This window comes from Diabrotica undecimpunctata, chromosome 2, assembly GCF_040954645.1.
Source record: "Diabrotica undecimpunctata isolate CICGRU chromosome 2, icDiaUnde3, whole genome shotgun sequence".
Classification (NCBI taxonomy): Eukaryota; Metazoa; Arthropoda; class Insecta; order Coleoptera; family Chrysomelidae; genus Diabrotica; species Diabrotica undecimpunctata.
Genome location: NC_092804.1, coordinates 119,411,817 through 119,472,764, shown reverse-complemented (window position 1 = coordinate 119,472,764; position 60,948 = coordinate 119,411,817). Strand labels below are relative to the sequence as shown.

Below are 60,948 nucleotides of genomic sequence, written 5' to 3'. Positions count from 1 at the left end.
CAATATCGTTCTCTCCATATAATTTCGTAAAATGCCCAGTCCATTGTTCCTACGTAATGTTATCTATGCGTACAAATTTATTTATTTTTGTTTTTTGTCTCCTTATCATCTTTCACACCTTTTTCTGGGCTCCATGGAGGTCGTATTCCATATCTTTGGTAAATTGCTCCCAGTGTCCTTTTTTGATGTTATCTATTTCTTGGTTTACTCTATTCCTGATTCTCACATAGTCTTCTCGTGCCTCCGGTGTCTTCACTCCTTTGTATGTTAGGAAAGCTTGTTTCTTTTCATTTGCTAGTGTTTTTACCCCTTCGTCGTATCATGGAGTTTTGTATTCCCGTTTATTTCTATTAACTTTTCTTTTACCTAAAGCTTCTTCCACTGCTTGTAGGATACATTTTTTAATACATTTTCCAGGTTTCTTCTATATTCTTTTTAGTCTCTAGGTTATGGCTGTTTAGCTTTTCTGTTAGTCTGTTTCTATACAAGTTTTGTGTGCCTTCTTTTTCTAAGCTTTCTATGACAACTTTATTTCTACTTTTGTATTTCGCTTACCTTGTGTGGTGATGCCTATATTTATTTTTTCTAGTACCAGGCCATGGTCCGATCCTGCATTGGCGGAAGATAGAGTGAGCACATCTATTATATTCTTGGGGTGTATTTGTCTGTTTGTTAGAATGTAGTTAATCATAGAGTTACGTCCTCTTGTATCTAACCAAGTGATTTTACGTTGTATTGGGTGGTCAAAGTATGTGTTGTTAATTCGATGGTTATTCATTAAACAAAGTTCTAGAAGTCGTTCTTCGTTGTCGTTGAGCGTTTCTTCGTTAAATTTTTGTGTAACTCTAGCCACAGGTATGTTGCCTACTCTGGCGGTTACGTCGCCCAGAATTATTGTTTTACTACCGGCTATTGTGGTGTTCAGTAGATCTTGGAGCTGTCCACAGAAAGCATCTTAGTCTTCCTGGTTTTTGCTGTTATCCGGTGCATATACGGGGATAATGTTAATATGAAGTATCGTCTTGTGAAGTTTAAGGCAAAACAGCATCATGTGTTCCTTGATGTATTTTAGTTCTCGAATATTGTTACTATATTTATAACTCTATTTATTGTGCATTAAGAGGCCTACTCCTGCCTAAGCTCGTTTGCTTTTATCTACTTCGCTGTACAGGAATATAAATTTGTTTCTATTGGCACTTCCTTTTCCTTTCTTTTTTGTTTCGTTCAGGGCACACATATCAATTTTATGGAGTTCCAATTCCTGCACAACTTCCTGTTCCCATTTGTTCCACGATGCGATGTTCCAAGTGCCAATTCGTAGATTATTTGGTCTCTTTCTCCTTTTTCTTCCGTGGTTCGTCATGTGTATATCCGTCTAATTCCGAGGCTTCTGTTTAGTTCTCTGAGCGTTGATTTTTTTTGACAGTAGGTAGGCTGCTAACCTTGCCCACCATTCGGAGGACCATTTCTCCCTTTCTCAGCCCTGACCATGCTTTCCATTGGGGTTGGTTACCCAATCTTCAGCGAGGTTGCTCAGGTTTCCCAGGGTTCACCCGTGTAGCCCAAGCCGCACTTCGTGGAGGTGAGGATAGGGATTGAGTAGGAGAGGCTAGAGAATGATAACTGGAAACAGCATCTTATATTACGCTTCATATATATATATATATATATATATATATATATATATATATATATATATATATATATATATTATATCCAGATCTGATTTGTATTAGTTTACAAAACGTCCACTGAAAAGTGTTATACCAGTATTCATGTCCCTTATGTAAAAGTAGAATGGATGATCGGCATCAAAGGTGAATTGTGGTGAAGGTGGAACAGACTTCTGGACAAGAGCAGCTAAAATCAAATAAAATAAATTTAATAACGCATTAACATAGAAAATAATATGTAGGAAATATACTACAAATCATTGTAAACAACAAGAGTTTTCTGCTGTTCCTTAGTATGCAGTTTCTCTTTTGATACAAATGTATTATAATCGTTTAATAGTTTAAATTTATTTTTATTCCTCTATAAATTCCTTTATATAAATAGTCTTTTACTATCGGACCAACTCGACATCGAGTTTTTTAAATGAAATTTTTATTTTGCGAGAAAAATTAAGAGATCAATACAAACAATATAAGCAAGAATATACATAACATTTATCAATAATAATGCAAGTAAAAAGTGTATTAAATATCACGAAATATTTCGTCGAAAACAATGTTTTTTGTTACATTGTCTCCATTTTCTGAAAACTTTTGCTTGGCACCGGGAGTTATGTAAACTTTTACGCCATCAAATGAGCGGGATCGAGACATTGCCATGGATATCATTTAGCAGTTAATTTTGCATGCTGATCACGAATCCGGTGTCTGTAGATTTGCTCTATCTTGACGTTTTATGCGCGTTTAGGGTCACTTCCGGTGTCGGATCGCAACCGGAAGTACATATTTAGATTCGTCTCGACGAGACCTTTCGATCCATATACATTGTGGGGTCTTTAAATTTTAACTTAACTTTAACAATCTCATACGTAATACTAATAATATTCCGAAAAAATATTTTAATTATCTAATATGGTTTTTGAGTAAAGTGGTGGACAAGAAAAGGGCTTAGCGTTTTAGTATATAAGATTCCTAAATTTTATCCAAATTTAGGACAGACAACAAGAAGACTGGGTTTTTTTAATCAAAACCTAGTAGAAGTGATAGTAGTCTTGGTTTTTCAATGTTTACACATATTATAAGGCCTGAATTTAAAAGTTACATTTAAATGAACATTTAACAGGAGTTTTTATTCTTGGTATTCCGAAATATTGGTTTAGTGGTATTGAAATATATTGTAAACTACCCATACAGTCACATTTCTATTTAGGTATTAAATCATATAATTATGTAATAAATGTTTATCAGTAGGAATATCACGTTCCTCTCTACAAAAAAATTAGTTGTAATTTATATAAAACCAAACTTTTCTAGTCTAGAATCAAATTTAAGTTCCAAAAAATCTTTGAAAATACCTGTCTGTCATGAATTAGGTATTGGCATGGCTCCTCCAGTGATTAGCCACTAATTTGTCAGTTATTGGCCAGCACGGATTATGAAACTTTTAGTGATTAGCCACCAATCAGTTATTGACAGAAAAAGATAATGTAAAAAATTCATCAAAAATGAAACAGGTTTACGTACTGTACTAATAATTAAAATATGTAGTACTTATTTACAGTAAAAAATAGTACACAAAATCAAAATAATTCCATATTCAAGAAGATTTTAATATAAAAGTAAAAAATGATACATACGTATAAGACTTAATTCATTTTATGTTTGTTTTATAGACATGGATTGCAGCTAAATCTTTGTGAATTTAATTTATACATATTAAGTCTATTTATACAAGAAATGTGGTAGGCTCTTCAGCAAAAATTACATTTAATTCCAAGATTTTGATCTTTAAAATTATAAGTACACGAGAAGCAAAGACCCTCAGTAAGCTTGGGATTTTTAAATAACAAAAAATAAAAAATAATATATTGTGTCTTGTCAGCTAAAAAATAGAATCCACTCCTCTTAGACCAACTTTTGATTTTATTTATTTCTTCTTCTAAAAGTTTGACCATCAAGTTAATATTTTTTTCTTTGATAAACATTATAATATCATCAGCATATAATCTAGCCTGTGCAGGTCTCTTAAGATTTTTATAACATCATTCATTGCTATTAAAAAAGTGTAGGGCTAATTACAGATCCTTGTGGTGTTCCATTGTCTTAAGACTTAATACTAGAAAGTTCTTCATTACTACTTACTGAAAATTTGCGTTCATTTAGAAAGTTATTCAAAAATGTCAACATGTTTCCTTGAATTTCTCAAGTCTGCAGCTTTGTTAATATTCTGTGTCGTCATGCTAAGTCAAATGCTTTGTGGATGTCAAAGTAAACAGCTATGCATTTCTGTTTGTTACAATGGCTTCATTAATTTGACTTTCTAAATGTAAAACATTGTCTATAGTAGATCTCAAAGGACGAAGTCCAGCTTGTTCCGGTATAAGTAAATTGTGATGTTCCAAATGCCACATAAGTCTATTATTTATTATTTTCTCTAGCAGTTTGCAAGTAGAACATGGTAAGTGATATTGGCCTATATGATTCTGCTGCTGTAGCTGGTTTGTTAAGTTTTGGTATAGGGATGACAATAGCTTGTCTCCATAAGTCAGGAAATTTTTGTTTACACCAGATTGGATTAAAAATATTTAATAGGAAGTCTAAAGCTTTGTTAGGCAACTGTTTTAAGAATATTGTGGGTATGTCATCTGGACCTGGTGATGTGTCTTTTAACATTCGAATTGTTTCTAATAGTTCTGTTTTAATAATTGGAGTATTTATATCATCGTTATTGGCTATAATTTCTATTGTATTTGCTTCTTCTTCTTCCCGATATCGTAAAAAAGTATTGCTGTAATTTTTATTTGTAGATTCTTGTCTGTATGTTTCAGCTAATTCTTCTACAATTTTTTTGTTTTCATTAATTAGGTTTCCACTTCGTTCTAGGTATTTTATTTTATTTTGTGGGAATTTTTGAACACAGGGAACAACTTTGTTTTTTGGTATATACTGTTTTTCCCATTGCAATTGTGCGGCTTTAGTGATTAAATTAATAAACAATTTTAAAGTTGAGTTTATGTCTTCTTCAAATATAGGGATATTCGATATTTCTTCAGTAATTTTTGTTTTAAAAATGTTCCAGGTGGCTTGCTTACTTTTCCAATTTTGCAAAGGATTGGTTTTTGTTGTGGGGTTGGAAATTTTTGTTACTATTATTGGATAACGATCACTTACATATAAATCGTCTACGGTTTGCCATATGTGATTTAGTAACGATAATGGGTTAAAAATAGACAAGTCCATAGCTGAAAAATTTCCAGTAGCTGCGTCGAAACGGGTTTTAGCTCCGTCGTTCATTTTTGTTAAATTCATGCTATTGATTACGTTTGCTAATAACTTTCTATTTTTAGTTTTTTTTTCGGAACCCCATAGAAGATTATGGCTGCTAAAGGCCCCAAGAATGAATTTTGGTGATGGAATTTGCATAATTAAGTCGAAAAGTTCATTTCCTTGGATATTTTGGCTCGGGGGAATATAAATGTTACATATGTTCCTTTTTTTTATTAGTACCTATTGTTACTGTTACTGCTTCTTAGTTTGTATTAATTGTGATTCTGTTTACTTGTAAATCGGTTTTAGCATATATCGCAACACCGCCACTAGCATGCTTTGTCTGTCTATTTTGATAGTAAACATTATATGACTTCAAGTTATACGCATTGTTGTTTTTAAAATTAGTTTCTTGAAGACATATAATAGCAGGTGAATATTTCCTAATAAAGGGTAGGAAATATATATATATATATATATAATTACCTGAAATAAGGGTAGGCGGTTGTGAAAACTGTTTAAATTTCACTGTAAAATATTATTATACATGAATTATATTTTTATTTAAATAATTAGTTTTGAGATATATCACTGTCTACGTCAGATGAACCAACTTGTTCGAGCAGTTGTTTAGTTAATTTTTTACTTAGTCTAGTACATTTAATTTTCATATTTTGATTTTCAGCCTGGGTATGTATTTCATTTATCATTTTTATAAGAGATGGAATATGTAGGGTATAGTTTTTAGCAATGCTTAATGCATCACTACTACCGTGAATGTTCTCTAACAGATCAGTGAATTGTTGACTACCGAGTGGGAATTGTGATTGTCAATAAAATTGGTTATCTTTTGGGGCAATTCTCGAAATTCTAATGAGGGTTTGTCTTTCGACTTCCACTTTTTCTTTCGAACTTTTGGAACAGGTGTTGGAAAGTAAGATTTTGGTTCTAAGGAATAAGTAATATTTTGTGTATCTTCTGGGCTAGGTGTTGCAATTTTAGATACATTTCGTTTGGAGGTCGTAGGTTTAGTTATCGGAGTTGTTTGAACTTTAAAAGAAGCGGGTATGTCGGGATTGGACTCATTAAATATAGGAGTAATTGGTATTTGTTCACATATCATTTCAGGGTTAGTAGTATTTGATATAGACTCACTTAAATTATTGCTGTCTAAGAAATGGTTTAGAGAGGAACTTTGTTGTTGTGATCTAGTATATGAAGAAGTTGAAGTTTGGAGTTAGTTGGAAGCTGGCACATTGAGATGCAAAACGACCTGGTTGCTTGCACTTATAGCATAATGAATCTGTTGTAAAAAATATGCGATATTTTAAATCATCATGATTAATTTCTAATGTATCGGGAATTTGAAAGCTATCTTCTGGAGAAGATATGTACACCTGCCTTCGAAAACTAAGTATATGACTCTACGCTGGATCGGTTGCTCCAATTCGTAGGAATGTAAGGGGTGACATTAGCTGTAATCCAATAGTTTTAAACTCGGTTTCTAATAAATTATGTGGAATTGTGGGACTTGCGTTGGATAGAACAAGTCTTTGTGACGGGGTAACTAGCTTTATTACTGGTATTAATCTTAATAGAATTATGTTCTTTTAAAAATTTGTCTACAGCTGATTTACTTAATAAGTATACACAAACACGGTTGTTTGAAATTTTGAATGAAAAATTTATGTTTTTTGGATCTACAAGTGGTCCGAGTTCTAACAAATAATCTTGTAATTTGAGGCCCTCTATTGCAGAAAAGATAATTGCCTGATCTTTGCTAGGAATAGTTATTGGTGAGTGAGTCAATGCTGTGATGTATTTTTTAGTGTTTGGTGAGTTCTCAATCTCAATAATAACATTGACGTTATTACTATTCATTTTGGTCGTTTTCGATATTTCGGTTTTATCAATTCAGCTGAGTACGAATCTGTTTTATTTAAAAGTTGACGAGCAACCAGATTTTGATAATTGCTCTTTTAATTCTAACCAAATTATTAGGTTAGTTAGGACAATAATGTATTCAGTTTAATATCATGCAATCAAACAAAATCAAAGTTTTCTTTACTCACGTATGGTTTCCTGCACTTAAACAAACACTATAATCACTTTAGTAATAATTTTAACTTGTTAATTATCGGTTTTTACTATTACTATTTCAGAGCTATTTGTGAAACCAGTTGCTGGTAGCACGATAAGGTCAGAATCCCCTGTTTTTTTATTTTTCTTTTTATGTATTGGTATTATAATATCTACATTCCATTAATGTGGAATTTTTACTGTGTTCATTATGTTGCTTATTTATCTCTGTAGAAAATCTGTTTTTTCTTCTGCCATGTATCCTACCAATTTCTGGAGTCATGTTATCCTTGCCCACTGCTATAACTAGTTTAACCATTTCTATTCCCTCATTTAACTATTCTGTTTTTATGGGTTCTATCTCTTGCTCTTCATGTCTCTTTCTTCATCTAGATATACTTGTAGGTTAGCTCTTTAAAATATTCTCGTTATCTCTCTGCTATTTCTTTATATTCTGCTATTAGTTTTTTGTCTTTATCTTTTATATTGGTCATTTTGTGTACCTTCCTTTGTCTTAGCTGTTTTAAAATATCATAGAAATGGATTTTAATTTTCCCCTGCAATTTCTTCTCATTTTCTGCTTAAATTCCTCCCATGACTTATCTTTGGCTTATTTGACTGCCACTTTAACTTCCTTTCGAGTATTCTTGTAAGTTTCTCGGGTATTTTTGTGAATAGGTACCTCTTCCATTCACCTTTTCTTTTCTTTATAAATTTGCGGAAAAGAAGCAAATTGGCTTACACAATCTTAACAGAAGAAAAGAAATATCTAGATTTGAATACAAAGGAAAAACGTTATAGTATAACTAACAAGCCAGAAGAAAAATTCTGCCCTGACTAAATAGAGAATTAGGCTACGGCTCCACGAATGACAGATTGTCGCTAGCAGTAGCAGTAAAAGATTGTCGCTAGCAGTAGCAGTAAAATGTAGCTTGATAAATGAAAACAACAGCAGTGATACTGAGTGGCTCCACGCGCTGTAGATTGTCGCTTCGTTTTGAGACCGAGACGCGTCGTCAAGGTCGTGTCGCGTCCGAACAGATCCGGACCTATTTTTTAGCAATAATTTGTAGCGCGTTTGTGGCTCCACAAGCAGTAATTTGTCGCTTGTAGCGGTAATTTCCATTTAGTCAGATATTTTTGTTCTTGTTTTTTATTTCTCTGTGTTTGTTAAGTTGTTTATTTGTTTTTATAAATTACTTTAAAGTTTTTTCATACAATTTTGTGTCTCAAATCGTAACAAAAAATTATAAGTTCTAAGAAAGAAATAAATCCAATATTTTCTTTATCGATATTCTAGATAACAAAAATCAATAAACGGTTTCTTTTTCAATATCAATTTACCGTATCAAACTGTACTCAATAATAGATGCCATTATTAAACAAGAAAAAGTTGAATAGAGAGAATAAACAGTTTTTATTGATTTCCCGAAAATCTATTTTTTAGATTTCCTTCTTCGAACTGATGATTCATTTCTATATAAGTGGTGGTCTTATCATGTCATATAAATAAAATTTTAATAATTATTGTTTATAGTAAAATTTTATTATCCTTCAGTACTAATGGTTCGTTTTCAATAGCTTGGCGTGATTCATAAATAAAAGAATGCAACAAAGCAGATTTTATGTCGCATCAGAATCTTTTAAAATTTTGTAAAATAAAAAAGCAAGTTAGATATTGGAAAAGAAAGATTCATTACATCAACCCAATATGATAAATAAATATAATCGACATATGGGAGCCGTCGTCGTCGATCTATTTGATAATTCAGTAGCTAATTACAGAATACGCAGAGGTAAGAAGTGGTGGCGGCCCCTTTTTATTCTAATAAAAGTTAAACAGTTAAATATTTTGTTTTGTTTTATTTTTAGGTAGATACAAGTATGGGATTTTAAAATATGTAATTTTAAATCTTACTTTAAGGTAGGTAATTACTAATTTTTCTTCTTGGCTTAGGCTATCACGCATTGCTGTATCCTTTTTTCGTATGAGATCTTCTATTTCACCTAATAAAAAATTAAAAGAAGACACTGACATCCTGTAATATTCAAAAAACTTGTCAGGATATTCTTTTAATTTGTTGTGTAAAAGAAAAAAATTCCCTCTGTCTGTCTAGACACTAGAACAGGGTGAATCTACCATTTCCGTTGTTTTTAACCCTACGTCGATGGCACAATGCCAATATTAAAGCAACTTTTTCTTGAAATGATAGATTATCCATACTATATTATTGTATTATCGATGTGAATTTATTTTACTTATTTATTTATTTATTTTATCTGCTATATACACGGACATTATATAAACGGACAAGATACCACTGATTGTAGCTGCGTCTTATTAACGCTCATGGAGCCACTACAAGACCAAAACGCGGCGATATGCGCGCTGTAAACTGTCGCTCGTGGAGCCATGATTTTACTGCTTTACTGCCGCCGTAATTTTACTGCTACTGCTAGCGACAATCTGTCGCTCGTGGAGCCATAGCCTTAGACAGTAAAAATTGGTAACGAATAAAGGTACTTATGTGACACCGCTACTATATTTTTTCGGGCTTGTACGATACAGTTGTTGGTACAAAATTCTAAGTTATCCCATAACAGAAGTTATACTATAGTGTAACAGTAAATTTCAAGGACGACAAAATCTGTTATGAACAATAGATATTAATTTTTTAAGCTTGAGAAATTTCAATAGCATTTGTTGATGAAATTTTGTAGTTACAGTTTATTTATTAAGCAACTACTTACGTGGAGCAGCTTTATGTAAAAATAGTAAAAACACTTATTTAAAATTAATCAAAAAATTAAAAAAAAAATTGTCTATCCAAAATAGTTTTAGAATTAATTTTTTTTTAATCACAACTATTAAAAACGTATTCTTTAATGACCTTAAGCTTTTACAACTAAATATACATAATATCCACTGACCTGCTGTAGCTGCTGCAGCTTCAACACCATCTTCATTAACGTTAATAAAGGCCTTTTGTAGAACGAAGGAAACCTTTAGATCCCCTTCTTTGGAAATTCCAGTGAGGTCAGCTCCTTCAAAAATGTTTCTAACTCCAAGCTAAAAATATAATACTTTTACGAACATCTATTTAGGATATTTTTTTAACACCCAACTAAAGAGAAACTATTTTAAAAATACAAAATAAAGAAGAAATCACATAATGAAAATAAAAAAAATATATTGCAGAGAATATTAATGTGTAAACCTAAAAAAAAACTTGAAAACTGAAACTGAGTCACGTTGTTTTATAAACTTTCTCTTTTTCAAATGTTTATTACCATCATAGTTAGTAAATATAAAAATAGGAACTGTAACTTTTGAAAAAATATTATTGTTTTATACATAGGTAGTCTCGGTCTATTTTTTTTTATTAGAAAAAGATGTTGCATCCACCAAAAGGTTATTAGTGACGGATCAAAATATAAATAACAAAGTTATAACACCAACAGATTGTACAAAATGTTTATGGATCTGAGATAATTCACTATATTGTCACAGGAACAGTTTTGACCTAGAGTCTGTGGTAGAGCGTTTGGGATCTTGTAGCGCTGTCTTTCTTGGTTATATTTACTACAAATTGTTAAAAAATGTTCGACTGTTAATCGGAGGTTACACTGATCACATAAAGGTGGATTTTTCATTGTGAAAAGGTAGGAGTACGTTAATCTGGTATGTCCTAGACGTAAACGCGCAACCGCAATTTGTTCTCGTCTATTGCGCGACGATGGAAACCACTGAGACACATTATTTTTGATTTTATTTAGATTGGAATTAGTTTGAGACCACTCATTTCGCCACAAACACAACACTTTATTTTAAAAATAAGCTTTTGAGTCACTGGAAACACACTTGTCTATCGGCTCCGACAAATCACTTAAAATTGCCTCTCGTGCAGTCCTGTCAAGTTTCTTCATTTCCTGTAATTCCGACGTGTGAGGGAACCCATAAAAATTGGACGCTTCTTCCATGTTCATGAACTTGGGAAAGCTGGTATTTTAGCAACTTTTCAAAAGGATGTTTCGGAAAAATGTGTATTAATGAGTTTAGAGAGCTAAGGGAATCTGTTTTGCGAAAACAAGTGAAATTTTTTGAATTGTACAACTAATTGGTCTTTAGGTTTGTCTCCTTTAGACAAATAATATCTGGAGAATATTCAGATAAAAGAAGCTGTAGCATAGGGAGACGATGGAAAAATCCATCAATGTTCCATTGAAGTATCGAGTTGAATGGTGTTAGCAGATTCGGAGTTAGATGATACTGAACAATTATCTGCAGAAGACTCACTATCTAAGTCAGAAATCACTTTCCCTAAATGGTTGTGTAGTTTTTTTTTGAAGTTTTGTCAACTTGCTTTTTGTAGATCTATCATTTGCATATTGATAGCTGCTTTCTAAAAGATGGAGTAAGCCAGCCATATCAGTTGTAAATTCTTTAACGACGCTAATAGTGTCGTGGGAGCCTTGGACAGGAGCTGGAGCTGAGCGCAGTTTTTTTGGGTTGGAGGGTTTGGGTTTTGCAAACAGATTTTTTGATGAAATTACTGGACCTGAAGAAGACGTGTCGATCTCACCAATACTGTGTTTTATGGAAGAACTTGCGTTTTCGCAATTGCTATTAGAGTTTTCACTTAGATGCTGTGGCTTTATTACATTTGGAAGTTCTGGAGCAAACTTATTGGTAGGGACAGAAGTCGAGCTTGAAGTTTTATTTGTAAGATTGGTTGAAATGGTTGTTTCAGAAAATTGTGGTGATGTATCAGTTTCATTAGAATTTTCTGCAGTTGTATCTAATGAAAAACGAGCTGATATATTGGAGTATATTGCTTCCGAAGTTTGTGAAAACGGTATTGCCGCTGAATGAGGTTGATTGAAAGTGTTGCTATGAATAGGAGTATTAGTAATTTCTTTGTCATGGAGATTTGTAGGTGTAGGTGATATGCTCGGATTTGATAATGGACAACGTGATGACTGCTGGGTGTTTGGTACATTGTGTAGTGTACTTGTTGAAGCTGTTTGATTTGGTACTTTATCGTTTGACTCAATATGAGTTGATTCTGTTGCTGAACTGTTATTGCATTGGGATGATATGTGTCCTGTATTTTTGCAAATAAAGCAGGTGAGTGTACCTTGTGACAAAAATATGCGGTAAGGTGTTTGGTCGAAATTTATTAGAATAGAATATGGAATTGGTGATGTTATAGGGCTTATATAAACTTGCCTCCGAAAGCTCAATATGTGACTATATTCGGGAAAAGTCGAGCTAATTTTCAGAAATCTTATTGGGAAAATAAGCTTTAAACCGATATTCTGTAATTCTTCAACTAATACTTGATGTTTGTGATATTCGAACGTTGATTTACTGGACTGGATAGATCGGAAGGTGTGTTTACATTGTGTGAAGTCATTTTAAGCTGCGACGGCGAAGGTCTTACTCCGACTCTGGTAAGTGACAAACCAACCGCATGCTACTATAAGCTACTTATAGCAGCTAACCTCACAAAATGATTGTATGGTAGTGTATATTTATTATTTGACGTTTTCTTTTCACAATAATAAAATAATAATTAGGTATAGATGACTTACGTAGTAGTATCTAGTCGATAAACACTTTAATTTAAAAAAAACTACATATTTAATAAAACCACTTGTTTTTAATAAAAATTAGGAGTACAATATCAGTACAACTTAACTATACCTTACCAGTCTCGGTCTATTGTATTTACATTTATTTGTGTTTTGTCAAAAGTCATAAAAGTGTTAATTTACTTTACAGATATGTTTTCTTTGCAGAGCAGTCTCACGCCATGTCTTGTTTTTCCATTCTCTCTTACTTTTTTTACGAACTGAACAACTCTCATGACTTTTACTTCAGTCGTCAGAGACAAAAATATCACCAAACGTCTAAAAATCATACGAACTAGCTGAATTTTTCAGAAAATGTCATATTTACGACCACAGAAAGATGCAAAAAAAAAAATAATATTTTCAAACATTTTATTATAGACAGCTATTGCTGTCTTACATTTCTCGGCATTGTGTAATTCTGTTACATAAAGTACTCCGGACAATTAATTTTTGTGAAGTTAAAAAGGATGGACTTGCTGACTGAACTAAAGTAAAATTATGAATATGATATTTAAAAAATATCTTTATTAAAGCATCATAAAATACCTAAAATTTTAGTATTGTCACCTACGGGAGAAGACTTAGGATTCTAAATAATGGTAAAATAATTTGAAACCCATTTCATTAGAGGAAAGCATTCACTTTGAAGTATTTAATTACTTTCAATAATTAAACGAGAAAGTTGCAAGGTTGAATCAAAACCAGTCAGCAGATTATTAACTTAGAAATCAGATGAGACTATTTTGGAAGCTACAGGATATTTTTTAGAATATTGTGTAGAAAGTTGAAGCAAACACCTTTTAGCGAGAAAGGATGCAAACAAAGTACCACAGGTTTTAATGGTCATTTGATATGAGTTTAGTTCCTCTTTTGGAATAAATCGACAAACAATTTGCTAAAGTCGTCACTGGTTCAGATCTGTTAGAACCTATCAATACATCTTGGCTATGTCAGTAGAAACCACGTATGTATGCTGACAAAAGCGTAAAAGATTAGAAACATTACTCTGAATAATGAGACCCACCCTTTAAATATCATTAACTGATTTACCTGGCATAGAGAAGAAAAACCATTTAAATCTACTCGAAGTATGTTAGTGCAACTGTCTTCTTTCAAAACTGGGTAATGGAGTGAAAAAAAAATAAGTAAGTTTTTCAATTATATTAAAAGGTGACTTAATATAACCCATAATATGGATGTACTCTTGCATGAATAAAAAATATCTGTCCTTAAGAAAAAAATTAGATGATAGTTTTCGTTTAAGCTTATGGAATTGCTTTGCAGCATTATGCCTAGAGTCCTCCAGACCCTTGGATGAGTGCTTGAAGAGAATATAAACAATAAATCTACCTTTAGTGTTTCGCTTATTATTCATTTGACTCTCGATCTGTAAACATCGATACAAATTAGGCGAAAGTTGATAGTGGTGATTAAATCCGGCTCCGGCCTCGTTTTTTTGTCAATATCCTGTATCAAGTGGATATACTATTTATAAACTATTTAAAAATTAAAATATACAGTTTTAAAAATTAAAATGAGTGCTCCACCAGATATATCGGTGAGTGTTCCTTTTTATACTGCTACTGTTACTGGTCAACCTATAAATATTCAATATAAGCAACAGCAAATTCAACCAGAATGCCCAAATGTCCTTTTTCCACAAAATTTACAACCAAATTCAGCACAAATTTTCAATAACCCACAAACAACAATATATTACGTTCCTAACCAAGTACTATCACAATCTTCCTAAAACTGTCAATACAATCCTATAATAAATACCACATTATCTACACCCCAAAATAAAGCTTCTGATTCTAATAACAGAGTAACAAAAAACGTAAAATAATCTTACGACACCAACAGAAAACGAAGACACGGTAGTAACCAGCAATAAATTTCATATTCTACAAAATGAAAACAAAAACGACAACAATAATAGTACAAAAATACCAACAAAACTTCAGCAACCTCTAAACCCCAACAAATTTTTATATATGGTGTTACTTAATACAATAAAATGGTTAATAACCTATCGGAAGTAACAAAAACAGAGACATACTATTGTACATCATTAAAAAACAACACAATAAAAATAAATTCCCGGGATACTAAAACATACCGGAAACTGGTAAGACATTTAAACAGCAAAAAATTGTGCATTATACGTACCAAATGAAAGAGGATAGAGCATACAGAGTTGGTAATTCGTAATCTACATGATACAGTGCCCATTAATATAATAAAAAGTGAAATAGGAAAACATGGGCATTTAGTACGCAATATTGTAAATATAAAACAAAGAGTAAGTAAGGACCCTCTAATGACGTTCTACGTCGATATAGAACCTAATCAAAATATTGAAAAAATATATGAAATTCAATTTATAAACAACGCGAAAATAGTTATTGAGCTACCGTATAAAAAGAATAATAAGTATTGTCCAGTGTACCAGATGCCAATTGTATGTACACTCTACATACTGTAATAGACCTTATCACTGTGTCAAATATGGAGGCAACCATATGTCAGCCGATTGTAAAAAACCTAGGTACACACCTGCCATATGCGCTCTGTGCAATGGAGTACACACCGCGAATTACAAAGGATGCGTGATATATAAAGAGTTAATTAGCAGTAGAAACAGAGCAAGAGGAGTATATTCGCACAATCTAGCGAACAATTAACTGCAATATAACAGAAATACAGTACAGAATAATCCGAAGTTGAACAATCAAAATCACGTGACTTACCCACAAGCAACAGGTGGAACAAATGTAAATAATGTCCATAATAATACGAACTTATACAACCAAAATCATGCAACCTACGCTCAAATACCAAGTGGAACACATGTAAATAATACAAACAGTGACATGGGAGAGATGATGAAGAGTTTGCTTAACGAATTCAAAGCTATGTTTTCACAACTAATAAATCAAAATGGAGTGATCTTAAACATGCTTTACATAGTAATAAATAAATCCAGTAATGGAACTTATCAACTTGTACTCAGAGGACATCTTTGCAAATGCTCTATATGAAGCACAAGAAGGAATAAAAGGCAATGGAAAAATCGTAAACAATATCAGGTATGCCGATGATACACTACTGATTGCTGGCAGTAAAGGAGAACTACAAATTCTGTTAACCAAAGAAGCAAGAACCTCCTTCTGCGAGAAGGAGAAATATACGGCCTTAAGGTGAATGTAAAAAATACCAAAACAATGGTAATTTCAAAAAAACACACACCAGATATAAACATACTAGTCAACAGCAATCTAGTTGAACAAGTGAAAAAATTTAAGTATATAGGCTGTTGGATACATGAAACCTTAGACCAAGAACAAGAGGTTAAATGTAGAATAGAACAGGCAAGAAACATCTTTTTAAAGATGCGACAGTTACTCACTACCCAAATCTTGATTTATCCCTACGATACTGAATGTATACAGTGTACTATTACACGGCGTGAAAGCTTGGAGGTTAATAGTTAGCTCGTTACGAAGTTTAGAGAGCTTTGAGATGTGGGTATTTCGTCGTATGCTGAAAATTCCATGGACCGACCGCGTTATAAATGAAGAAGTTTTATGACGTATGAATAGAGAACGTGAACTCACAGAAATTGTCAAGAAGCGTTAAAGGTCTTATCTTGGACACCTATTTAGACACAACAGGTATAACTTCCTTCACCTTATTATAGAAGGGAAAATTGAAGGCAGACGCGGCCCGGGTAGACGACAAATGACCTGGCTGCGCAACATCAAAGATTGGATAGGATTAAACTTTCAAATTTTTTTAATTTTTGGCATCAAGATTTTTTTCGTTTTTCCTTTGCGTGAAGCGGTAGACGTTAAAGCATCATTAACCGATTGAAATTTAAGGTGATCGGATGTTGCGACAATTTTGTGACGGTTGATTTCCAGTTATTTAGTTTTTTCAATCGCCATTTTAATTGATTCCATTGCGCTAATTGTTTAGCAGTTTTTGCATTTTTTTACAAAACTTGTAAACAGTGGTCTTATATACGCTAGCTTATCAGACAATTTTCTTTCGTCTCGAGTTTCTAACTCATCAAGTTTAAGATCTTAACAAAAATAAAAAAACGTTGCTGCAAGATGATTAACCAATAAATTTCAACCCCGCTGCCATTTCGCTTCCACAACTCTTCTACTGATTACATCAGTATTTTTAGCAGAACATGCTATGTTATATATATCTTTCATTTGATCTATATATTTGTTCATACTTTAAACAATAATGTTGAAAATATCTTTGGAAAAAAACAAACTCCAATAATTATGGACAGAAATTTTTGCTGGTATTACATCCAGTTCGCAATCATCGCCATGAACCTCTTATTCAGTATCTGAATATAAAAGATGTTCTTCTATGGTGTCTACTTCATCCTCTGATTCAATGTCATCAATATGCTGCTCTGTGTCAGTTTCTACTTCCCCAAGTAACTCAACTAGACGACTTTGGTCCTTTTCATAACTCATTGTGCTCTAAATAATAAATTTAACTAGGCAAAATATAAAATATTAAGTACATGTTTACATAATAAAATACATAATCTCAGCAAAATTACTCACCACTTATTCCACTCTTATACACTCAAAATAAATTCCAAGAAACGAAAATAAAACAAGTCACGTCAAGTCTAATGAACGCAAATAGGCTATAACAATAAAGATAAAAATCTGAAAAAATTTTTTTTTTTCGACGGTCGATGCAATAATACATATTAGTACAGCACGCTCTTGGTACCTTAATAATATTGGTACCTTGGTACCTTACTAATCTGGCAAAAGTTTTTGGCTCGATGGTCGATGTAATAATAAATAGTGTATTTTTATGTATGAGAGAGTAATAAAACAATAAATTATGTATGCAAATCCCTAAACTGTTGATACGGGTGACTCAATGAAAAACAGATATTTGTCAACAAGTTTACAGAAGTATATAGGAAAACAATTTTAAATTGAGTATGACCACCAGGTATAAAGGTTGGAGCAGAATAGAATACAATAGTTGTGAGCGTTACTAATCCCTAAATAAGGTTGCCAGTGTCGGAGTGATGGAGGTTAACAGGTACTAATGAATTTGCAAGAAATGTAAGATGTTTATTTTATTGGTTATATATAACCAATAAAAGTTTAATAAGTACCTACCTATTTGCAAAATAAAGTTTAATTCTTTAGATAAAATAAAACGTTTTATTTTATCTATTTGCAAAATAAAGTTTAATTCTTTGCCTATTTGCAAAATAAAGTTTAATTCTTTAGATAAAATAAAAGTTTTATTTTATCTGAAATGAGTGCATTCCACGAAGTAAGGGTTTCAACAATCAAACATTTAATTCTTTAATTCCAGGAATCTACGACAGTAATTGACTAGATAATTACCTTCTAAACTTATTCCACAGAAAATGTGATAGTGGGTTTTTCCATTTTGTATATAGGAAGGTCCAAGTGGCGTATTCAAAATTCTTAACAGTTCACTAAAAGTAGGTACTTCAGTTGCAAGGTGTAGTTTATTGTGTATACTAGTGTTATGGAAAATTTGGAAGTGCCGTGTAAACGCCGAAAAATTGGTCCTCTAACAGTTAATGAAAAAACATTAATATTTAATTGTTTTAAATCATTTACAGACAAACGTTTATGTGAAAGTGTTGATGAGACCGTAGAGTTAGTTAGCAGTACACTTGGTGTTGGGAAATCTACGATTTACAGAGTTATTAAAGAAGAGAAATGTGGTAGTTTTCAAATGCCACGTAATGCTCTAGGGAAACCAAAATTTCAAATAGAATATCATTTTAAAGAAGGACTTCGACGGAAAGTGCATGAATTCTTCTTTAGACAAGAATTTCCAACATTGGATAAAGTTCTTGTCTCAGTTCGAGATGATAAGGATTACCCAGAAATGAGTCGAAGTACGTTATGGAATCTTTTAAAAGAAATAGGCTTCCGCTGGAAAAAGAATCCCAGAAAGTCTATTTTATTAGAAAGAAGCGATATTGTCATATGGAGAAGACATTTTCTAAGAACCATAAAGGAAATGAGAAACCAAAAAAGAAAAATATTTTATCTTGATGAAACATGGATCAACGAGGGTCATACACCAAATAAATTTTGGCAGGATGAAACTGTTACAAGTCAAAGGCACGCTTTTGTAAATAACTTATCTACTGGTTTAAACCCACCATCAGGAAAGGGACGCAGGCTGATAATAGTACACATTGGCAGTTCAGACGGTTTTGTTGAAGATGGTTTATTAACTTTTGAATCAACTCGTACCGGTGACTACCATGAAGACATGAACGCTGATGTCTTTCAAGAATGGTTCGAACAAATGATATATCTTCTTCCTAAGAACTGTGTAATAGTAATGGATAATGCAAGTTATCACTCCAGACTTATAGAAGGACTGCCCACAACCAAGTGGTTAAAAAAAGACTTGCAGAATTGGCTGAGTTCAAAAAATATTACGTACCATCCCGGATCTATAAGAAAGGAACTTTATTCGTTGTGTGCCCTTCCTAAAGAAAAATTTAAAAAATACGAAATTGATGAAATTGCCAAAAATCGTGGAATGACAGTACTTAGATCCCCACCATATCATTGTGAATTAAACCCGATTGAACTGGTATGGGCACAGATAAAGAGTGAAGTTTCAAGAAAAAATACCACTTTTAAAATTCATGATGTTAAACAGTTGTTTTTGGAGGCCGTAAATAATGTAAAACCTGAAAACTGGGAAAAGGCAGTAAATCACACTATTAAAGAAGAGGAAAAAATGTGGAAGCTGGATAATATTACTGATAAAATGATCGAGCCAGTTATTATAAATCTTGGTTCTGAAAGTTCATCTTCTGAATCTGATTTGGATTTGTAACAAGTAGCTGTAAGTTTTATATTAATATTTTTATTCATCTATTTAACATAGACATACCTTAGACGGTTTTAAAAACTCTTTTTCTCTTTTGTAATTTTTAAAAATTAAAAAAAATGTGAATTTTTTAAAACCCTTTTTAATGTAGGCCAGTCAGTTCTAATATAGTGTGTGATAAAAGAGGTCACTTTTGTTTACATACACATAACACTTTATAACACTGAAATAATTCATTTATTTTTTACAATTATTCAAAGTAATTTTTCAATTAATCTTGAGCACGCCCATGGAGTGGTCGGAGCTACCAGTTAAAATTATGCTAATTACTCTCTCGTTCATAAAAATAAACTATAGTAAGGTACCAAGAGCACGAAGTTCATAGTTAATACCCCACTCTTTTTATACCGTCTAGTACGAAGCTTGGCGCCACTGCAGGGTTAAAAATAACATTCTTCGGATGTATATCATGTATGCCGATAATATGGATAGACTAGTAGTCAAAATAAAATACGAAAAGAGAATTTAGCAGCGATCACCAATCCGACGAAAAAATGCAGTCGAAAAGTGACGAAACACGAACTTCGTCAATGTGGTACGCGCAAAGATTAGGATATAATGAGTGTGAATATTTATTATTGTGTGTGCGTGTATGTGTGTGTAAAGGAAAGGGATGGCTTTAAACATAGTCTATTAGCCACAGGATTAAGATTTATTATTACTACGCATATCCTAAGATGTGCTGATTTAAAGAGATTTTTTTCTTGTATCCTTATTATTTTTGCCTTTTAATTGCCTTTGTAAAAGCTCCATAAAATTTTATCACTTAAAATTTTTGTTTTATTTATTATTAAAATTACTCAGTTCTCCTTAAGCATAACTAATTAAAATTGATGTAAGATTATAGCCAAAATTATTAAATTGACGATTACAGATAAAAGTTAAAAATATATATAAAAAAAGAAATATTCTCTACATACCGACTGCAATATGGGTTTAAAATCAATTTCGGTCTCGATTTTGAATTTGGGTAGGGTGATGGCAACCCTAGCATATTTCAGTTCTTGGGAAGCCAAGTATAGTCCTAAGTTTTTTTCTGCAGCTACCAGTCCATCGATTTCGTCGGGTAAAACAAATGTCATACTAATATTTCCGTTGATAAATCCAAGTTCCAAAAATTTGGCTTTAAGTTGTTCATTATATGCATATTTGGCATATGCTTCGGTATACATTGTGGGTATTTTTTTGGATTCAGTAGATGAGCTGTGGAATATTTTATCAGTGGTTTTTCTTGCAGAGAAAGGATTTTCCCATTGTCCCGAGAAGTATAAAGCGTTGATTAATACTAACTTTGTAAGACCATTCAATTGTTGCGGACCAATGAGATTTTTAATTGTGTAGTTAGTTTTTTCTTCGACCCAGCTATTCATCAAGTTAGCGGCCTTTACTGACTTGGAAAAGTCTAGGTTCTCTACTTCGGCGTCATAATTATTAACAGCAACATCGTTAAATTCACTCCTGATTGAAAAGTTTGGAGCTAAATAAATTTTGTTTGCTAATTTCAAATTATACGCATCTTTATTTATATTTAGGCCAGATGTTATTTTGGTGTATGCTTTATTTATATTTTTTATGTTTTGGGGTAAGTTTAAGCCTTTTAACAATTGTTTTCTTGTAGTTCCTCTAGCTCCATTTGCAAGCAAGGACAATATGACTTCTGCAGATATTCCACTAAAAATAATGTTATCCTTGCATGATATTTTCACGAGTTCCTGTAACATAAAAACTGGGTTGTAACAAAATATGAACAAGCAAAAATGCAATATTAAAATGTTATTTAAAATAAATAAAATGTAAGTAGCAGTCGTAGCAACAAGTTACTAAAAATAATCATATAAATATATCATACAAATAATCAGAAACATTTACAATAAATGGAGGCTTAAGACAGGGAGGAGAACTTAGTCCAACACTAATCTCGGAAGGAGTATTTGCTGATGATTTGGTGCTTATAGCTAAAATCAAAAAAGAATTTCAGAATAATTTGGAAATATGGATAGAAGTACTTATTGAAAACGGAATGAAAAAACATATTAAAAACAGTTATGCAGAAAGAAGAAACAAAAAAAGAACTTAATGTAGAAATTAAAGGAAGAAAAATAGAACAAGTTAAAACTTTTACATTCTTAGAGGTAATAATAGAAGAAACAGGATCTCTAGAAGCAGAAATCAATAGCAGAGTAGAGAAAATGCCCCACCTGTATCATACAATAAACAAAAAGTTTATATGCAAAAAAGAAATATCACAGAATACAAAAATAAACTCTATTAGTACAGTTTAGAGACCTGTCCTGCCTTTTGGCAGCGAATCATAGGTGCTAACGGAACGGCAAAGGAGCAATATACAAGCTATATAGATGAAGTTTCTTCTAAGAAGAGTTAAAGATGTTACCAAAATAGATAGAATAAGGAACAGAGATATAAGGAATAAATTGAAATCTCAATCCACATTGGAATTTATAGAAGAGAGGCAGCTGGTGTGGGTGGGTTCATTTACACCGGATGGAGGATACCGTAATAGTGACAAGAGTGTGGGAAGCAAAGATATTGACTAACTAAAAAAGGGAAAGAGCAATATAGATATGGAATAAAGTAGTCAGGAAGATATTGGAGAGTGGAGGAGTGTCATGCACAGACGCAAAAAGGTTGATGTTGTCGACAAACGAAACAGCTAATAATGAAAGAAATTATTTGTTAAATTAGTTAAGTTTGGAAATTAAACCTTAGATCATCATATATTATGGTGGCAAGAGATATATATATATATATATATATATATATATATATATATATATATATATATATATATATCTTGCCACCATAATATATGATCTAAGGTTTAATTTCCAAACTTAACTAATTTAACAAATTTCTTTCATTATTAGCTGTTTCGTCTGTCCCCAACATCAACCTTATAGCAAACCATATCAAATATGGGGATAAAAACTATGAGGAAACGCTTTTGAAATGGCTTGATGACGTAGATGACGACATAAGCGAAGTTGAATCAATTTGTGATGGAAATGTTGCTATTGACAGCGATCACGAAACGGAATCGGAAATAGAGGGTAAGTCAAATCTCTTGGAACTATTATGTATGTATTGTACTAAAGTTCGGTGTTACTCTAGTATGTGGTCTACCTAGAGGGTGCGATCTACCTGATGCACAAAATAATGATATGCAAGAAAAATCTTGTGGAAAAATTAATTATTCACAAGTAACAACTATTTTACATTTATTTTGGGGCAAAATCAATGTAAAATGAAATGAAAGTAAATCTACCTTGCCATGTTATTTGAAAAGAGGGGTTCATATTTGTGCATACCCTGGGAAAATATTAGAGTGTTATTTGCATATTAGTAAAGAAAATAAATTTGCGTAGTTTATTTTATATTCCTAAATAATAGTAGTATAAATGTTTATTGTACTTAGCAATAAACAGTTCGTCTACAATGGTGCCTTTCATTATTGTTTGCAAACCCTTCTGAGAAAAGAATATGGTGATTAGCAACACATGTATACAATACCAAAAAAAAAACAATCTTTACAAAGTGAATAAAACGGATAATGTTGAAGAATTATTTATTGAAAGTATTGATATGTAAAATTAAAATAGAAATTCTTATGATTTATGCGTTTTGTTCACTTTGTAAAGATTTTTTTATCGAATACAGCGTATACACCGCATCCCTGGGTAGACCGTAAGCTATAGTAGAAACGCGACGGCAGACCGCATAGTATACCATTACCTAAAGTTGAAAATGAGGTAGAACAGGCTTGTAGAGAAGATAATGTTGACCAAAGCAGTGAAGAAGACGATCCAGAGGAGACAGGGAATTATTTCTATGGTAGAAATAGATACAAATGGTCAAAAAATCCTCCCACTTCAAATAGAGGCCGGCGTCCACAGCAGAATATAGTTTTACAGTTACCTGGATTACGCCCTGCAGCTAAAATTGGAGATAGTGCAGACCCTTTGCAGGTTTGGAAGTTATTATTCAGTGATAATATTTGCAACATAATTCTTAGATGGACGAATGTGAAAATCGGCAAAGAAAGAGCCAAGTACAGAAATCAAAATTCACCTTCTCTCAAAGACCTTGACATAACAGAACTTCACGCATTTTTGGGATTTTTAGCATTTACATGCTTATTTAAATCAAACAATGAAAACCTAGATACTATTTTTGCTACTAATGGAACTGGTAGAGAAATAATGAGATGCATTATGTCAAAAGAGAGATGTGCATTCCTTTTGTCATGTTTGCGATTTGACAATCCCGAAGACAGAAATGAGAGAATAGTGTTGGATCCAGCAGAACCGATTTCAGAAATTTTTAGTGAATTTATTAACAACAGTCAGGCATGCTACACTGTGGGAACTTCAGCCTGTATTGATGAGATGCTAGTGGGATTCCAGAGGTCGATGTCGCTTCAAAATGTACATACCGAGTAAGCCATTAAAGTATGGTATAAAAATTATGTGTTGTACTGATGCTCGAACTAGCTATTTATTCAATGCTTATATATATACGGGAAAAAATTCTGACGGTATTGGACTTACAGAGGAACAGAAAAGATACAGTAAGCCGACACAGGCTGTTATGCGCTTAACTACTCCTCTCTATGGGACCAACAGATCTATAACCTTTGACAACTGGTTTACATCTATAGAACTGGTAGAGGTATTGAGAAGTAAAGGTCTAACTTGCATTGGAACTCTCCGTAAGAATCGTAAAGAAATTCCTCCTATCTTCTTACCCACCAGACGACGAGAAGTGGGAACGGCAATTTACGGATTTACAAAACACTTACTTTACTTTCACACACAACACATAAAAATAAAGCCGTAATTTTGGTATCATCATCTCATCACGCAGCCACTGAGGATACAGATACTAAAAAACCACACATAATAGTGGATTATAATTCAACAAAGGGTGGTGTCGATTCAATGGATGAAAAATGTGCCAAATTTACAAGCAGTCGTCGAACTCGCCGTTGGCCTATGGCTATATTTTTCAGAATGTTTGATATAAGTACAGTAAATGCTTATATTCTTTATGAATCTTTTAAAAATAATACTCATTTAGAAAGGCCCAATTTTATTGAAAAACTGGCATTTCAACTTATCCAACCTCAGCTACACAGAAGACTAGAAAGTTCCTCTTTACCTAGAACACTAAAGTTGTGCATATGCGAGATACTGAATATAGATGAACCTCAACAGCGTCCAGAAGTAAGAGTGGAAAAATTAGAAAAAAGGAAGGACTGTTCTTACTATCATTATAAAAAGAAAAGAAGAACAGCTTATGTCTGCTTTCATTGTCAGAAACCAATTTGTTTGGAATGTGCGAAAAAAATTTGTTTGGAGTGCGCTACACTCTACCAACTTTAGTGACTGTCAGTTTTTTTTTTGTGTGAACATTTTTTAAAAATATTATTGTTTTAATGTTTCTTACTCTTTACTTAACCCGATAATAAATTTTTATCAATATAGTTTAATTTGTTTAATTTTTATCACATTTTTTTTCAGGCGTAAAAATGTCCACAAAAAACCGATCCATTCTTGTTATAATATTTTTTATTTTAATAAATACGGATAAACTATATTAATTACTGTATTTTTTGGATAACTAATACTTTCAGTAAGTCATTGCAATATTTTTTTGCATCAAGGTATATAAAAAACAAAAAATATTCACTAAAATGTTAAACCCGTCTGTCAGGCGGTTAGTTAGTGTTTACGCCATTGATTTAAGGTGTTAGTACTTAATTAATATGTAAAGAAGAACTATTTGTTTATAAAACAAAATATTATCAGTAACATTTATTTAAAATTATTAACTATTAAATATTTTTTAATCTCATTGCTGCCGTTCTGATATCAACATAGCACACCTGAAATAAAATATAGTATGTTAAAGTATAAGTGGATATTGAGGTCTTTAAAACACATGCGATTTTACGAAGCGACGGCGCCGCCGGAGTGTTCGGAATAGAGCAAGTGTTTTAATCGTTATCTTAACTTCAATCAATTTAATATTAACATATCCAATGGTAACTACGAACTTACTGTCTGGTTGCTAAGGATTTTGACATGTCTTCACAGCCTACTTGATTTTTGGCAATTAATGAGTACAGTCACTACCACTTTATTTTATTGTATTGTTGATTTAGAGCCCATTACAAAGTCATTATCATTTAAATAAAATTGGTTATCTTTAATAGATAAACAATCTACCTTTTGTATCGTACAATAATAGTCCACTCCATTCGAGCATTTGTTGTAATTATGTTATTTCTTTGTCTTTAAGTTTGATGGTGATGGGATTCATACTATGGTACTCAGAAAAATATGCTCTTTCTTATATATATATATATATATATATATATATATATATATATATATATATATATATATATATTTAAATTTATAATTTAAAACAAGAAATCAGTAAAATTATTATATATATATATATATATATATATATATATATATATATATATATATATATATATATATATATATATATATATATATATATATATATATATATCTACGGCATAAAGTGGACTCCGCCCATGTTAAAATTCAGGTTTAATTGAGCTCCGTGGTCAAGTGGATACCGATATACGGAGCTCACTTGACCATTCCATAATATTGGTTCTGTCGATTCATCAACATGTATAGTTTAATAATTTATAAAAATTTTTTGGAGCCCGTAAATACCCCTGTATCATAAATGTATATCGTTTAGTTCACGTGTATATATTATAGGGGTCGTACAGATCTTCTTCAATGTATATTTGAACCATACGTTTATCGGTTTAAGTAAGCTCTAAGAGTTTGGCAACTGTGTGATTAAACCGTATATTTTCAACACATACCCTGAACGGTTCATATGGGCTCTTTATTTGTATCTACTGTTCGTAGACAGTGCAATCTAATACGCATTACACTGAGTAACAGAGGATATCTTTTTACCTGGTATAACTACGTACTAAAAGGGAACTGGTTCTTTAAAAACAGGTATATAGATACAAAAGGATTTGGGCTTATTATTTAATGAAATATTCGCTTGCATAGGAAATTTTATTTTTCTGCATTTTTAAAAATGTTGTTCTTTTATTAAATATAATTTTATTAGTTCAATGCCGAACTCGATGTTTTTTTTTTAATTAAAAAATTTCCTAATATATTTTGTTTACGTGAGTATGTCTATGTACGTTTTATGTAAGCATCCGATTAATAAAAAGTAATTTTATTTCATCCAATCTTCTGCGATATCTTGTATAAAGCTTTTTTATTATTTTAGTTCTGGTCTTATTTGTGTACTACATGATATCTCGATAAAAGGTTATCTCAAAATAAATATGGTTAAGAGCTACAATAGATATTTTTGTGTTAAAATTGGTAGTAGTGTGCACAAAAAGAAAGAATAGTTAATTTGTCTAAAGTGGTATATTCGGCAGCAGATGCATATAGTGCAAGCGTCTATGTTTTAAGGGCGGAAGGATGTGCACCTCATTTTTAGCTAACAAGCTTGCGAACAATATTATTTCTGGTCCTCAATTTACCTTTTAGTTTTAAACAATAATCTGTGACTGACCCCGTGCGATACAAACTATTTTCAAGGAATTTATAGGGAGTCTACGTTCAACAATTTCATGACATTATTGGATGTTCAATTTTGTGAAAGCGTCTATGTTAGGGAAATTGAAGGAGCACACACGAGCTTTTCAGGGGTTTTGGCTGAAAATTGATTCATAGTTTATTTGTATTGTGCAATAATAGGTGTATCGTCTATATAATAGAAGTCCTAGTATCTACCGGTATGGATCGTTCGTTTGTGTAAATGTTATACAGTGTAGGTGTCTTTATGCTACCCCAAGCGAGACCGTTCTTCATCTGCTATTCTTACCATTGAGTGATACAAAAAATATTCTCTTGTGTAGGCATACGCAGACAATATAAGTGAGTTTGTTATCTAAGGGGATACCATATAGTTTTTGAAAAAATATTCTGTAAGTTAAGGTGTCGTAAGCGGCATTTAGATTGAAAAATACCACCACTGATACCCGATATTATTCGTACCCATCTTTGATTTAGTATTTGTGATGTACATCACTTTGAATAGCTGACAAAATAAAGATATTGGCCAATAGTTTTTGTGGTCGTTGGAGTTTTTGCCAGGTTTAAGCAAGGTAACAACTTTGGCTTGTCTCTAGACTTTGGGTATCTCCTAATTTGAATACAGTTGTTCATCATCTGGATAAGCCATTGTAGTGTTTTTGGTCCAGATTTCGTAATAAGCTTTGTGCTCAGATGCTCAATGTCGGTATTTGTATTATTTTTCATTAAATATGTAGATGGTAGATCCAAGCTCAAAGCTTTTTCCGATAGAAATAGTATGGCTATATCTATAATGTGGTTTTCAGCGATCAGCTATATACCAAATATCCTAGGTTAGGCCCTATATGTGTTTCCTATACTAGAAATTAGTTAGATTCGTGTTTAGCTCATATGTCTGATAAGTTTAAGTAAAGTAAAGTTTCTTGATTTTTAGATATACCCTTAACAGTTATAGACATATGTTATTAGAATAGTTGGTCCTAAAAAGGACCAATTTGACAAAATCATATTAAAGGGGTGACTGAAGAATTAGCCGATTAATTAATTAATCATTACCCGGGGTATGCCCGATTGCGGTGGTCTTATTAGTACTTCAATCTTCCTAAAGGCTCGCTTTTTAAACCCCATAAGTAATGCGTAATCTTTTACTTTTTATTAAAAATTTAAATTTTACATGCCGTGTATTACTTTTTGAAGATATGTCAAATCAGATTTGTATAGTAATAATTTTAGGTTCTAAAGAGCCTCTTTGTGGAAAATAAATAAGTTTGTGATATCTGTCACAACTCATATATAGATAATAAAAAAAAAACAGTTAAAATAAGTGTAAGCAATCTTAACTACATACATCGTCGCCACTGTTCAGGTGAGGGTTTATCACAGATATCAAAGGTTACATTTTAATTCAATGTTCTATTTACGTATCTTCAATATTAAAAAAGTAGAAAAACACATGTTTATGCTTTTATTTTTTTTAATCTATTCTATTTTCTTTCTAGAGTTCCGTCTTTTTTGAACGACCTGTGTTCTTTTTTCAATTGGGCACTTGTCCAAAGCTATGACAAATACTCCTCTGCTATTTTACATTAATATGACATTCATTATTTTCTCTAAACACTCTGTCCTCTGCTATTCTACATTAATATGACTGATTTATTTTATCTTTCTTGCAACTATTTTAATGTTTATCCTGTGTCTCTTCTTCTTCTTCTACTATTTCTTTTTATATAGACATAACTCTGTCTGTTTTTCAATGTGCCTCCAGTAAGTTGCCTTTCCATCGTTTTCGTGGTCGTCCTACTGATCGTCTTCCTATGGGTTAACCGTCTCTTGCCGTCTTTATTGTTTTATTTGTTGTCATTCGGCATATACGATCGTTTCATTCTACTCTTCTATTTCTTAACCAGTTCTTGATGTTCTTCACCTTGCATCTACGTCGTATATCTGTACTTCTAGCTCTATCCCATAGTGTCTTACCATCAATTTTTCCAAGTGTTTTCATCTCTGCTGTGTCATATCCCTTTTGTCCTCTCTGTGTCAGATCTTGTTCCTGCCGCGTATGTCATTATTCGTCTGATGACTGTTTTGTAAATTCTGCCTTTCGTTTCTTTTCCGATATTTTTAGTTCCTCATAATGTTTCATTTAGGCAGCCTGTGGCTCTGCTTGCTCTATTTACTGGGTCTTGCACTTTAGTTTCGAGCTTTCCGTAGCTAGATAATGTGATGCCTAGATATTTAAGCTCTAACACTTCTTCTATTATAATGACCTTCCAGCTCCAATTAACATCTTAGTAAATTTGCTGTTGTAACCATGCATTTTGTCCCTTTTGGGAAAATTAACATGTTAAATTTTCTGGCGGTTATATGAAATTGGTGCAGCATACGTTGTAAATCATTTTCACTTTGAAAGAGTAGTATTGCGTCGTCTGTACAGCAGATTATTTTTAGTTCTTATTTTTTATTATTTCATCCATAATCAGGTTGAATAATAGAGGACTCAGATAATATCCCTATTTTATTTCATTGTCACCTTCAATAGGGTCGGTTAGTTCTTCTTCTACTTTTACTTTTATTGTGTTGTTTTGGTATATATTTTCGATCGTTTTGATTTTTCCTAGAGGTATCTCTCTTGCGTACAATAAGGGGATAACGTTTTTTTAATTTGTGTATCTTCTGTATATCATTATTTCTTTTGTGTATTAAAAATTAAATTTTGGTTATTATTTCTTAATATTCTCTTAACGTGTTTATTAATTGTCTTGTTATATGTGTATCAAGATATGTGTGTCATAATAGATTGTAATGCATATTTCATTTAATGTAATTAAAGTGCTCTTTGCGTTTGCCAATTACTTTCTCACTTCCTCAGCGATAGGTCTTTTTTTCCTCATCAATAACCTTATCCTCGCTCGATACAGCTATTTTTACCCTCTATAGCCCCGTGTGTACTTAAGGCAACAAAAGAGTTTTTGATGCAGAAAACTGTTTTAAAACAATTTCCGACTCTAGTATGCCCTCTGTTAATTTCAGACAACATTTGGTTATAAATTTTAATACACTTTGTGAACCTATGATGAAACCTATATGGAAATGTTTAACAATATGTCAAATGGACATGACTGCCTTATTAGTTTGTATTTTCGATCGTGATTTATTGTTATAAATTGTGTACAATTTATATAAAAATACATACAGAGGCATTATATCAGCATTTAGATATTGATTACCGTTGACATTTGTTTATTTTATTGTGTTGTTTCAGTACTGTGATAAAAACAGGTATGTTGCTTTGAATCCACGCTGGACCATATTATTTTAAATTATTTCTTTAAGATGGATACAAAGACGTTCTACGGGAAAAGCAGTAAATATCCGAGGAATACAAAGACTCTGACTTTGATAGTGATAATAAGAAAGTAATAATGAATTTTCCAGGTACTCAGATATCAATCGATCCAGGATCAAATAAAATGGAAAATGAAGACGATTTGTACGAAGCAAATTTAGACCAGGATACCCATTTAGATTTAGACCAAGATGAAGATGAGGGCGATACCGATAAAACAGAAAAACACACTGAACAAAATGTGCTCAAAAGGTCAAAAATGATCGTAAAAAACATTCAGTGGAAGAGTGGTTCCCGAACAGTATTTCCAATTCCAGAATGGAAAGGTAATTTACCAGCATGCAAATTATTAGAACCGGAATCCCCTCTACATTATTTTAAAAAGATGATATCTACCAATATGCTGGAAAACATAATAGAACAAAGTAATTTGTATGCACTGCAAAAGAATATAAATAAACCATTAAATATGACACATATGACAACAGAATTAAACCAATTTATTGGATCTGTTCTACTGATGTCAATATATGGCATGCCAAGGACAAGATCATTTTGGCAGAAGGAAACACGTGTTGCTCAAATAGTCGATACTATATCTAGGAATCGCTGGGAAGAAATAAAAACTAAAATGCATTTCAGTAATAACGAAAATATGGTCAACAATAATGATAAGTTATACAAAATTAAATCGTTCATCAACGGTTTAGTTTAAAATTTTCAAAGTATTCCAATGAGTGGAAAATTGTGTATTGATGAACCAATGATACCATTCAAAGAGGCACATTCTTTAAAACAATATATGAAGAACAAACCCAAAAAATGGGGATACAAGGCATTTTTTTTGTGTGATAGCAATGGTATTGTTTATAACTGGGAATTATATACAGGAACTGTTAAACATCCTCTTCATTTACCTAATGTAGACACCAGCGGTAATGTAGTAATAAGAATGTGTGAGATAGTCAAACCAAACAAATACTATAAAGTATATTTTGACAACTGGTTCAATAGCATTCAGTTGCAGATTGAAATGGAAAAACGTGGACTGCAATGTTTGGGAACTGTTCTTCCAAACAGATTGCCTTATTGCCATTTTTCTGATGACAAGAATATGAAGAAACAGGGCAGAGGTACTGTAGAAGAAAAGCACGCTACAGTAAATGGCATAAGACAAACAGCGTTAAAGTGGTACGATAATAAACCGGTTAATTTGCTTAGTACATTTGTTGGTTCTGAGCCTACTTCGTTAGTCAAGAGGTGGGATAAAAAACAAAAATCAAGAATTATTGTATGCTGTCCAAATTCAGTGCAATTTTATAATACATTTATTGGAGGTGTCGATCTTATGGATTCACTAATTGCTCTTTACCGAACAGACATAAGATCTAAAAAGTGGTATCTAAAAATATTTTTTCACCTTCTGGATTTAGCTGTTGTTAGCAGCTGGTTGTTGCATCCTCGTGATTGCGATTACTTTGAAATTAAAAAGAAAAACCAGTTGCCTTTGTTACAGTTTAATTCCCACTTATGTAGCGTACTGTTAGTAAGAACTGACCAGATCAAAAACAAAAGACGTCCCAGGCTCAGTGAAATTGAGAACGAAATTGTAAAAAAACAGAGGAGAGGATCTACTGCTATTGTACTACCAAAGGAAGTTAGGCTTGACCAAAGGCCAGTAATTTCTGAAAAAAAGGGAAGATGCAAAAAACCAGGATGCTGTAATACTTCTAAAGTAATGTGCGATAAATGTAAAGTTGCTTTATGTTTTACAACTACAAATATTTGTTTTTTTGAATGGCATAATAAATAAGTATATAACTTGTTTCGTTAGTTTTTGCTAAACACTCCCAAAACACTTCCCAAACGAAATTTAAAAAATCTAAAAAAATTACTAGTTGTTGTAAATGGATATTTGAGCACATATACAAATTAAAACATTTTATAAACAAACAAGTTTACAAAAAAGTAGGGGCAATAGAGGGCTAAGATATTTATATTTCACTATATGCTCTATGAGTTGGTTTTCAATTCAAATTTGCACCTATGACGAAATTTATAATATCTAAGATCTGGTGCTTTCATATGAAACTGGAATAAAACACTTGTTAGATAATATTTATTTGTTTTGAGTACATTTTTTTTAAAACCTAGTATATAAACAAATAAATATTTGTCTGTCAACAAATTTCTATATAAAAGTACGAGGCACTATTATTCTTATGCTGTGAGCTTTGCTGCTCTGTTACTTTTATAACGCTTAAGCTATTTTTAATTTATTGTAAATATTTTTGAGGTGTGTTTAGTTAAATGATCATTTTTAAGGTTAGTACATTTGATTAAATGAAATTTACATTAATTTGTTAGTTTCCATTTTATTAGTGTTGATGGTATATGACTAGCATCTGTTGGTACTATATATCAATTTCAACATGTGGAAGTGAGAGCACTTTCTTGTTAGTAATTTCAGTTTAAATTTTGACGAAACCAGAAATAACCCATAATATTCTTTCCGTGTGATCTTAGTATTTCCGTTGATTAAATAGTATAGGGTATCCAATATTTCAATCATCGGTATGTCAGAGTGATTTTTATGAATTTTATATATATTTGCAAAATGAAAAAGAAAGTTTAGTACAGGCAGTTAAACAGCTGATCTGTCAATTTAGAAGTAAGAGCAAGTACCAACTTGCTGAAAAGTATACCCATACACAAAAGGAATAATAAAATGTACTGCACAAACTATAGCGCTATAAGCTATATATAAGCTATATCTCTATTAATAATTAGGATATACAGTATTTTTTCTAATACACCTGGAACGATTGAGTAAATAGGTGAACTATAAAGTAGGTGAATATTAGTGTGGAATTAGAAAAACTTAATAAATCGTTGATCAATTATTCACTATTAGGCAGTTAATGAGAAATGTTGGGAATACATACAAAAAAAATCATTAAACTAGTTATTTATAGATTTTAAACAAAGACTGATATAATCATAAGAATAAAACTATGAAATACCATTACAGAAAAGAATACTGTCGACTTATTTTCAAATGTACATTGATTTCAAACAGGAATATTCCATTCCAAACTCTATTTAAAAAGTAAAATCAATAAACAGATAATTATATACATAAAGATTATACAAATCGCAAATATTGGAAAACCTAAATATGCGTGGTCAAAATATTAAAAATCAAAGTGCTTTAAAAAGTGAATGAACTCGCCTAACAGCTGTTTTGAAAACAATATATTATGAAACGAATTGGGGATATTATATTACACAAACTAAACCGCTTGTCTACAAAAAAATCAAGAAAATATGACACGACAGGAAAGACTAATGACTTTACAGCTAATTGTCACATAAATACCAATGTAAAGCAAAAATACTTATTTAGATAAACGTATAATGTTTCACTAAACGGTAACGAAAAATGTAGGGTTTTTCTTTGTCGTCTAGGGTTTAATAATTATAGGCCACGGGTCGATCCGAATTGAAACAAACACTTTATTGTTTAACTTGTAAATTACAGGAATGAATAATGCAACTAACGTAAACAATAACTACTTATAACTTAAAATAGGTCCGCGGCTTAATAGCAAAAATATTATCGTCTTTCGTCGTACGTCGTATAGAGATGAGATGCCGTCATATGCATATCAACTCTTCGTCTTGAGTGCTCTACTTACACTGTGTACTCGACCCCCCGTCGAGCTACCATCATACCGCGTTTTATGTTTTTTCAGCCATGGTACTTTCGGCTTTCGGCTCGCGGTTCGTGATAAATAAAAGTTATTGGTAACGGAAATAACGGAAATGGAGTTTATTTGATGACGAATGTAATCCTACACTCGGCCATCCTCTTCAGAATCCGACTCGGATTCGTCGCTTTCATTGTCGACCCACGGTTTAAGATACTCAGCACACGTTGATGTTCGCATTGGTCCCTCATGCTCACCAATCTTAACAACATCGTAACGATCGTTATCTTTAACCTTGACAATCTCGTATGGACCTAAGAACTTTATCTTGAGTTTAAGTCCTGGGCCGAACTGGGTTCTTTTTATTGCAACTAAATCTTTTTCCTTATAAATTTTTGCACGTTTTCTTCTAGAATTATACCCTTTTTTGTTTTCAGCTTGTACCTTACATATTTGTTCTTTACATCTTTCTCGAAGTTCTTTTCTTTCTTCATCATATATTTTAATCACCTCTTCCTCTATGAGTTCTCTGATTCGAATATCATCTTTATTTTTCATTTTTACGCCAACCAATACTTCGAAAGGTGTAGTACCTATACTTCGTTGATAGGTAGAGTTCAATGCATTTTGTACCCTGTCAACATTTTTATACCATTTCGTAGGTTCTTCTAAACTCAATTTGGTAAGAACAGGGATGATTGTTCTATTCACTCGTTCAACCTGACCGTTTCCTCGTGGTACTCCAGTTGTCACTAGAACATGTTGAATGTTTTCTTCTTGGCAATATCTTTCAAATTCCTCTGATCGAAATGCTGTACCTCGGTCGGTTATCATTCGAGAAGGGTTTCCAAATATTCTTCGTTGCTTTTCAAGACAACTTATAACTTCTTTCGTCGTTGTGGACTTCGTCGGGTAAAGCCAAACAAATTTGGTAAAATCGTCTATAATTACAAGTATATGCTGATAATTCTTACTTGTAGACTGCAATGGACCCAAATGATCCGCATGGTATGTGTGCAGTGGACCGTCTAGTTTTGGTATGGGGTTAAGTGTCCCTTCCTTTTTTCCTTCCTTTTTGCTTCCCAGTATACATGCTATACAGTTAGAAATAACATTTTTAACTTTTTCTTTTATCTTTGGTATATAAAAGTCTTTAGCTATTACTTCCTCAGTTTTTTTCTCAGAAAAATGTCCTACCTCGTGACTTCTTCTTATTATCTCAGTCTGCATATTTCTCGGTACAACTAATAGTTTTAATCCATTGACATACTTGTATAATATTTCGTGCTCTAAGTAAAAATCTTCATATGCTTCTGTCAAAAGTATTTGTTTTATCGCCTTAATGTGCTCATCTTTATCTTGAGCCACTTTAATTCGTTGTATTACACCATTTTCTTCTGTAACCGTTAAAACTTTTGGATACCGGCTAAGGGTATCCACGTGAGACATCTGAGCACCTTTTCTATGCTCAATTTCATACTGGTACTCCTCTAGCATCAGTGCCCATCGTGCAACTCTTGTTGTAAGGTCCTTCTTGTCCATAGTTCGCTTAAAGGCGTCACAATCTGTAACAATTTTGAATTTGTTCCCAAGTAAATATATTCTAAACTTCTTTACCGCTCTTATAATAGCGAGTACTTCTAGCTCGTAACTGGTGTACTTTTCTTCTGCAGGTGTGGTTTTTTTACTCATGTAATATATTGGGTGGAGCTTGGAATCGTCAATTGATCGCTGTAGTAAACATGCTCCATAACCATGCTGGCTGGCATCAGTATGAAGTTCCGTATAAGCACCTTGTCGATAAATGTGTAACACCGGCTCACTTATTAGTTTTTCCTTTAGCGTTTCAAAAGCCTTTTTTTGCTTATCTTCAAACCTAAATTCTTCATCTTTTCTTAGTAAGTCACTTAACGGTTTTGCAATGTTTGCATATCCGGCTATAAATTTTCGAAAATAACCTGTAAGCCCTAAGTAAGATTGAACTTGTTTCTGAGTTTTAGGTTCAGGAAATTTCTTTATTGCTATGACCTTCGCATCACCTGGTTGAATTTTTCCGTCTTCCACAATAAATCCTAAAAATTCTACCTTTTTCTGCAGCAATTGGCATTTCTTCTTTTTAATTTCCAGTCCATATTCTTGTGCTAATTTCAATACTAATTTTAATCTATATATCCCTTCTTCTATATCAGAGCTCAGAATGATAATATCATCCATATAATAAATTACGTATTTTTTAGCCGTCAATTCTCTAAAAATGTGAGCAATAAACCTCTGAAATACTGCTGGGCTGTTACATAGTCCAAATGGACACTTGAGGAATTCAAACTGTCCGCTGGGCGTCACAAACGATGTGTACTTAGTACTACTAAATTCTACGGGAACATGAAAAAATCCGTTCTTTAAATCAATCGTGCTAAAAATTTTTGCACCTTGTAAACAGTCAAGCACGTCTTCAACGAGGGGAAGTGGGAATCTGTCTCTTATTATGTTTTTGTTTACTTTTCTATAATCGCAGCAAATTCTTGTCCGACCGTCTTTCTTCTTTACCAATACTATTGGGCTGGCAAAATCTGAACAACTAGGTTTAATTATACCTTCGTTTAACCATTCATTTATCTGACTGTCTACCTCTTCTTTTTCAGAAACAGATAATCGTCTGGGTCTTTCATAAATCGGTTCCTCGCTTTTTAAGACAATTTTCATTTCAATTTCTGTCGTCTTCGTTTTCTTTGGTTCATAACTTTCCATTAACTGCCTAACAATTTCTCTGTGTTTTTCGTCTTCAATGTGTGCTACTTTTACTTCATCTTCTTTATCTTTTTCGTCAAGCATAATGTGCATAATAAAGTTTTCGTTCGTCCTCTTATGCATTACTATCCCATCATCTCTTATACTAACATATGCTTGTTGTAAAATATTATTTCCAATTATTGCTTGAAAAGATGTCGCGGCTTTTGGGATAATATGAAATGTTAGATCAAACTTCTCTTCGTTAACGTCAGCTTGTGTAGAGAATGATCCTAATGTGTTAACTTTCGCATTTTGTCCTAAGCCTTTCAAAATTATGGTGTTGGGTGTTAAACAAATATCGTTAAAGAATGTATCGTAAACATCTTCTCTTATCGTACATATATCACTTCCTGTGTCAAATAAAGCTGTTAGTGTGATCTGATTAATTGTTAGCTTAACCGCCGTTTTTGGCTGAACCTCAATTACATTTAAAGCTGTGTTTTCTGTAGTAGCCTTCGTCGAATTTTTATTGGGACATTTACTTGAAACATGCCCATATTTGTTGCAACCAAAGCACTTCGTTCCCTTAAACTTATCTGGGCAATCCTTAGATTTATGACCTCTACTTCCACAATTAAAACAAGTAATGTTGTTTTCTCTTTTCACGTCGTTCTTCTCTCTTTTGTCCTTTCTAACGATGTCTTCGTTTTTCTTAAATCCTTCTTTATTTGCTCTAAAGACTTGAGCTTGTCCAGTAGCCTTCTTACCGCGTATCCTCTCATATAGTTTAATTTTCTCCTTAAACTCTGCAAAATTTTTTGCTCCATATAGCACTAGTTTATTGGATGATTCGTCTTGTATTCCATCAATTATGTATTGCATAACAACTTCTTGTTCTAAGTAAGCTCTATTAGCTATTTCTCTCATTTTAATCATGTATTCTTGTACAGTCTCATCAAATTTTTTTCGTCTCGTCATCAACATTTTATGTATCTGCGCACTATTTACCTGTTCTCCGAATTCTTCTATTAAACGTCTCTTCAATTCAGGCCAATTTCTGATGCCTTTTTCTGATTGCACAAACAATTTGGCGAGTCCTTTTAAACATTTTTTTGCATAGATTAATTTTTGTAGGTTGTTCCACCCTGTTATCTCAGCTACTTCTTCAAATTCGATAATCCACGTGCGAATAGGATATTCGTCTTTTCCATCAAATGATCTTATGCTGTCCTCCACGTCTCTAAAACTTAATGCAAATGATTCTTGTCGTCTTATACCAGTCGCTCCAGTATTCACGGATCTAACTTCAGCGTCATTCCTTGCGCTATAACTCCTTTGTCCAATTTCTTCATGTATGTAAATATCTTCGTCATCTCGCCTTTCTTCGTATTTTCGTCTCTCTTCGTCATTATTTCGTTCATATCTACGTCTTTCATCACATATTTGTCGTCCTTCGTCATAATTTCGCTCTTCGCGTCTTCGTCTATCCTCGTCGTTTCTTCTCTCACGTCTTCGTCTTTCTTTTTCTTCACGTCTTTCGTCTTCCGAACGTCTTTCATCGTCTTCCCGTCTATATCTGATACGTCATCCTCCTCTTCGTCGTCTTCAGTTTCGTCGTCGTTAATAAAGGTATTCAAAAATGAACAAATACGGACAACCACGTCATGCTTTTCATTTTTATAATTTAAACCAAGAATTTGGCATACCGCAATTAAATCAGGAAGATCAAAATTTTCACTTACGTCTTGACATTTACTCAAAAATTGTTCGGAAGTGTCGTCAAGCCGAAATCCAGGAAAAGCACGCAAAGCTTTTCTAGTTTTTCGAGGTTCACCATCAGTGGTAAAACAAATATAATGTAAAATTTTAGCAACTCTCAATTTAGCATGAGTAATATTATAGCCAATATTACCGATAGAACCCAAAGTTGCCATAATAATAAAATATTTTTTTAAAAAAATATCCAACAATACCGAAAATATATGTAACTACATATAAACTATAAACATGCAAAAAATTAAACCTTTTCAAAAATGATTATTGTCTTTTAATAACCATAACGCATATTTGTGCTATCAAACCTACATAAATTATCGTTTTCCTAATCTAAAACAGAAATATATCGTCGACAAAAAATAGGAGTAATAAAATTTTTATTATAATTGATTTCTATTTATTACGGAATTCACTCTTAAGACTCATAAACGTTTAAAAACCGGATACCATAAATGTTAAAATGTATGAAAATGTTTTTATTATAGTCACAAAATTAAATATAGGTCAAATAAAAATAGTTCATTCATATAAGAAACACGTGCGTCTTTACTGAGAGTTCATCTACTATACTATTAATTCTGTTATATAAACAAATGCAAAACTTTCAAAACACAAATGTCATATAAATATAAATAACGTTATCTTCTTTGTCTTTATTTGCTTGGTAGAATGTTGAAAAATAACTCTTACCTTAGCAAATCATCTTTAATAGTTTTTTAATTCGTTACCATCTTTCATCGGTTGAGATTTTATATCCTCTTTGCTCCTGTTGCTCGTTCTTGGCACATCTACTTGAGTTGGTATTGGTAAACAAGGCGTTGTTGTGTCGTCAATCATATAATATCCTGTTCCTCTATCCTTTATCTGCTATCCGCTATCTGCTATCTGCTATCATTTATCGTTCATCGTTCATCGTTTATCGTTTATCGTTTATCGTTCATCGTTCATCGTTTATCGTTCATCTGCTATCTGCTATCCGCTATCGTTTATCGTTCATCCCGGACGAGCCCCCAAAATGTAGGGTTTTTCTTTGTCGTCTAGGGTTTAATAATTATAGGCCACGGGTCGATCCGAATTGAAACAAACACTTTATTGTTTAACTTGTAAATTACAGGAATGAATAATGCAACTAACGTAAACAATAACTACTTATAACTTAAAATAGGTCCGCGGCTTAATAGCAAAAATATTATCGTCTTTCGTCGTACGTCGTATAGAGATGAGATGCCGTCATATGCATATCAACTCTTCGTCTTGAGTGCTCTACTTACACTGTGTACTCGACCCCCCGTCGAGCTACCATCATACCGCGTTTTATGTTTTTTCAGCCATGGTACTTTCGGCTTTCGGCTCGCGGTTCGTGATAAATAAAAGTTATTGGTAACGGAAATAACGGAAATGGAGTTTATTTGATGACGAATGTAATCCTACAAAAATGTTACAAATAAAGGTTAAAACATGCTTTTCAATTCGCGGTAAAAGATTTAATAAAGTTCAGCACACAGTATAAATTCGTAACAAAATTCATATACCAGTAAACGGTACTCGATACAGCAGCAAAGTAATTTTGGCAACAAATATGTAGGTTGTACTTTACCCCATTGGAATCATAGTACCCGCTATGGAAAATGGTGTCTTCTTTGACATCCAGCAACCACAAATGTGAAATTAGGAAAGATTAATGCGAAATTAGGAAAATTCAATGAACCGTTGATCAAATATTCACTATTATATACTTAATGAAAAATGTTGGGAATAAAAAAAAAACATTAAGCTAGTTATTTATAGATTTTCAACAAACATATGATATAATTATAGGATTGTAACTAAAATGCTATGGAAGAACTAGGCATACATAAGAAAAGTAACTGCCAACTTACTTTCAAATGTCCAGTGACCTCAAACAGGAACATGCCCTGTCTCCAATCGTGTTTACCATCGTTTTGGAGAGCATCTCCCGGAAAGCAAATACAGAAAATCTCACAGTTTAATAATTAAGGTCCTCATATTATACGGACCTTCGACGATAAGTTTAATATAGTAGCGAAAATAATTATTGGTAAGCAAAAAACATTAATACATTAAATAGAAAAAAGCGCAAAAAAGGGTCCTCCAAATCAACGATAATAAAAAAATATATGGCTATCACTTTGAAATGTTTCATCGGTCTAAATATTTGGAATTTAAAAGCACTTTTAACAAAAACACTACAAAAGAGAATAACAACAGAATACAAGCTGGCAATTGCTACGTTTAAAGCAAAAAAATTAAATCCAAAAATACATCCCGCAGTAAAAAAATAAGAATCTACGTACGTAAGTAAAACACAAACAATGAAAAAATAAAATAAGAGCCGATTGAGCGTCGTAGAAAGAAATAGATAATTATGTTATGAATAAGATCACAAATCAAGACAAAGTGCAAAACAATAACTTTAGCGTTGAGATTTAATTTCTTGTACGACGGTGCAATTTTTATATACCTGTTTGACCTTAGCATTAGTTCCCGGTCGTAAAACACTTCTGAGGGCTTTTCTAGCAACCCTGATCTCAGTAATACCTGAGTTTTACTTACATTATTTTATATATATCCTGATTTTAGTAGTTCGCATTACACTTCTGGATTTAAAAGTGTTATGAGGTGATACATATATCAGTTTGCTACCTGAATTTTCCCTTTTATCTCTTATGTGACAACGTTATCTGCGATATCTAAAACGCCCCAATTTTTCAAAATTTTATGGGTCTATTGTTGCGTTATATGCTCTATTCTACATCATCTCTTTTGTCTGTTAATAAATATTTATTTGGTTTTATCGTTACTATTATACCGTTTTTTTGCTGGTAATAGCATTATTCTATAGTATTTTAATATTTAATCTATGGATTAAATTCGGATAGCGGATAGTGATATTCTTTACTTTCTCGGAGAATTTATAGTGTAACACACAAAAACCGTATTAAATTGCCAAAAACTTCCTTGCATATTCTATTTATTTATGAGGGGCAGCAGCAATATCAGTACCTACCATAATAATGCATATAGTCCTGGACTGGCTAATCGTTGGATAATAGGAAACATGGATGTAGCAGTTTTAATGGTTTGGTGACTGCTTACTGAAATCGGGGAGCAGAGATATCAGTACCAAGTTAATGACTATAGGAGTTGCGGATACATTTTCTGATAATTTAGTTCCTCCCTTTTTTTTTAAATATACTATAGAAGTGTCAAGTACAGGTCTCATTGGTACAGGTAATTGTGAAAGATGCATAAGGTATTTAGACATCGTTTTTTGTAAATTGAATGTTTTAGATTTTCAGATGTATAAACTTGACGTGAATTAATTTGGACTCGTTTAGTTTAGGCTCTAATAGGTATACTATTTGTAGGTTAAACTCCCATGCTATACTTTAGCAAAGGCCTAAGCAATGTCAAAAAAGATTAGCACAATTTTTTTTTTCTAAAACGTATTTCTCAACAAGTTTCTCACTTAGTTATATCGATAATTCTGTATATTCAATTAATCATGAGATACTTTTTATCTCTGAATAAAAATTATCGGTTTGGAATCAGCTCCTTTTTTTATTATTGGTTTCATTAACTTATATAAATAAATATAACCTGATTTAAAGTAAAGCTGAAGTTGGTTTTTAAATGCACACTTTAATACTCTGTTTTTGTTTGCCTTATTTTTAGACCTTTTGCTCAAGCGCCCATCTCCATTGTCTCAATCATTAATTCAATTATCTCTCCTTATCACTTACTAACACCACATCGTTAGCATACATCAGGCACCAAGGAATATCTCCTTGACATGTTTTCGTTAATTTTTCCAACACTAATTAGAAGAGATAAGGGATTAGCACTGACCACTGATGCAATACTATTCTCAAATGAAATTTATCAGTCTTACCCTCACTTGTTCTAACATTAGTTTTCCATTACTTGCCTTATGATAAAAATTGCATCCGTTGTTGATTTGCCTTGCATGAATTTAAACTGAATATTTCTGTTTCTTTCTGTATCCTACTATCAATTATTCTCTCCCATAGTTTCATGGTGTTACAGAGTAGTTTTAGGGCTCTATAGTTTGTACAGAGTTTACCATCTACTTTGTTTTTGTATACAGGTACTAAAATGCTACTTCTCCATTCATCCGGTATTCGCCTTACTTTCAAAATTCTATTAAATAGTCCTGTTAGCCAACTTGTTCCTGATTTTCCTAATGCTGATCATATATATCCAGTGATGCCATCAGGACCTATGCCTTTTCTTTTTTCATCTTATGTAGCTCTTAAATTACTTCCGCGGTCGTCATTTTCGGCACCATTGCTATTACTGTCTCTGTTGCCTCTATAGATGCTTTCTCAAACTCTTAGTTTAATTGGTCGTTAAAGAACTCCTTGTAGCTATTTTTTACATCCTTTCCTTGCATAAATAGTTTAATGTATTTATTTCGTATACATTTAATCTGATTAAAATCTTTGGTTTTCTTTGCTCCACTTTTAGCAATTTTGTATATGTTTTTTTCTTAGTACTCAGTTCATTGTACAGCTTTTCATGCGCTGCTACCTTAGATTGTGCTACCGCACATTTGCTTCCTCTTTATCTATTTGATACTTTTGATAATCTTATTCTGATATTTTTTCTTGTCCCTCCTTATATAATCTTCTCTTGTCTTTTATATTGTCTTAAACATCGTCTGACTATTTATATTTACCAATTTTTAAGTCAATTTTCTGAGATTTTTTCAAGTATTTTAGTTACACCCTCTTTAATAATTTTTGACACATTTCTCCAAATTTCATTATGACCTTTTTCCATATTCCAACACATTCTTTTTTTATTTCTGTTCTAAATTGAACTACTTTGTCGCTTGTTAACGTCAATTAATTGTTTTTGTGACTCTTCTCGATATTTTGGTTTTATTTCATATTTTACTTGTATATCTAGTACCAGCACTTTATGCTGTTGGCTTACAGTTTCACTAATTATTACTTTAGAGTCTTTACATACGGGATTGGCTTACGATCCATATTTGGAATTGATTTTGTCTGCTTTTAAATTGGATAAGTTGGCTTTCTCTTTTCTAAAAGCATGTACTAACAGTGGACTAGGTATGGCCACTGTTAGTACATGCTACTGCTAATTCCAGCATATTATCTGCCATATTATTTGCTGCTAATAGCATTCTAATATTTCATCTATAGATTAAATCCGTATAACAAATAGATATTTTTCACTTTCTCGGAGTAATAATATTCTAACATAAAAAATCCTATTAAATTGCCAAAACCTTCCTTGCATATTTTATTCACTTATAAGGGACAGCAGCAATATTAGTACCATAATAAGGGTATAGTCCTGGACTGGCTAATCGTTGGATAATAGGAAGCATGAGTGTAGCAGTTTTAATGTTTTCGGGACTGCTACCTGGTATGGGGGAGCAGAGATATCAGTACCAAGTTATTGCATATATGAATTGTTGCTTGAACTTTATTATTATTAAACAGCACTATATAAACAGCACTATATTCTATAACACAAGAAACACTGTTATAAAACAGTCGAATAATATACAGATTCTCAATTCAAATATTCAAAAAATTAAAGAACAGCTTACTAAAATAGAAATCGCCTATTTAAAATGCAATCCATTAATGGCCCAAAGTACCAAGCACTTGTAGCATATGGTACTGATATTGATCTCATAAGAAACTCTCTCCCGTCTGCGACATCTTCAACAAAGTGAAGAGAACACGAAAAATGTTTTACTTAAAATCAACAAAATGAAAAACAAATACAAGCGAATCAACAGAAGAGAGCAATTCAATCTAGATTGTGAATAAAACAAGTGATGTTTTTATCTAAGGGGACGTCATAGAATTTTTGGAGAAATTTTCTCTAATTTAATATGTCGTAAGCGGCATTTCGATTGACAAATACTACCCCTAATACCTGATATCTTTCGTACCCGTTGTTGATTTTTGCAACAACGGGTACGTTATTACATACTTTATAAGTATTACGAATAAAAATAAATAAGCAAGAATAATGTAAGTGTACTATATTTAAACCAAGTGACAGAAAAAAGAATATTATACATACATGTACTTCTAAATTAAAAATTATATGCCTGACAACGCAAGATACAAAAAACAATGATTTAACATTGAAAACAATGATAGCTTGCACAAGCGACAAAGTATTTAAAACGATAAGGCCGAACATATTATATGTAATTGTAATAGATATGTTGGCTAAAATTATACCATAAGACACCGAAATATTATATCTATGTGTTTATGTGTATCTAAAGTATAGTAGTATATTGAATTCCCTACATTAAAAAATCGAAATATTTAAATTAGACAGTAAAAAATTATAATTTTAAGATTGATTTATAAATTATTCTAATTTAAATTTTACTGCTTAATGAAACAAATATTGTAAGTCATACACTATAGCAATCGAAACATCGGAAAGTACATTTATAATATAATAAATATTTCAGTGCCAATGTATTAAAAAAAATTCTAGTACATAAACATGGACACTTGCCTATTCAAAGTTTATAATAGACACTAATTTCAGTTTATCTATAATTAAAGCAAGTAATATAAATTATAATTATTAAAATATTTAACTACATTAACCAAGTACGTATTTGTGAAATTTCTCGATGACTAAATTGATTGATATTTAAATAAATTTGAAGTTCCAAAACGTACCTGCTGTAAAATTTAAAAATCTACGACTAATCAAATTATTGGCAACATCGGAGGAGTTTAGTTGGGTACGCAAAGAAATGTATACGGATCCCAAAAGTGTTTTAACGTATTACAGAGTCCACTTAATCCGACGTGTTGGTCGGAGTCCACATAAAGCGCTACCCAGATAATAATATACACGGTGTATATTCGCCTGGAGTTAGTATAATACCGTTTTAGTACGGAGCTCTCATTAACCGCTAGATCTATATATATATATATATATCTATATATATATATATAAATAATTTTACTGATTTCTTGTTTTAAATTATGTATTACCGCAATTATCTAAAGAGACAGGTAACACTGATACCCAGCATGGTTCATTTCTTGATCTTACAGTGGGTGATCAAATTAATGGAGCTATCCCATAAAGTTTTACTTTTTGTTTAATAATGGTATGTAATTGAGCTGTATAACATATTTTTGTGGTTAATTCTGTTTTACTGATTTATAACCTAATAAAGTTTACAATTTTTAAAATAGAAACGAGTTATTACATGAAAATATTTAAAATCATGCCTTAAGCCTAATAGGTACTTATTGGTGTCACCCTTTGCAGCAATGACTACTTGGCACTTTCTTGGCATACTTTCTACCCATCACTGGCAATTTTGATGGATTGTTCCACTTCTGTGCCATACTGATATTAAACGCTCGATCAATTGACGCTTCGTGGTTATAATTTCATTAAAATTTTTTTTCTTCACAAGCTTCCAAAGGTTTTCTGTTGGATTCAGATCTGGCGAATTGCCAGGCCAGTCAAAGTACCTTTATCTGGTTATCAGCAAGAAATTTTGTAGTTTTTACCTACTGACAAGGCGCCCAGTTATACATAAAAGTGAAACTATTATTCGGGAATTACTCCAGGATCTGGGAAGCATTTTTTTGCAGTATTCTCAAATACTGTCTACCAGTCCTTGACTGCTTATGATAGACCACAACATGATGCTCAGGGGGTGCTTTACTATTCTTATAACTTAATCCGCTTTATATTTTTCCTAAGGTCTTCTTCTCACAAATTTAGCTCTAGTCATGAGGATCTGCACGAGAGATTCGTCCGAAAAACATGATGATTCCAATCATCAATATGCCTTTTTTCCTTATGGTTGATGTGAGCTTTTTCGCTGACGTGCTGTCTTTGGTGAAATATTGATGCCAGACTCTTGCAACATTTTCGTTAAAATCCTTTGAGATTGTTTTCTGTTTGCCAAGACAATATCTCGAATTTTTCTTACGAAGTAAGAAATTTGATTGTATTGTAATTTTTTTTCGACCACATTTTTGTTTGCGACGTGGAGTCAAATCCAAATTTTTGTCAAGTTTTTTCTTTATACGCTCCACAGTTGAAACTTCTTCAAACTTTAGAGATGCATGCTATTTTTCTCTTTCTCTTGGAGTGGTAAGTGTAATTCACAAAAAATAGTATACCACTGTCATAATGTTACTAAAGAGCAATGGAAACGATTTATTATAACTCTTAACACCAAGAATACAAAATAATATGCACACGAATTGCAAGCTAGGCTGGACAGCACTCCCAAAAAAATGGCATCTGAGACATGTATTGACACGCCCGCTGTGGTGATACTATTGTCACACTATTTATTGTACTTTTATAATGGATACAAACGAATTAATATATTATACAGCTCAATTATATGCCCTTTTTGTAAAAAAAAATTGAATTTTACTAGGTGGCTCTAATAATTTGATCCCCACTGTAAACTCTAACTTAAATGTGATATACAAGAGCTTTTAAAAATTGTTGTTAATATTAAAATCAGACAGTTAAATACTATTTTAATAACTACTACTACCTTCAGTAATTTTTTTTTCATATTATAAACAGAGAACATAAATTTAAAATTAATATTTTTCATAGTATTGAATAATAAAACAACTATTTTTACCTTATATGTATTAACTGTAAATTTATCATTGCCCTGAACAATACTCTTCAAATTGACAGCATAACATCCAAAAATAGATACAAGTAGTAAAAAGACTATTGCGTAACGCATCTTTCCAATTTGGTGGTCACAAGTTAACTAGATATTGGTTTGAAAATCGCTGGAATTAAAACTTAAATTGAAAAAGCGGTTCCTTGTTGAGCTTACAAAATATTTTTATGTCAATTTTGGTTATCAGTAAAATGGGTAATTTATTTATATTTAATTAAAAACTGTTTTTTAATACAAACATTAATTGATAATAAAAATAACTTTACCGTATATTTGTTATTATTCACATACAAATTAAAAAAAAAAACCTAAACTTGCTCAGTCAAATTATGAGATTTCATTAACCATTGTTCTTTGTTCTATTATATTTTGGACATAACAGACTTTGGGATAGATTTTGAACCACAACTTTCCTATTGTGTATTTCCATTATTCTTTTTCGTATGGTCGTGGTGCATATCTTTATCGTCAATCCAGTTCACATTAAGTAGATCAAAAATATAAAATAAAGGGAGGAAACGTCGGTTGATGAAAATGTTTTTAATAAATCGTATTAAAATGTAATACATTTAATAAGTCCTAAAATAAGCAACAAAATCTAAGGCATTGGCTAGTTGATGAAACTTTGAACACATTCAAAGAACAAATAATTAAAATCTGCTAACGTTTTATTTTTACAAAAACAGTTCTTCTTTTTCATGTGACTCCTCCATCATTGGAGCTTAACGGTTAGGGTGGCAAACAGTTATTTGTATTTAGCTTCCAGTTTCAAGTATTACGCAGCCAGGACAATTATTAAAAAATCGACTTTAAAGCCATATTTGTAATAACTAAGCAATAAATTAATAAAAATATCTTTAGAAACTCTTATTTTAGGGTTTTCTACGTTTTTTTGTGTAAAAAAATTGTGTAACTTTTCCATATGGCCTACCAGTTTTCTTCGTTAGAATTTAAAATCAAATAGGATCCAACTTGTAAATACAATCCAGTTTGCTCATGGTCCAAGGCACGCTCCTCCTCCAAACCTCACGATTCCATCGCTCTTCTAATTCCTGCATTCCATGAGCGTCGAGGCCCACCGCTTTTTATTCTTCCAGAGGATTTCCATCTGTAAAGTTTTTAAGGCCAACGTTCGTCAGGCATTCTTATTGGGTGTCTAAACCATTTTAAACCTCTTCTTTCTATTCTGCCACTGACCGTTTCTGTAGCATTTATGTTATTTTTTATAGATTCGTTGGTCTTTCTTTCCAGCCTTAATGTTCTAGAACTTCTTCTCAAATAATCGATGTCAACTGCCAACAATTTTCTCTTCACGTCTGTATTAACTGTCCATACTTCAGAACCATAACAAAGAACTGATTCAACCATGGTTTGCCCTATTCTTTTTTTGTTCCTTTTGGAAATGTTGCGATCCCATCATAACTAGTTCAGACATCCTAAAATTTTACGTCCCTGCTTTCTTTCAAGACGTTAATGAGTGCACCTAAATATTAAAATTTTTCCACTTGTTTGATTTCCACGTCTTTGTCTATCAATACTTCAAACCTTGCATCTGAATTGATAACTAAACATTCTGTTTTCTTCATGCTGACTTGTAACCCCCATTTTATATATTTTGTGTATAGACGCTTTATCATAAATTCCAGAGCATAAAAATCTTGAGCTAGGACGACTTTGTCATTTGCAAAGTTCAGGGATAACAGTACGTCATTTCTTATGGGGATTCCCATTCTCTGGCAGTTTTTTTCCAATTTTGGAGGACTACCTCAATATATAAATTTAACAGTATGGGTGACATACTGCATCCTTGTCTTAGTCCTTTAGTAATATATATATATATATATATATATATATATATATATATATGTTATTCATAAGTAAAAAAAGGCTTTAATCTTATGCATGTTTATTTAGTTACATACATATTTATTATTCTCATCAAATTTATCAAAAGCAATTTTTAATCACCTGTATTAAAAAGTTTCACGAAAAAGAATTTTTATTCGCAAATTTCTCTGCTCTAAATAGCGTTGCTGATCATTGGCTGTAGTATTCTGTATAGTTTCTATGTTGTGTACTTAATTAGTTTCCTCCTGGTTCTCCTGATTTATTGTTGTTTAAAGTTCTAAAGAACCTTGGCCTCCATTTTGACCATCTCACTTGAAAGAAACATATCCAGAACTAAAGAAGACAGCTCAACTTAAAATTTCGGCAAATGTTTTGGCTCCTTGGACGTAAATTAAACTTAACATTCAGAACACAATTCTTCTCTACAAAGCCATACTCAAACCTATCTGGTTTTACGGACTGCACCTATGGGGTTCTGCGAAGCCAACGTTGCTAAATATCATTCAAAGCTTCCAGTCTTAAGTGCTCAGATCGATGGCGGATGCACCATGGTATGTAAATAATCAAACACTTCACTACGACTTAAAGACTCCTTTCGGGAGAGAAGAAATCCATCGAGCCACGGAGTCATAAAATGAACGTACCATTCACCATGAAAATGAGCTAGTAAGGAAATTATTCAACAATGTTCCAGCCCCAACAAGGCTAGATAGAACCTGGCCCCAAGATCTACTTCAAAATGGAGTAAGGTGAGATATTATTTGTTTGATGAACACATTTAATTAATACTTTGTAATGATGTAGATTTTAAATAAACATCATCATCATAAGTGGCTTGACAGTCCGTTGTGGATCTTGGCCTTCTCACAAAGAGGTCGCGACTCCTGTCGATTCCTGGCAACTTCTCTTCATCTTCTAACCCTTAAAATCTGTATGTCTTCTTCCACATCATCAATCCATCTCATTCGTGGTCGTTCTCTGCTTTTTGTGCCCTCTGGTTTTGAAAATGTTAATTTCTTCATGTATTCGTGATCTGACATCCTAGCAATATGTCCAGATCATCTAAGTCTCTGCACTTTAACGAATTTCACAATATCTGGATCGGTGTATGACTGATATAGTTCAAAGTTGTATATTCAACGCCATAGCCCATTTTTATTTACGGCCCCAAAAATCTTTCTAAGAATTTTTCTCTCAAAAATATCAAGAAGTTTTTCATCATTTTGAGATAAGGTCCACGTTTCAGCCCCATATATTAAAACCGGTCTTATTAAGGTCTTGTATATATTAAGCTTTACTGCACGTTTTATATTTTTATTTTTTAAATGTTTCTGGAGACCGTAAACAGTTCTGTTTGCTATGGCTATGCGTTTTTTATTTCGTCGCTTGTCGTATTTGTTGCGTTTACTAGCGATCCAAGATATGTAAATTCTTTGACTTGCTCAAAGGTATGGTTGTTAATTTGAATTCTCTGTTAGATATTCCGAGGGTTTTTAGAAGCCAACATATATTTGGTTTTTTCCTCGTTTACCACAAGTCCTAATTTACTTGCTGCATCAGAAAACCTTGTAAAACACTGCACCATGTCTCTCATACTTCTGCCTACTATAACTATATCGTCAGCGAATGCGAGAATTTGCGCCGATCTATTAAAAATAGTTTCATTCATTCTAATATTTAATTGTCTGATTATCTTTTCCAAGGCAATATTAAAGAGGAGACACGCCAACGCGTCCCTTTGTCTTAGTCCATTATTAATGTCAAAGAACGTAGAGTTTTCTTCTTCAATTATAACGCATGAGTTTACGTTTTGCATTGTTAGTTGGGCCAACTTAACTAACTTAGGTGGGATCCCTATCATTGCATTATATAATGCAGTTCTTTTCACACTTTCATAGGCTGTTTTGAAGTTAATGAAGAGATAGTGTGTATCTATGTTATATTCTAGTGACTTTTCTAGAATCTGCCTATGTGCTTGAATTTGATGTGTAGTTTACTGTCCAGCAGTAAATCCGCATTGATATTGACCAACAAAATCCTTTGTAAAATATTTAAGTCTTTCAATTAATACATTGACGAAGATTTTATACGCAGATGCTACTTAACAGAGTAATGCCTTTATAGTTCTCACACTCCATTGTATCAACCTTTTTATGCAACGGACATATTATTCCCTTCAGCCACTCTTCTGGTAGCCATTCATTCTGCCAGATAAGTACTATTAGTTTATGGATTTCTGCAAAAAGTTGATTATCTCCTTTTTATACATTACCGAACAGATTTGATCAATTCCTGGGACTTTATTTTCTTTTGAGTTTTAGGATCGCATTTGACACTTCTTCTCTTATTGGGTCTTAAGTGTGTAGTTGACGTTGTAGATTTTGTTGATTTTCTATGTTGTAACTTCCTTCAATATCATTTATATTTAGATGTTCGCTGAAATATTGTGCCCATCTGTTAAGAACTGAGTTTTTATCATGTAGAATTTCACCGTTAGTGTCTTTATAAATTTTCAATCGTGGTTTAAATTCTCGACGGCTAGTATTTAAAGATTTGTAGTATTTCCTCGTTTCATTTTTATCGAATAAACTTTGTATCTCACTGAGAGTGTTCTGTTCGTATTCCCTCTTCTTACGTCGATGGATACGTTTTTCCTCTCTTCTAAGACGTCTATACTCTTCTCTTTTTCTCCGTGTACAACCTGCGTCAATGGTTTTTTATATGCTGCGTTCTTTCTATGTGAGGCCATTTCGCACTCATGATCAAACCAATAATTTCTTTTTTCTGACTTGGTTTTGCCCAATATTTCAACGGATTTCTGTAACACAACATCTCGTATATTTGCCCATAGTTGGTTAATATCTTCTTCTTTTTCTAAGTTTTTTGTCCTTATTTGGTCTTCTATTTGCTGTCTGCTTACATTGGCAATGTCGGGATCTTTTAGTTTATTAATGTCGATTTTTTCTCTCCTTCTCCCGATCTCCTTTTTTAAATTGGATATTCTTTCTTTAAATAGGTTAAATTTAAATCGTTAAATTTAAATAAACATAATTAAATATAAAAAAGATTTCTAACGTCACTTTTTACTTTGCTTAATATTAACTCAATCCGAAATTCATTTTATTTCCGTTCTTGTTCATGTTTTATAACTGTCTCTATGAAATCAAGCGATTTCTAATTGCTTACATAAAAGTTATTTTCTGCTCAAAAATAAATAAATATAGGTGCTATTTACTACTATGGTTACTATGAGTTATTTAATCTAATTTATTTTTACTTGATATGCAAATTATAAATTTATTAAATTTGTTAAAACACAATAATATTTTTTTAAGTAATAAAAGATTACGGAATCTGCCATAAAAAATATAGTTTTATAATGGAAAACCCGCCCACTATTAATATCTTTAAGTACTATTATATATATATATATATATATATATATATATATATATATATATATATATATATATATATTATTTCAACATAATTGAGTAATGAGTATTTTTTTTGTTATTATTATTATGAATTTTTTTAGAATTGTACAAACAACTAAGTATAGCAAAAATTAAAAATAAAACTTATATTTTTTGCAGGCACTCTGTCCATAAAATTGTTGGCAAAAAAAATAAATTCTTGTTAAAAACAAAAAGATAATCCCAAATGCTGCCCTGTTGGAGGCCTACACGTGGTAATGTTTCATCGAGCAAAAAGACAAAAGAGGGAATCTAATCGTTATGAAAAGGCGACCAAAAAAGTGGCCTCTGTGAGACACAGAGGCAGGTTAAAAGTGACACTTATTAACAGTAGCTATAAAATAGTTTTCAGAATGTGTCTTAGACGAGAAAATTTTAATTAAATATTAACGATAACAGTCTAAAATGTGAAACAATTGTTAAAAAACTTCAATATAAATAAGATTTCATGTGACAGTTGGAACAAATAATAACATAACCCAACTAAATTTGATTTCTTAAACAAGGAAAGACTCTCTTTCCTTGTTTAATTTGGCCTCTCAAGATGGCACTTCCTGTCTAATAATATTTTTGCCCCCACTACCTTTACATTCCCTCTTTTGTCTTTTTGCTCGATGTAATGTTTACATCTCCCTGCATCGGTTAATAAATTTTACTCTAGTACCACATGCTTCATTTGTATACCAAGTCTGTGCAGCATTAACAAATTTTCAATATCTTCTCATTCAGGAAGTTAAAGATTTATACAATAAAGAAAATCAAAATAATCAATCCTATGGTGCACACAATCATGGAACACGTAGAATCCCAAATATCATTTTAAGAGACTCATAGCCAAAGTAATATAAATAAAAAAACGGGTGTGGCAGTCCAGTGGGACTGCCGGTATAAGTTACACTTCTAAACACGCGTTCGCCGTTAAAAATTTATATAGAAGTCAATCTGCACAATTATTACATGTAATGCTATAGGTAAGAGAGAGCAGAAAGAGAAAAAGAATTAGTTATATAGGTATATGGTGCATCGTTTGCTGTATATAAACATTTGACCTGTAATAGGAGTATAGTAAATGAAGGATTGTATAAATATTTTAATGAAAATATATATTTTTATTTTTATATATGTATAAAAGGAGTTGAATGCAAAAAAAAATGGACACATACTCTGCAGTAAAATTCATTGTTTATTTTGTTGTTAATATAAAAATTACAATACAATAAATACACTGCAACATAATTTAATATAATAATACAATATAAATTAAAATGTAATATTTATAAGTATTTAAAACTGCCAATATACATACCTTACTTTACGAAGATAAAAATAAAAAACCAACAACTCGGATTATGTTGTAAATTTTCATTTTATTTTAAACTTTATGTTTTTGCGTATATTACATATATTTAATAAGATTAACGTGAGGTTTTTAAATGTTTCAAAAATAAAAAAGGACATGACACTAACGGATTTCAAAATTGACAGTTCTCGGTAGGTAAAACCGTGATTATTTTGAAATACAAAAGCCTAAAATAATTATAAACGTTTAATTTTAAATAATACAAAACATATCACATAAATAATAATATTAATACATATTATATTATATATAATATTATATATATATATATATATATATATATATATATATATATATATATATATATATATATATATATATATATACATATACAATATTATATATAATATTAAATACAAAAGGAACATTTTTATTCTCAAGAGAGGAAGAGAGAGAAAATATATCTTCTGTCTCTCTCTTACTCATTATCTTACATATGTAATGGTTTCACAGATTCACTCTCATGCAAATTTCCAACGCCGACCGTGCGTATAGAAGTATAACTTCAAAAATATGTAAATTATCTTTGTTACATCAATTACATTGTTGTAATGCTCCTCCCTTGTTTTGTATTGCTCTAAGATTTGATTTATTGTTCCTTAGTTTGAATAAAATAATTCCCTTCATTTGGAAATTGCATAACTTATTGTCACAAATAATATAGTTGGTTTTGTACTTTGTTATACTTTTCTCTGTACAATTAGCGAAGCTCTTATGACATTCAAACACATACATGTATTACCAATAAATCTAGATATTTGAATATTATGTATTATATTATATTTTTATAAGACTGACTTAATTATTATTATAATTATATGAATGAATTAATTCAATGAGCTATTTAATTAGTTTCAAGTAACATTAAAACTTAAATTAAAAGTCTTTTTATGAATGCAATCTGGTAAATAAAGAAAATGTTCTCTTTTTGCTATTTTCAATATGTATAACATTTATATACACAAAATAAACAAAAAATGTAATTTTAAAGCGTTTTATTTCGACATAAAAATGGTACATACTTATTTAAATAAAAAGATTTTAATAATATTATATTTTTTCCCAGCTTTCTTTAATATTGACATCATATATAATTGATTCTGAAGGAGTCCAGATCACTAAGTGGCCCACCTTTCTTTTTGTTAAATACAGGTTGCCTTGTTGGTTTGTGGTTTGTGTTTAGTACTACCCCGTTTTTTTTTCATTTAAATATATGATATAGTTTGTATCATTTATTATATATCATATATATTTATCATATATTATTAATTAATGATTTGGACCCCCCTAATTTGTAAGGGCACTTCACCTCAACAATATAATTATCACCGCATAATCCATCAGGACTGTCTCCAAGAAATCCACATTTGTCTAGCCATAATCCTGTGGGAACAACGGTAGTTTTTCGATTTTTCTCGAATACAGAAATTCTATTAGTCTCATGCTGTTTTCCCCATTTTGTGGCCTTTATTCCATCCAAAGTATAGCTTTCTGAAAAAATAAAAAGGGATATACTTTTGTTTTATCACTTTATTGTCTAAAAATATACCTAATCTTCTCTTAGGTATGCTTCAAAATTTTAAATCAATGTAATGTAGTTAATATATTTAAATATTTCCAATTTATTTATAATATAATTATTTATAAAATATGTTACCTGTCAGTCTTTTAAACAAGGATGCTGGGAATCTATTCCTTTTTATGGCTGATAAAACAATTCCAAAATTGCTAGAAGTTAGCCTTTTTTTCCTAGTAATCAGCCATGTTGCATTGGATTTCACAGTTTTCGCACATATTTCATCTATTTTCCTTTGAGAAATTTTTAAATGTTTAAAAGATATGAAACTTTATAATCTGCATCCAGGTAATGTTGGGAAAATACAACATTTTCTATATCTATTATATCCTCTGAGACCAGAGGTTCCTTTTTAAGAAGCCATGTACATTACACAACATTTTCAAATGACACTAGATTGTCTCTAAGCCTGTCAAATGCATCAATGTTAATAGGTCCACTGATAGGTTGATATGCCTTTCTTCAATATAGATTATCGATAGTTTTTACTTTACCGCATGTTGGTGGCTTCTTGCTAGTCCAAGAACAAGCCACATCTGTCAAAGATAGATTGTGATAAGCAAAAATTAGCAATGCTGCCATATTGTGGCACATCAACTGACTTCTTGGGCAAGTGTATGTCGCTTCCTCAATATCACGGTCACTATCAAGTTTTATCTAGAAATAAAATATTTATATACTAAATTATATATTTTAATTCACTAAAGATTTATCAAGAATATTATAATACCCACCTCAACCATGTAAATACGATCTCTTATACTGGCATGAACATTTCCGCGAATAATAAGCAGCTGTCCATCAAATACTTTTTACATTACATTTTACACGGTTTAACTCTACGGCATTTTCCCCACGAGACATAGGTTTTGCATCTTCCTTGAAAAAATCCATAATTGTGGAAAAACAGACAATGTGTTTTGCTGCCATAATCTAAAAATTAAGGAAATTCTAACCTTACTTTATTAATACATGTATTTTATTACTCTTTATATAAATCGACATCTTGCAAAAAGCGAAAAGATTCTGTACAAAAACTCAAAAAATTACAAAAAATACAAATTACCCACACTAAACAAGGTTTGTTTGGAAAGTGAAACTGACAGATGTCAATAAAAATACGTCATCGCTCCGGCGGTCTATTGTCCATGCTGTGACAGATATGAAACTACGGACATCGCTATCATATAAAACAAGCCATCCACAAAACAGTTTTAGGTAGGTATGCAACCATAATTTTGCCCGTTCATATTAATATGAATTTGATCAAAGTTCGCCTCAAGGCATACGGTTAATAATGGAGTACTGAACACCCTATAGCATTATTTCAGGTCCAAAACTATCAAATGTATTTTGTGCACGAATTTTCATATTATCCTGTGTTATATGAGCTCGTCGTCACATATTGTATTTTTGATGTAGCCAAAAAAATAGTATGTACAACTACTGTATCTGATTTAACTGTCGTTGTAGTTATTATTTAGCACAAGCCTAGCATTTATTGTACGATGCGGTGATGATCCGTCATGTTAAAATTGCATGATTCGTATAATTCCCAAGTGAACATCCTCTATCAAGCCAGGCAACTCGTCTGTTAAAAGCCTATGATACGTTTTGGGACGTAACTCAAAATAGGTGTACATTTTTATCGGAGTATCATTATATCCGAAAATGAACCCACTGCGATAAAATGCCTATTTGTCAGAAATACAGAATTTTCCAAAAAATTTACGTTTCGTCTTAACGTTATTTTCTTCCGCCCACATAAAAAATTCATTTTTCTCTGAATATCATTTTAATTTAATTCCTGGTGCACCAGAATTTTAAATGGGTGAATTTTTTTTATATACTGGAATACTTTAACCGGGCCCTCATATATAGAAAAAAAGAAGAAAACCTGGAAGACGAAAGAAATGAAGTCAAGGAAACAGACAAAAGACAAGACGAATCACCAACGATTCTTGAAGTTAAATGAAACAGAATGACCCAGATAGAAAAACGCTCTTTGATAGACTCCTTGGTCAGAGAAAAAGAAAAAAACCCAAAACAAAGTTCGTAAATAACATCGATGAAGTCATGAGAAATATGGGAATACGTGCTTGGTGGAGAACGGCGATGGATATAGGCAAGCGGTTTACCCCTCAAAAGACGCTTAGAAACAGAATATACCGACTAAAATTATTTTTGCATTTTTAATGCACCAAACCTTTTTTATTCGATTCTATATATTTTTCCAAGATGAAATGTATTTTTTTTTTTAATTTTTACAAGTGGGCCGGCAATTGTTATTAACAAATAACTTATACAAAAAAGCAATTTCACCGAATTGCTTCGAAATTAATTTTTTTAGGTGTATCTCATCAAAATAAACACTTTTTCTCTCTTGATAATTTTTCGAAAAATGCTTCCTTTTCGAGTTATTTGCATTTTTTTGTTGAAAAAATGCCTTCATTAGTGATTTTTGGGATTTTTTTTTCTAAAAAACTACTAAATGAATTGCAATTCTACAAATTGCTTTATAATCTTTAAACTGTCGAGTACAAGTTAGAATATTTTGACAAGGATAATTTTTTTCTATCTTGCTAAAAACGTGGACCCAAATATTTCGAATATGCCTTTCGAGCAGTCTACCGCTAAGTGTGTACAGCGGTTGCGGCGATACAGGCGTGCGGCGCGTAGAAATATTTGTTTAAATTTAAAAAATTAATTCAATACAAATATTACGTACAATTTATTAAAAAAAAGATATTGCTAATTATTTTTATATAGACATATTATAATTAAAACAATTAAAATTAATTTTTTACAATGCTATAATAATGTAATTTTTCTTTTAATATACGTGGTGACTATATTATTGAATGTTTTATTACAGTGAAATACATTAAGCAATATATAATTAATTTTCATTGAAAAATATAATAAAATTAAAATATAATATTAATTATACATCGTTTTCATTGTCAATAATTTGAAAATGTTCGTCAACAGCAACAGGATTTCCACCTAATAAGCTGATTTCATTGTCTTCAATAGAATCGTCTTTAACATTTTTACAATTCTCTGGTGTACATGCACATACCGCGCAGCATTCTAAATTATAGGAAATACAAGTACAATTTTTCGTAGAACATTTTCCGGTACATGAGCAAAAATACTTTTGTAACATATCTAAACTATGTAGTTTTGCCTTCAAAATAATTAAAATCGAAATAATTATTTTCCATTGTCCAACCATGGGTTAATGGATCAAGAATTTATCAATTGTAACCTAGTATTTACTTACCTACGTAGTATTAAATAAAATTAAAATTTCATTTAATCAATTATCAGATAGTTTTCATATATATATTACATTATTAAAAAAGTCGAAAAGATTCGAGCGCCTACAGCACCTCAACCGCTGTACACGCTTAGCGGGATACTCTCGAAAGGCATATTCGAAATATTTGGGTCCACGTTTTTAGCGAGATAGAAACCATTTATCCTTGTCAAAATATTTTAACTTGTACTCGACGGTTTAAAGATTATAAAGCTATTTGTAAAATTGCAATTCATTTAGTAGTTTTTTAGAAAAAAAAATTCCAAAAATCACTAATAAAGGCATTTTTTTCAACAAAAAATGCAAATAACTCGAAAAGGAAGCATTTTTCGAAAAATTATCGAGTGAGACAAAGTGTTTATTTTGATGAGATACACCTAAAAAATTGATTTCGAAACAATTCGGTGAAATTGCTTTTTTGTACAAGTTATTTGTTATTAACAATTGCCGGCCCACTTGTAAAAATTTAAAAAAAATACATTTCATCTTGGAAAAATATATAGAATCGAATAAAAAAGGTTTGGTGCATTAGAAATGCAAAAAGAATTTTAGTCGGTTGATGCTCTGCTTATAGGGGTAAACCGCTCGCCTAATAGGGAAGACTGGAGAGAAATTCTTGAGGAGGCTAGGACTCGCGCTGGGTTGTAAAGGCAGAATGATGATGATGATGAAATTTTTTTCACTATGTTCTTTGTTGTTGCATTTAACTCTGTATCATTGCTTAATTGGCGCGTATTTATATGTGGATTCTGTATTAAATGTACCATAACTCGTCTGTTCATTCCCATCTCTAAATCCCTTTTTGGCTTTAAATTTTGCAAATTGTCTGAAGGAACGAAGCGATTTAAAAGTTTTACGAAAGCTTTTTTCGTAACATGTGTTCTGCGCAGATATATCTCAATATACATGTTTAAAGCTAATAAATATATTTTCTAAAGCTAGTAAATAATTCAGTTTAAAAATTCATATTTAATTTTTTAAAATTTGTTACAAATAGGCCGTAACTACAACAATATTACCAGCTTTCGTGACACAGAAGATACTATTTATTTTAATAAATATTTTATTTAACGAGATACATTTAACGTTTTTTTTTTGTTTTAAGGCATACTTTATACATTCTCAGAATGTCGGTACTGATATTAAAGAGTTATTTAACTGATCTTTAATCTTTAATTATTAGTTCTAAAACGTCAAACAACTGTCAAAGTGTATAGACGCATTTCAAAGTTTCTCCTTAAAATTTAAATATTTAAATGATTATTCTTAAAGTCTGAACGAGTAAATAGTGAATAGTGGTAAAATCAAAATCCTATTCCATTCCAATTTAAGCAGCCGACTAGTAAAGACCGATATGTGACAATTTCACCGAAACATTTTAACTTTAATGGTTCAAAAGTGCATTGGTAAATTTGACATTCCAGTGGCGTAAAAAAAATTAAGGTAACTGTTATTTTTAATCCTTTTATCCACAGAGTCCCACTAGGACATCTGTTGCATTGATAATAAAAATTTATGTGTAGTGGTTTTGGTATCCAGAACCGCTCACTAAAATGACCTCAACTACTACTCAAATGACCTCACAAAATAACACGATCAATAATACCAAGTCTTATGTTGCTGCCACTTTATCTAAACCTCCACCTCCTACGTTTCCTCATAAAAATCAAGCCATTATCTTACATGCCCTTCCTAATGTCGTTCTATTTGAGTACATAAAAGCTATAGGAGACATCGTTACCCCAAAAAATATCATCTTTGCGTCTCGAATGTCAAATAACCGCATTTGTATTTATTTAAACTCTGTTAAACTAATCGACGAT

At 31.9% G+C, this 60,948-nt stretch overlaps 1 protein-coding gene across 1 annotated transcript; it reads right to left on the bottom strand.

Moving 5' to 3' along the window:
* Positions 1–1,710: 1,710 nt before the first annotated feature.
* Positions 1,711–47,695, bottom strand: LOC140434823 (antichymotrypsin-2-like). The gene is made up of 4 exons (XM_072523384.1): positions 47,493–47,695; positions 20,528–21,319; positions 9,951–10,089; positions 1,711–1,860 (listed from the first exon to the last, which is right to left on the bottom strand). Exons 1-4 carry the CDS (start codon positions 47,601–47,603, stop codon positions 1,733–1,735), a joined length of 1,170 nt encoding a protein of 389 aa, XP_072379485.1. The 5' UTR covers positions 47,604–47,695; the 3' UTR covers positions 1,711–1,732.
* Positions 47,696–60,948: the final 13,253 nt, after the last annotated feature.

Excerpts from the sequence above, each read along its gene's own strand:
- LOC140434823 (XM_072523384.1), bottom strand. The coding sequence starts at position 47,603 with ATGCGTTACGCAATAGTCTTTTTACTACTTGTATCTATTTTTGGATGT. Across the intron at positions 10,090-20,527 it reads TTAAACCCATATTGCAGTCG|CTTGGAGTTAGAAACATTTT; the intron begins GTATGTAGAGAA and ends TTATATTTTTAG. Across the intron at positions 1,861-9,950 it reads AGCTGCAGCAGCTACAGCAG|CTGCTCTTGTCCAGAAGTCT; the intron begins GTCAGTGGATAT and ends ATTTGATTTTAG.